At 44.4% G+C, this 72089-nt stretch overlaps 2 protein-coding genes across 2 annotated transcripts; one reads left to right on the top strand and one right to left on the bottom strand.

Annotated features, from left to right (window-relative positions):
• The first annotated feature begins 25821 nt into the window (after positions 1-25821).
• Positions 25822-28033, top strand: LOC125525786. Its single transcript, XM_048690796.1, has 3 exons — positions 25822-26445; positions 26626-26859; positions 27488-28033. The coding sequence occupies exons 1-3, from the start codon at positions 25862-25864 to the stop codon at positions 27957-27959; spliced, it is 1290 nt and encodes a 429-aa protein (XP_048546753.1). The 5' UTR covers positions 25822-25861; the 3' UTR covers positions 27960-28033.
• Positions 28034-30217: 2184 nt separating this feature from the next.
• LOC125523824 lies at positions 30218-31225 on the bottom strand. The gene is made up of 2 exons (XM_048688890.1): positions 31017-31225; positions 30218-30640 (listed from the first exon to the last, which is right to left on the bottom strand). Exons 1-2 carry the CDS (start codon positions 31201-31203, stop codon positions 30423-30425), a joined length of 405 nt encoding a protein of 134 aa, XP_048544847.1. The 5' UTR covers positions 31204-31225; the 3' UTR covers positions 30218-30422.
• Positions 31226-72089: the final 40864 nt, after the last annotated feature.

The following is a 72089-nucleotide window of genomic DNA, read 5'->3' as shown; positions in this document are numbered from 1 at the left end:
ATGAAGCATCCTGAGCAATTGGCGTCAGAGGACGACCAATGCTGATGAGTTCGTTGTGCTCGGGCTGAGGAAGGACTGCACCATCTTCTACATGGTCATGGTGACCAATGTCGTCAGCAACGATGGGATCAGCTCCTGGAAAGTCTTTAGCTTCATGAGCCTCTGTGAAAGCAGGCTCATGGATTGTCAGTTGGCGTTCAGCATCAGGACGAACCATGGAAATGGGTTCAACAATCAAAGGCTCTGTGGGAGCAGCCCGTTCTTTCTTGGTCTTCCTCTTCTTCTTGGAGGGGGCAGTAGGAGAGGCTTCAGGATGTTTCCTCTTCCTGGCTTCAGCCTCAGCAGTCCTCTTCTTCTTCAGCTCTGAAGCGGTTGACCGGCTTTTTGGCTTCGAGCCAGTCATTCTAGTTGGGAAGACAATGGGATCTGCTTCCTGCCTTGGTGCGAGAGGTTCGGTCACAATGGGCTTCTTCTTCTGCTTAGCAGCCATCCTGGGATCAATGCCCGGACGCCCAAGGGCCTTGCGCTTCTCAGCTTCGTTGTAGCCTTCCACACACTTACCAGCCAGGTTCTTCATACGCTCCCGAGAACCCTGAGCTTCTGCGCGTTTCTTGAGAAAGTCTTCTTTGAGCTTGTGCAGCATAATCTTGAAGTTTTTCACCTCTTGCACGCTAAGCTTGGCCATATGCTTCTTGAACTGAGCCTTTTCATAGTCAATCTTTTGCTTCAGTTCGACGATGCGCTAAGCGAGGGCTAGCTCTGAAGCAATGGCGCCATGGAAGGCGACACTGAGACCAATGGGTAGTTGCAGATCTTCGAAGCTGATGTTTGGCGTGTCAAACCATTCATCAATGAAGTTGTGGATGATTGTTACATCAAAGAGAGGCAGATCATTGAAGATTTCTGCTTCTTCTTTGCTCTTGATGAGTTTCTCAAGAGCGTCATCTGCAAGATCTTCATCACTTGACAGATCAATGGCATCATTGCACAGAATGGCAGCAGCTGTTAGCTCTTGGCCGGTGTGTGGCAGAGGCATCTTGACCTTCTGGGGCTTGGAGATGCGTGACAAATCTTCAGATTGCACACTGTCTTCAGGAGGTGCAGTTGCCAGTGGCTTCGCCCATGAGATTTTTGGTGCAGAGGCCGGCTTTGAAGCTTTTGGATGCTTCAGCTTCTTTGGCTTCGGCGCTGCATGCGCTTCATCTGATTCAGCGTCATCTGCAGGCTCATTCATGGCTATCCCTTGAACCACGATGTGAGTGATGAGGCCTTCAAGATTGTAGAAGGGCCCAAGAAGATTGGGTTCAGCTTCGCGAGTTCCATCGGCACGGGGACCAGAGAGACCAGGGTTGAAATCTAAACCCAAAGTCTTCTTGTTCTGCTTCACTGAGTTCTGGGCAAACTGGAAGTTGCACTTAAACAGATTGTTGTCACGACACCATAGCAGGGACGATGGGTCAGCATCCGCAGGCTGTGGTCCACGGACCATGCAGGGATAGAAGCCTTGTTCAATGGCTTCATCTCTGGTCCTGGGTTGAAGATTTTTGTAGAGGATGTCTCCCCATGGTCGCTTGATGGCATTCTTTTCAGCATATTCCTTGGTCACAAATCTGTACTTGAACCACTATTCTGCCCAATAGCGTCGAATCCATTGGATTCGCGTCTTGCACTGATTGTAATCCTCTTCAGGATCTGTCTTGTACAGCTCTGAGAGGTCATCGGGCAGATCTGTTGATGTTTCTCCTCGACGCTTTCTGCCACTCTTCCTTGCTGATTTTTCTGAAGCCATGAACCTTAACCTGAAAGGCTTCAATACGTTCAGAGGCTTCAAAGGTTTTCGCTTGCTGGACAAACAGGAACTGGCTTCGGGAGAATTTATGTGATGCTGTAAGAATTCTGCAAATGAATGCAGACTATGAGAACCAAGGGATTCTCCCACGGACATGTACCTGTGACAGCATTAAGGTGCGAGGGAAGGGGAAGAGGTCATATGCATTCTCAGAAGATTTTGAAGATAAATCAGTTTAGAAGACATTGACCTCATCGTGCGAAGACATTCACTCATAGATAAGGAGTTGGTTCCAGATTTGTACGAATCCACGGATCAGTACAAGTGAGGAATCTAACTACTTTGTGAAGCATAAATGAATATACTAGGCATGTTATGAGATGCAGTATGAAAGAGATCCAACTTGTGTGAATAGAAACTGCTTGTGGTAGAAAGTGATAAAGCTATAGGATCAAAGAGGCCGTAAAAAGGAGATTTTATTTACCACACGAAGAACTGCTAGACGGAGTGGAAGAGGAGGCCGAGAAGTTCGATCGTCCATGCCCTAACTTGGCGACGGAGGACACCTACAGCGACGGCGGAGAAGACGATGTCCGCGGTCGGCGTGAAGACGGCGTCGGAGAGGTTGCGGCAGCGAAGCGCTTCGTCACTGGCGTCGTCGAGGGCTAGCGGTGGCGCTAGGGTTCGTGCGAGAGTGGAAGAAGAGATAATGACTATTGTGAGGTGTGTATTTATAGGTACAGGGGCGGCACTGCGTTATTACACAGGTGCCCCTGGCGATTCGCATCTGAGGAACACGTGGCCATCATGCAGCAAATTGGGGTTTGTTCCACGTCCCACGCACGCCTGGATTGTCGGGTGGTCATTTCCACTTCTCCGGGTTTCAGGTGGAGGAATGAGCATTGAAAACGGACTTAATGGTTGTCTCTGTATCTTCTGCTGACAAGGACGCAGAGAAGACATTCGACAGTTTCAATAGAATGCATATGATTTGGAGAGATAGAGTTTGAGATAGAAAGCATAGAGAGGTTAGGGTCCGATCACATTCACTTAGTTCAAAAGATTCAACAAGAAGACATAGCTATAAGTGAATGCTGTAGAGGACAGAACACTAGTATATATATATATATATAATCAACATAGTGAAGATAATCATGAAGATATGTTGAGATTGAAGCCAATACCAAATGTGAAGACATAGCAAATGTAACGCCATGAGTGAAACACTTCAAACAGAACATTTGGTGGTGGCGTTACCCACCGTATAGGAAGTATTAGACCCAGACACGGCGCACAATTATCGTGGAGCTCCGAAGTCAAATTCCACATTAATGTATTCACACTTAGAATGTATGTCTTCATTGATTGAAGATATACTTTACTTCGTGTGTTGCACATCTAAGTCATCAATATGCATAAGTGTTAGGATGTGTGCCTGATCACAGGACATTTGAGGATTCCAGGATATTTAGCTCACACCGTAACTTGCAAAATCTCTTCTCATCCAAGGGCTTGGTGAAGATATCCGCCAATCGCTCTTCAGTGTTGACGTGTATGATATCAATGTCTTCCTTCACAACATGATCTCTGAGAAAGTGATGACGAATTTCAATGTGCTTTGTCTTCGAGTGCTGAACTGGGTTGTTGGCAATCTTGATGGCGCTTTCGTTGTCGCAGTAAAGTGGCACTTGCTTCAGATGAATACCATAGTCCTTGAGTGTTTGCTTCATCCACAGAAGCTGAGCGCAGCAAGATCCAGCAGCAATGTATTCAGATTCAGCAGTGGAGAGAGATACACAGTTCTGCTTCTTTGAAGACCAACATACAAGTGATCGTCCCAGAAAGTGACATGTGCCTGATGTAGACTTGCGATCAACTTTGTCACCAGCATAATCAGCATCCGAAAATCCAACCAAATCAAACTCTGAGCCCTTTGGATACCATAATCCTAGAGTTGGGGTGTGAGCCAAATATCGAAGAATTCGCTTCACAGCTAAGTGATGCGACTCCTTTGGTGCCGCTTGAAATCGAGCACACATGCAAACACTAAGCATAATATCTGGCCTAGATGCACATAAATAAAGCAAAGACCCAATCATGGAGCGGTATACCTTTTGATCGAACTCTTTACCATTGTCGTCAGGACCTAGATGATGTTTGGCTGGCATTGGCGTCGTGAAGCCTTTGCAGTCTTGCATACCGAACTTCTTCAGACAATCTTTGAGATACTTCTCTTGAGATATGAAGATGCCGTTGCGTTGCTGTCATATTTGGAGACCGAGGAAGAACTTTAGCTCTCCCATCATGGACATCTGATATTGCTCTTGCATCATATATCCAAACTCTTCACTGTACTTCTGATTGGTGCAGCCGAAGATAATGTCATCCACATATATTTGGCACACAAACAGTTCACCATCATATGTCTTCGTGAAGAGAGTGGGGTCTAGGGAACCAGGTATGAAGCCTTTGCTCTTCAGGAAGTATTTGAGTGTGTCATACCAGGCCCGAGGGGCTTGTTTGAGGCCATACAGTGCCTTGTTGAGCTTGTATACCATGTCAGGATGTTTTGGATCTTCAAAGCCAGGCGGTTGTGCAACATACACTTCTTCTTCAATCTTGCCATTGAGAAAGGCGCTCTTCGCACCCATTTGATATAGAAGTATGTTGTGATGATTGGCATAGGCCAGCAGTATGCGTATGGCTTCAAGTCTAGCCATAGGAACAAATGTTTCATCGAAGTCAATGCCTTCCACTTGAGTATATCCTTGAGCAATGAGACGAGCTTTGTTTCTGACAAATTGACCATGCTCATCTTGCTTGTTGCGGTATATCCATTTGGTGCCTATTATGTTGTGCTTCCGAGGATCAGGACGCTTAACCAGTTCCCATACATTATTCAGCTCAAACTGTTGAAGCTCTTCTTGCATAGCTTGAATCCATTCAGGTTCCATGAAGGCTTCTTCAACTTTCTTGGGTTCTGTTATTGAGACGAATGCGAAGTGCCCACAGAAATTTGCCAGCTGAGTTGCCCTTGATCGAGTGAGCGGACCGGGTGCATTGATGCTGTCAATTATTCTCTCAATCTGCACTTCATTGGCAACACGAGGATGTACAGGGCGAAGGTTTTGCTCTTGCTGATCATTGTCATTGTTAGTGGGATTGTCTTCAGGCTGAGCATTGTCTTCAGGTTGATCAGGTGCGGAGATGATAAGTTCCTCTTCAGGTTGAGCTTCAGAGGGTATGATTTCTCTGGTTCCCATAAGCTTGATTGATTCGCTGGATGGAACTTCATCTAGCATATTTGGGAGGTGCTCTCTTTGTGAATTGTTAGTCTCATAAAACCGCACATCCACTGTTTCAACCACTTTATAATGAAAGAGATTGAAGACTCTGTAGGAGTGCGAATCCTTTCCATATCCAAGCATAAAACCCTCATGTGCTTTTGGTGCAAATTTTGAAGTGTGATGTGGATCCTTGATCCAGCACCTGGCACCAAATACTCTGAAGTAACTGAAATTTGGCTTCTTTCCAGTAAGGAGCTCATAAGATGTCTTGTTCAAAAGCTTGTGAATATAAACACGATTGATTGTATGGCATGCAGTATCAATGGCTTCAGGCCAGAATTTTCTTGGAGTCTTGTATTCATCAAGCATCTTTCGGGCCATCTCAATGAGTGTTCTGTTCTTGCGTTCCACGACGCCATTCTGCTGTGGCGTGTATGGGGTTGAGAATTCATGTGTGATGCTCAAGGTATCAAGATATGTATCAAGGCCAGTATTCTTGAATTCAGTGCCATTGTCACTTCTGATGTGCTTTATCTTGGCGCCATAGTTGTTCATTTCTCGATTGGCGAAGCGTCTGAAGACATCCTGCACTTCAGTCTTGTAGAGGATTATGTGCACCCAAGTATATCTAGAATAATCATCAACAATAACAAAGCCATAGAGGCAAGCAGTGGTAGTAAGAGTTGAGTAATGAGTGGTACCGAAAAGATCCATGTGGAGCAGTTCAAAGGGTCGAGTGGTTGTCATGATTGTCTTCGAGGGATGGTTGGCCCTCGTCATCTTCCCTGCTTCACAAGCATCGCATAAGTGATCTTTCTTGAACTTGACGCCCTCGATGCCTATGACATGCTTCTTCTTTGCAAGGGTGTGGAGGTTCCTCATGCCAGCATGCCCTAGCCTCCGATGCCAGAGCCAGCATTCTGAAGCCTTTGCTAGAAGACATACGGCAAGCTATGGTCCTGCCGAAAAATCTACCACGTACAAATCATCTTTCCGATACCCTTCAAACACTAGAGACTTGTCAGATTCCATTAGTACAAGGCAGTGATATTTTCCAAATATTACGATCATGTTCAAATCGCAAAGCATTGAGACAGACATTAAGTTGAAGCCAAGGGATTCAACAAGCATGACTTTATCCATGTGTTGATCCTTTGAGATTGCAACTCTACCTAGACCCAATACCTTACTTTTACCAATGTCAGCAAATGTGATGTGACTCTTGTCGGATGGACGTAAGGTTGAGTCCATAAGAAGGCTTCTTTTGCCAGTCATGTGGTTGGTACACCCACTATCAATAATCCATTCTGAAGACGCTGGTGTCGTACCCTACAGTGCAGTTAGGGGGATAGGCTTCACGAAGAGAATTGTGAAGCAAAAACATTTGACGAACCAGTGGGTTATGAAAGCTTAGATCCAGATTAGGACTGATAGGGAGAGTAGCAAGCGATTCAGGAACGAAGTACATAGTAAGACCATTCGGGCATTTGATCTTGCGCCCTACAAGATGTTTAAGGTCCCCAGCAATAGCGTCAGACGATTTTGGTTTTCTGCTGGAGACCTTTCCTTGCAAAAGAGAGTTAAGCTTTCTTAGCCACCCACATCTTCAAGGGTGGCTTAGAAGCAATAAGTCTAAGTGCAGCATCTGAGAACTTTGGCTTTGGAGCCCTAGCAAAAAGTCTTGCAGGCGGACAATAGTACTCATAAGAATAAGCAGAATAGTTCTTGGTCTTATGAACATGGCGGTTTGATGAAACGCGCTCATATTCATAGGCCTGAGTATGGTTTCCCTGCAAAACATTTGCATTAGTGCGACTCAGGTGAGTCCTCTGTCTGTATGAAGCCTTTGGACCGTATGAAGCCTGTGGTCTGAGGTTTGTCTTCTTCACGTGTGGTGTCATGATGACATTCACAGGAAGATTCTCCAGACACTTTTTCGGAACCCAGATCTTCTTCATAGGCGGTCCATTCCTGCAGTTAGTACCAATGTACCTGGCAAACACTTCACCATTCTGATTCTTAAATAGTTTATAGTTTGCATCAAAGGATTCATCAATGACAATGGGATTTGCACAAGAGAAGCCAGATAGATTGGATAGATCTGCTGAAGATTCCTTTGCAGCAACCCATGTGGTTTTGGGGTACTGCTCAGGTTTCCAGTAAGAGCCATCAGCATTCATTTTCCTTACGAACCCAACACCCTCTTTCCTCGAGTTTCGGTTCAAGATCTACTTTTTGAGGACATCACATAGTGTCTGATGCCCTTTAAGACTTTTGTACATCCCTGTTTCAAGCAATGTCTTCAACCTAGCTTTCTCATCAGCAATAGCAGTGGAATCCTCAGCAGAGGGGTTAGTTCCCACATCAACAGTTGAAGATATTGCAACAGTAGCAGCAGTAGAACATTCAGCAACAGTAGTAGCATTATCACGCCCAATGCATTTAAGACATGGTGGTTCAAATCCTTCCTGAGCGGAACTGATCTGTTTGGCGTGAAGTGACTCATTTTCCTTTTGAAGATCTTCATGAGCCGCTCTCGATTTCTCAAGATCTTGCTTCCTTTGAAGATAATCATAGGAAAGCTTTTCATGAGTTGTTGAGAGCGTTTCATGACGACTTTCAAGTTCCTCATACTTAACGTGAAGATTTTTTATGTCTTCAATTAAGGACTCAGATCGAGTCATTTCAGCGCCTAACAGATCATCGCTTTTGTCTAACAGTTTTTGAATATGTTCCATGGCTTTCTGTTGTTCAGTTGCAATTTTAGCAAGTGTTTTGTAGCTGGGTTTTGAACCACAATCAGAGTCATCGTCACTAGATGTTTGATAGTGAGTAGTGCGTGTGTTTACCTTGGCACCGCGTGCCATGAAGCAGTAGGTAGGAGCGGAGTAGTCCTTGTCATTTGCATCGGTGTCGGTGATGAGGTCATTGTCTTTAGTGTTGAAGATGGACTTGGCAACATATGATGTAGCCAGACTTGCCACACCAGAATCGGACTCCTCCTCAGACTCCACCTCCGCCTCCTCAGAAGAGGAATCCTCCTCTGAATCCATTTCCTTGCCAACAAACGCACGTGCCTTGCCAGATGAGCTCTTCTTATGTGATGAAGACTTTGAAGAAGACTTGGAAGAAGACTTTGAGTATTTCTTCTTCTTCTTGTCGTCGGAGTCATATTCCTTGCTCTTCTTCTTCTTTTTGTTCTCATTGTCCCACTGCGGACACTCAGAGATGAAGTGGCCAGGTTTCTTGCACTTGTGACATGTTTTCTTCTTATAGTCATGAGCAGAAGCTTCATCATTCCTTGAGCTTCATCGGGAAGACTTTCTAAAGCCTTTCTTCTTGGTGAATTTTTGGAACTTCTTCACAAGCATAGCAAGTTCCCTTCCAATGTCTTCAGGATCATCAGAACTGCTGTCAGATTCTTCTTCAGATGAGGAGACAGCTTTTGCCTTCAAGGCACGAGTTCGCCCATAGTTTGGACCGTAGATATCTTTTTTCTCAGAAAGCTAAAACTCATGTGTGTTGAGCCTCTCAAGTATGTCAGACGGATCGAGTGTCTTGAAATCAGGACGTTCTTGAATCATCAGGGCTAGGGTGTCAAACGAACTGTCAAGTGATCTCAGTAGTGTCTTGACGACTTCATGCTTGGTGATCTCAGTAGCGCCAAGGGCTTGAAGCTCATTCATGATGTCAGTGAGTCAATCAAATGTGAGCTGGACATTCTCATTGTCATTTCTCTTGAAGCGGTTGAAGAGGTTGCGAAGGACACTGATTCTCTGATCTCTCTGGGTTGAGACGCCTTCGTTGACCTTGGAGAGCCAGTCCCAGACTAGCTTAGATGTTTCCAAAGCACTCATGCGGCCATACTGTCCTTTGGTCAGATGACCACAGATGATATTCTTGGCAGTAGAGTCCAGTTGAATGAACTTCTTGACGTCAGCAGCAGTGACACCTTCTCCAGCCTTGGGAACATCGTTCTTGACGACATACCATAGGTCGACGTCAATGGCTTCAAGATGCATGCGCATATTATTCTTCCAGTAGGGATATTCAGTTCCATCGAAGACGGGGCCCGCAGCGGAGACTTTGATTATCCCTGCAGTCGACATAGCTAAAACTCCAGGTGGTTAAACCGAATCACACAGAACAAGGGAGTACCTTGCTCTGATACCAATTGAAAGTGCGTTATATTGACTAGAGGGGGGTGAATAGGCGATTTTTATGAAAGTCTTCAAAACGTGGAAGTTATGAAGACAAACGATAGAAATAAACCTATTACCCTGCAGCGGAAGGTAGACTACACTAGGCAAGCCATAGTCAAGTATTCAATAGAGTGAAAGCACAATGACTAATAGCAGCAATGTAGTAAGGATCAGGTAGGAAGATATTATGAAGCCAAACAGAACACGCAGTCACTCAGTGAAGATAAAAGATAGTGCAATCATACAATGACTTCACAAGGAGTAACAGTACGTAAAGAGAAGGGAAGGATGAAACCAGTGACTTGTTGAAGACAATGATGTGTTGGACCAGTTCCAATTGCTGTGACAACTGTACGTCTGGTTAGGGCGGCTAGGTATTTAAACCTGAGGACACACAGTCCCGGACACCCAGTCCTGAACACGCAGCTCAGGACACCCAGTCCTCACCGTATTCCCCTTGAGCTAAGGTCACACAGACCTCGCCCAATCACTCTGGTAAGTCTTCAAGGTAGACTCCCAAACCTTCACAGACTTCGTTCACCGGCAATCCACAATGTCTCTTGGATGCTCAGAACGCGACGCCTAACTGGCTGGAGGATTCACAGTCCTCAAGTGTAATAAGTCTTCAGATCACACAGACAAGAAGACTTAAGTGATGCCTAATTCTCTTTGGCTCTGGGTGGTTAGGGCTTTATCCTCGCAAGGAATTCTCTCTCAAAGGCTTCAAGGTGGGTTGCTCTCAAACGACAAAAGCCGTACACTAACTCTGAGCAGCCAACCATTTTTGGTTGTAGGGGGTGGGCTATTTATAGCCACTAGGCAACCCGGTCTGATTTGTCCGAAATGACCCTGGGTCACTAAGGAACTGACACGTGTTCCAACGGTCAGATTTCAAACTCACACGGCAACTTTACTTGGGCCATAAGCAAAGCTGACTTGTCCGACTCTGGACAAGATTCGCTCTCATAGTCTTCACTCAAAGACATAGGTTTTGGTTAAGCATCACTTCAGTCATTCTGACTGGTTCTCTTGGACCCCACTTAACAGTACGGTGGTTCCTATGACTCAACAAAGAAGAAGAAAAAGAACTACGAAAGATCTAAGTCTTCGAGCTCCATAGGCTTCATGCGATGTCTTCTCTTGTCATAGTCTTCAATGTGAATATCTTCATATACCACCTTTGACATCAATGTCTTCATACATTTTTAGGGGTCATCTCTGGTAGGAAAACCAAATCAATGAGGGACTTCTACCTGTGTTATCCTGCAATTCTCACAAACACATTAGTCCCTCAACTAGGTTTGTCGTTAATACTCCAAAACCAACTAGGGGTGGCACTAGATGCACTTACAGGAACGAGGGTTAGGGATTTGGATGTGAAGATTTGGGATATAGTAGTTATAAGGAAAGGCCACCTCTGTATAGGCTTATTTCTGAAAAAAGAAATTCCAAGGGGTTTTTCATAAAAACTCTCGCCACACGCGCCGGCCCGCGCCCTCCGATCGCTGCCAGCGAGACCCGTGCCACGCTGGCTTGCTTAGTCAGTGCTAGATATGAAACTGAGAAAAGCACCATATGTGCACGACAGAATCAAGTTTTTTCACCACTTTGATGTATCTCACAACTTGTAGCACCAAAGTGAACATTCATGCCAAGTTGTGACACCACTAGTGTAATTGACTCAAAAATATACTTATCCCAACACGGTCCCTCCCCGTTGCAGCCCGCCAATGCTCCTCCGCGGCTGGCGCGGTCCCTCCCCGCTGCAGCCTGCCAGTTCTCCTCCACGAACGGCGCGGTCTCTCCCGATAGATGGCCTTCACCGGCCGCTACAGCCCATCCAGGTGGTAGCCGTCATCCTCGACCCTGATCCACATCATCCTAGGCTTCTATGGATGACCTGTCCAATCGACGAGGGATTCCTTCTCCAAACAGTACAACGGCTACTCGCCTCTCCTGGATGATGCCGGCGCTCCAACCTCCCTCCCCCCAAGCAAGCCACCATACATCACCGTGGATCCTCATGGCGAACCACACCGACACCCTGATCTGGACTTCCAGCTCCTCCCACCTCATCGTGGGTCGGCCCCGCAACCCGCCTCCTTTCTTGAGTCGCCTGCGCACCGGGTGCCGTGCGCCGCCCCGGCAGCCTGCCTTCCTCCATGCACCACCTCTGAACTGGTCGTCGTGCATTGTGCGAGCTTCCAGCCTCGTCCCTCCACTCTCCTACGCCACCGCAGATCGCCTTTGTCACTCCTCGTACAGGTCACTGTCGATGCTGATGTTCTGAGCCCCTCCTACCTCATCCACTCTACACTCCCCTTGGTTCTTCTGCATCTCTCGTGCGCGGCCACGACTTGTTTGTGAGGTCTTGATCTATATTTCCATGGATGAAGTTCGAATTACAACGAGAGGAGGAGCGAGGAGGAAGATAACATGAGCTATTCTCTCTCTGCCTATCTGTCTCTAGCCGTTTTCCTTGCCATCCCGATTACAGTGGTGATAGCTGGTTATATACGTACATGGCCTAAGGCCCATTCAGGCCCAGCAAGCCAAGACGGAAGATGAGGCTTGCGTGTGGGCCATGCGATTGAACTTGGCACCTCCTCCTGTGTACTCTGCACCTTGTCGCTGACAATCCCCCTTTGTTGAGATACGGCTTGCCCCCAAGCCGGCGCGCGCAGGAATTTTTGCTTGATAACTTCGAAGTCTTCCCAAGTTGCTAAATTAGCTGAATCGCCGGACCACTGAAGGAGGACCTGAACCACCTTCTTGTCAACACGATGGATCACTCGCCTCTGCAGAACTTTCTCTGGTACTTGCACTGCCGCTTCAGGCGATGGTAGTTGAGGAAGAACTTGATGTGTGGGCTTGAGAACTTTGCGTAGAAGAGACACATGAAACACCGGATGGACCTTGCTGGTGATTGGGAGATCCAGACGATAGGCAACTTCTCCCACACGTTCCAGAATAGTGTAGGGACCGAAGAATTTGTATGCCAGCTTATGATTAGCACGCGGAGCCACCGACTTCTGTATATATGGTTGCTGTTTGAGAAGACCTGATCACCCACAGAAAAGCTTCTTTCATTTCTGTGTTTATCAGCTTGAGTCTTCATCCTTTGCTGAGCTTGTAGGTGTTGTTGCTTGACTGATTCAAAAATCACTTGTCTGTGTTCAAGCCATAAGGACAGGTCTGTTGAAGCAATGGCACCAACTGGAGTAATGCCAAAGTGCCTAGGGGAGTGGTCATAGATAATTTCAAAGGGACTTTTTGTAGTGGCTGAATGCCAGTTGGTGTTGTACCAATATTCACACAGAGATAACCACTTCGACCATTTGGAGGGATGTGCACTGACAAAACAACGGAGGTAGCACTCAACTTGTTGATCTACTCTTTCTGTTTGCCCGTCGGATTGAGGGTGTCGAGCTAAACTCATACGCAGTTGTGTCCCCTGGACATGTTGGAACAATTCCTTCCAAAACTGGTTGGTAAATATACGATCGCGATCAGAGACTATTGACAAGGGCATACCGTGCAGCTTGTAAACAGAATCCAAGAAGGCCTCGGCCACTGTCTGCAATGTGAATGGGTGGTGAAGTGGTATGAAATGACCATACTTGGACAACTTGTCGATCACTACTAGGATACAGTTATAACGCCCACACTGCGGAAGCCCTTCAATGAAGTCCATGGTAACCATTTCCCATGGAAGATTAGGGACTGGCAGCGACTGAAGGAGACCAGGATATGGTACCCGCTCTGGTTTCGCTTGCTGACAGACAAGGTGGCAATGAACTGCTTGTTTGATGAAGGTTTTCATACCAGTCCATCTAAATAGCTGACGAATACGCTTGTATGTTACTAGGAACCCAGAATGTCCTCCGAGAGGTGAGCTATGAAATGCACTGACAATTCTGGATTGTAGCTCACTGTCTGCACCCACCCAAATGCAACCATCTGTGCATAACAATTCATTCTTCAAGGAAAATTTACTATCTGCCTGCGGGTCCATGGTCAATTTCTGGACGAGTTTGAGAGCAACTTCATCATGCTGATAACTTGCAATAATATCAGGAAACCAAGTTGGAGATGCACTGGAGACAGTTTGAAGTTCAATTGTAGTATGGGGTCGACGCGAAAGAGCATTAGCGGCACTGTTTTCTGTTCCTTTGCGATACTGAATAATGTAATGCAACCCCATCAATTTTGTCAGTGCTTTTTGCTGCCAACTGGTGTGTAGACACTGATCATACAAACTAGTTAGACTGCGCTGATCAGTTTGTATAATAAATTCACTGAAGAGCAGATACTGACACCAGTGTTCAACAGCCAAGAGAATGGCCAAAAATTCTTTTTCATAGAATGATAGGGCTTGATTGCGTGGGCCCAAGGCCTTGCTGACATAAGTGAGGGGGTGGTCGTCTTGCATCAGTATTGCACCAATGCCCACATCACAAGTGTCGGTAGCAACCACAAAGGTTTTCTTAAAGTCCGATAAGGCGAGGACCGGTGCTATCACCAGGGCTTGTTTGAGGGAACGAAAAGCAGTGTCTTCAGTTTCAGACCAACGAAACATTGTTCCTTTCTTCAGAAGTGTAGTGAGAGAGTGACAGATTATCCCGTAATGACGGATGAACTTTCTGTAGTACCCTGCCAGACCAAGTAAGGCACGAACTTCCTTGACATTAGTTGGTGTAGGCCATGTGTCAATTGCTGTGATCTTGGTGGGATCCATGGAAACGCCAGCTGCGGTAATTATGTGACCAAGATACCCAACCTGCTGTTGGGCAAACGCGCATTTGGAGAGCCTCACTCGCCATTGGTGCTTAGCAAGCATTGACAAAACCTGTTTCAGATGTTGCAAATGCTCCTCAAAGGTGATGCTGAACACCAGGTGTCATCGAAGAAAACAATAACATATTTACGATTCCCTGGGGACAGAGTGTGATTCATTGCAAATTGAAATGTGTTGGGAGCTCCAGTCAGACCAAACGATACCACTGTGAATTCGCAGTGACCAAGATGTGTTTGGAAGGCAGTTTTGTACTCCTCACTAGGAGCTAACCTGATTTGATGGTAACTTGATCGCAAGTCAAGTTTAGTAAACCATCCAGCACCAACCAATTCATCAAGGAGCTCATCGATAATCGGTATAGGAAATTTCCCTTTAACTGTTATGGCATTGAGATGACGGTAATCAATGACTGGTCGCCATGTCTCATCCTTTTTCTTGACCATCAGAAGAGGAGACGAAAAGGGACTGTTGCTAGGTCGAATGACTCCACTGGCCAGAATCTCTTGAATTTGACGCTCTAGTTCAGTTTTCAGAGCTGGGGCTATGCGATAGGCATGCAATGCAACTGGTGTTGCTCCAGGGATAAGTGGGATGGTGTGGTCATAAGCGCGTCTAGGAGGAAGATTTGTGGGAGGTTCAAAAACTTGCTTGAATTGATCCAAAACAGACTGCAATTCCAGATGAATTGAGAGGTTCTCAGTAGTGAGCAGGGAACAGAACTGTAACATAGCCACTTGAGGAAAAACTGCTGCAGAACCCAGCAGTGTAACTTCTGAACCCATATGAGAAAAGGATAACCAATGGTTGTCCCAGTCAACCAGCATGGGACTATGTGTGGAAAGCCAGTCTAGCCCAATAATGCCATCATAACTGCCTAGAGGAAACAACTTGAAGTCACAACTAAACTTATGCCCAGAACAAGACCATACTCCTTTTTGTAGCTGCTGATGACAGGGAACTGTAGCTCCATTGGCCATTTTAACTAAAACCTTCTGTATAGGTGACAAATCTTGCAGTTTGGAAGCAAGAGAAGTGTCCAGAAAGGAATGTGTGCTTCCAGAGTCAATGAGGACTGTGAGATTAAGTCCCTGTAACTGGACCCTGAGTTGCATTGTTTAAACTGATACATCAGTTTTCCCACCCAGTGTTGCTGCTGAAATTGATAGCATGTGAACCTCATGTTGTGCCCTATAGTTATCTGTCTCAGAATCCTCTGAATTTTGCAGAAATTCAATCATTTCTTGCACTACATGGAGTTGGACTTCTTTCCCACAAACATGGTCTTTGCCCCATCTCTCTCCACATGTAAAGCAAAGTCCCTTAGCTTTGCGAAAGGCACGCAGAGCTCCCCATTTGTCTACCGAAGAATGAGCAAGAGGAGGTCATTTCTCTTCAGATAAACGCTGGACAGACTGAATTCCACTGGCAACTGGTGGTGGTGGGAGTGGAAGAGCAGAAACTTTGCGCTGAAAAGGAGTGGCCACAAGGGAAGGTGCTGAACCAGATCCCAATTCTTCATGTAACATAGCAAGTTGGTAAGCAGTATCCAAGTCCACTGGTTGTTGGATGCCTATAGCAAGTCTGACTGATGGTTTCAGACCGTCCATGAATCGTGTCACATAATGAACGTTGTTGGGTGAACTCTCATATGCTGACAGCTGATCAAATAATTCTGAGAATCTATCCACATAGTCTTCGACTGAACCAGTTTGTTGTATGCTGAAAAATTTCCTCATAATTGTTTGATGTAAGTTGCGGCCAAACCTTGATTGAAGAAGGCGACAGAACTCATCCCATGAGATGTTTGGTACTCTTCTGCACACTGATTCCAGCCATCTCGCCGCTATGCCTTCGAACAAAGTAGTTGCCAGAGAAATCCACTGCACTGAAGGAGTGCTCCGGAACCTGAAGTAGTCCTCGCAACGCGTCTGCCACAGTTTGGGTTTTCTCCATTAAAACGAGGAAGTTTGATTCGAGGACTGAGGCCAAAAACATCAGTAGCATTCTGTCGGAAATTTTCGATATAATTCAGTGGAGGTCTCTGAATGAGTTGATCGTGCTGCATACCTCTGATCAGAGGCGGGACATAGGTCCTATGTCCAGACCCCCGATTTTCATTATCGACAAGGTGCCCTTCGGGGCTAGTTGGGCTGCTGCCAGGTACCCTTACGGGCGTAGCCGGCATGCCTCGAAGTGGATCGGACGAATTCGCCGCGGATCGGTCGAACCCCTGACGCAGCTCGTCGATGTCGACCCCGATAGATAGCTTGACCTCGTCGATGTGGCCCGAGAGTCAATCGAGCTTGCCATCGATTTGGGCGATCGCTTGCGCCGTCAAGTGGGCGTGGTCGCTGTTGGCCTTGTCGAAATCCGCCCGGAGCAGATCGTAGATGGCCTTGGTCTCCGGCGAAATTCGATCCATGGCTGCGGCCTGGAGCTTGTCGGCGAGGCGGGTGTGGCGATGGTGGACCGGAACGGCTGCCGGATCAAACAGCTCTGATGCCAGATTGTGAGGTCTCGATCTATATTTCCATGGATGAAGTTTGAATTACAACGAGAGGAGGAGCGAGGAGGAAGATAACATGAGTTATTCTCTCTCTGCCAACTGTCTCCAGCCGTTTTCCTTGTCGTCCCGATTACAGTGGTGATAGCTGGTTATATACGTACATGGCCTAAGGCCCATTCAAGCCCAGTAAGCCGAGATGGAAGACGAGGCTTGCGCGTGGGCCGCGCGATTGAACTTGGCGCCTCCTCCTGTGTACTCTGCACCTTGTCGCTGACATTGTCCTCCTATGGTCAGCATACGACACTGGTTGTTTCTGGCAAATTAGACCTGCCTGCGCTGCTGCTGTTGTTGGTCGTCAGGTCAGCTGTGCCCAATCCAACGAGGAGCAGTAGTAGTAGGTACTGGACTTGTTAGCAACCCAGGCCCAGCTCCCGGTCCATCGGCATATGCTCGGACGTTTCCGGTGTGCATCGGACACTCCACTATAAGCGGAAAGCCCACAACATCCCAAAAGACCGGCCTGAAGGAAGTGTGGCACTCTCCCTTATAAGGAGCTCCTAGCCTCCGCCCATATCCGAGGTGGGACTAAAGTCACTGGCGTTGCCCAAGGTCAGGTTCCTGACACCCCACCCCCCTAGGGAAGCCCCCCTTAAGGTGGCGTGGGGCCCAGCTCTGATACCACTTGTTAGCAACCCAGGCCCAGCTCCCGGTCCATCGGCATATGCTCGGACGTTTCCAGTGCGCATCGGACACTCCACTATAAGCAGAAAGCCCACAACATCCCAAAAGACCGGCCTGAAGGGAGTGTGGCACTCTCCCTTATAAGGAGCTCCTAGCCTCCTCCCATATCCGAGGTGGGACTAAAGTCACTGGCGTTGCCCAAGGTCAGGTTCCTGACAAGACACTACAACACGGTTAAGTATTAAAGGCATTTTCTACAAGGCTTTTTAAAAAATGCCTTAGATTGTCTTCCATAGAGGCATTCTTGAAAAATGCCATCAAATGTCCCTATTTCCAAGGCAATCACAGCGAGTGCCTCCGATTATGCTCAATCAAAGGCGTTCTGAAAATCGCCTCCCGTCAGGTTTTGCACCAGCGTACAGCGTGGTAGCAAATAGATTAATAAGTTTGCGCAGAGGTTGCCAGTCCGATCCACGGCACTGCTTGTTATCGGCATTCAGAGATAAAAAATTTTACTTCGTCAGAGCCGTTGCATACCAATTTGTTTTGTCCCATACTGCTTAGCGAGAATATATTTAGGCTGTTTAAAAGGGGAGCCCTCTGATAGTCTGTGCGAACTAGATCTCATACATGAACTAAAAGTCGCTGTATTCCTACGTTAGAAGGCCGGCTCCATGCAGAATAAGAGATTTGCGACGGCGGAGTTGACTAATAATAGTTACCACCTACTCTGAACTAATACTGCTACTTGCCTGGTGGTGAGAAAATTGATTCTGATCCACACCAAACAGTGCCCCCAAATCTGCATGCTCTTGATTTGTGATGTCTGAACTTCAGCTGTACCTACAGGATTTAAAACAACTGGTATTTTGGTCATTGGTTTCAGTTTAACAAGTTGGTTTTCTTCCAAGTTTATCTCCAAAATGCATCAACGCCGTAGAGTTTTAATTCTTCAAATTCTTTGAGAAGAAGAACGACAACAACATATTTCTCTGAATTTCCCATTCGGCCAAAACTAGACCGCAAAAATGTGCACGTACAGTATACTATTACAACAAATGTCATGTAAAATCCAGAGATGTAAAAGCGAATATATTCACTTTTTTTTGTTTTCATTTGTATTTTCTCTAGCTCTACATTATAGTGAATCATTTCTATTAATCAGACTCTTGTTGGTGAGCTCATACATTTCTAAATGGTGGGACTTCACATAGAGTCGCCGAGATAGTAGTAGACGGATGAATTTGTGTGCATGTGTGGGGACGAATTTGCATCTTTGGGTACTGGTGTTGATTGCTATGATTTTTCTCAATGTTTGAAGGGTCGCTAATTGTTGTATTTTTTTTAAAAGTTTGGATTGTTCAACTTTTACAAAACACTAATTTATTTTTTCCGTGACTATAAGAATAATGAAGAAGTTCAAATGAAAATAACAGAGCAATTTGATGTTTATATACCAAGAAGAAAACATGCCTCACCAAGAAAATGTTAACTTTGGAGGTTCAAATTGGATAAATTGGAGAGTTCGTTAAAATTGAGACAACTAAAAAGACACACATGTGTTGTACAAAAAACAACATTTCCATGGATTTCCCCTTTTTCAAATAGAACCCCAAGAATATAAAATTTTAAAAACAAAAAAAATACAATTTAAAATTTGTAACAAAACATAATTTTCATGTTTCTAGAAAAATCCCAGGAAGGCCAAACTAAGAGAAAGTCAAATTGTTTTATACAAAATGTTTTTCCCCATTTCTAAAAAACCTAGAAGTTCAACTTTAAAAAAATGATCATTTCAAAAATTAAAAAAAACTTGGAATTCCTTGTTTCTAGGAAAACCTAGAGATTCGAATTTAAAAGACGAAGAAGTCCAATGTTTATTACGAACCCAAGAAGGTCAAACTAAAAAAAGCATCTCAACACAAATTTATAAAAATAGGGATTTGCTACGTTAAAAAAACCTAGAAGTTCAAATCTAAAAAATAGAGCGGCTTGATGTTTATTAAAAACCATGATATTTTTTGTTAGCGAAGAAATAAAAATAAGAAGTTCAAATTTAAAAATAACAAATCGATGTTTATACAAAATCCAGATTTTCCTAATTATTAAAGAATGAAAAAAAGGAAGCTAAAAAGACAAGAAGTTCAAATTTGAAAAATAGAGTAGTTAAAAATTCATAAAAAAAATTCATCACTTTCCGTTACAAATAAATAACACCAACAGGTCCAAATTGAAAAAACAAGAAGTTCAATTTAAAAAAAAAAATAGAATAGTTCAATGTATATGAAAAACCCAAATTTTCCACATTAGTAAATTATAAACCAAGAAGTTTAATTTAAAAAAAGAAGCAATTTGATATTAATTACAAAAACTCAATTTTTCCCATTAGTAGCGAATAAACCAAGAAGTTCAGTTCGAGATAACCAACAAGTTGTATAATGTTTAATACCAAATTAGGATATTTTTTCCCCGTTACAAATGAATGACACCAAGAAGTTCAATTTTAAAAAATAGAATAGTTAAATGTATATGGAAAACCCAGATTTTCCTCGATACTAAATAATAAACCAAGAAGTTCATTTTCAACAAACAGAGGAGTTCGATATTTATTACAAAAACCCCTATTTTTCCCATTACTAGGGAATAAATTCAGAAGTTCAGTTCGAAATCAACAGGTCGGAGCGCCGCTGCCCAACATGCATAAAAGATGCATCATGAAGTCCCCTGTGTGCGCTTCCGTGCCGTGCCGACACAACATTGTTGTATAGCTCCTCCTGGATTGCGCGATGTGCAGGTCGAACAAAATGTTCATGGCAAGACAAATGAAAAACTAGTGGCAGGCCAAAAACAAATGTTTGCTCGTGTGCTAGTGCCATGGAAAAGTTGGAGCTTTTTTGAGTTGTTCTTTGTGTAATACTATTACACTGAAGTTCAAATTAAAAAATGATCATTTCAAAAATTGTAAAAAAAGTTTTCCCCGTTTCTAGAAAAATCTTATAGGTTCAAATTAAAAAGACGAAGAAGTTCAATGCTTGCTACAAACCCAAATAAGGTCATTAAAAAACATCTCAAAAAGATTTTCTCTGTTAAAATAAACCTAGAAGTTCAAATATAAAAACGGAGTGGCTCGACGTCTATCAAAAAGTAGAATTTTTTTTCCGTTACTAAAAGAAATAAAACCAGAAGTCCAAATTAAAAAGATGGAGAAGTTTGATAATTAAATAAAAACTTAGATTTTCCTTGTTATTAAAGAATGAAAACAAGAAGTTCAAAAATTAAATAACAAGAAGTTCAACTTTTAAAAATAGAGCGCTTCAAAATTTCATAAAAAAATATTAATAAATAAAACAAAGAAGTCCATATTAAAAAGATGGAGAAGTTCGATGATTATAAAAAATTCAAATTTTCCTCGTTATTAAAGAATGGAAACAAGAAGGTCAAAAATAAAATAACAAGAAGTTCAACTTTTAAATATAGAGCGCTTCAAAATTCATAAAAAGGATTAAGAAATTCAGATTAATATTCATAAAAAACTCAGATATTTTCACGTAACCGAGAAGTTCAGATTGATAACTCCCAGAATTTCATGTACTATATTGTGTGCATTTTGTGTTAAAAGGAATAAAAAAGCAAAGACTGAAATTTTTATTGTTATAAGTTCAAGTCCTCGGTCGGAGAAAATTAAAAAAATTATTATGAGAGAGGTTTGTACAAAAGGAATATCATTTGTGTAACACTAACGAATGGATGAGAAAATTACAAACGAAAATACGTCATAGAAGTTCAACGTGAAAACAGCAGGAAGTTCAGCTACTGTACTGAATGAATTTTAGATGAAAAATTGTTAAAACCCACGCGAGTATGAAAAAATGATCAACACGGGAAAATTGCGTGTTTACAGCAGTTTTCCATCGGTATATCACTTGGTCAATTTCGGTGAGTGGATGGAGAGGCACGAGCAAAAAAAGCACGTGAAAACAGAGCGAAGTTCAAGTACACATGCCAAGAAGTTCAAGTTCTTCACGCGGTGCATTTTCGAAGAATATGTTTCGCGATAAAGGCAGAACAAATGATCTCGCCGTTTTAAAATTACTTAAAATAGCTAGGAATCAGATAAAACCATCAACATGAAAAAGTTGCATATTTTCCATAGCTTTTCAACGATATATTATTTGCCCAATTCTGATAAAGTTTGCAGAAATTACGGCGAAAATGCATTTTTAGTCATTTTTAAAATTGAATTAAAACCGTAAAGAACTGGGAGAAACAATATATACCAAAAAGTTTCGCATTTTTTCAAGCTTTCCAATGCCATATCATTTGCTATATTCGGATGTACGGTTAAAATATTAGCTCGAAAATACGAACTCAATGAAACTTGTACCTTTTCTAAATTAATTTTAAACCGTTCAAAATTAGAAAAACCTTTCAACATGAAAAGGTAGTGCATTTTCATAAGCTTTCCAACACCATATCATTTGCCTCAATTGGATTAGCCGTTTAGAAACGACATCCAAAATATGAAATCGGCTATTCGGTTTGCGAAATTTTAGGATTTTCCAAATTACTCTTTAACCAGTGGGAATTAGAGAAACTTTCAACATGTGGAAGGAGCGGTTTTGCAGCAGCTTTCCAACGCCATATTATTTGCCTCATTCCGCTAAACGGTTTAAAAATGCGATCGAAAATACGATTCACGTTTTTCGTATGAAGAAAAAATGATTTTTAAAAATGCTCTTAAACTGCTTGCATTTTGTCAAAAAATTAACTTGGGTCATGATACTCGTGTCCATTGCTTTCCAATGGTATATCGCAAGCTTCATTTGAACAATGTTGGCGGAAGTTCAACCTAGCCCCGAGGGAAGTTTCGGTCAAAAAACTCAGACAATAAAATTGCAAAAGACGCAAGTTCATCATGACCCGAGAGAAAAATCCGCCAATGAGGGAGATTCCTATTTAAAATGGCATTTAGTTTCTTAAAACCGTTTCTAGATTACACTTACATCATATAGAACATGACCGACCAGAATAATTCGTGCGGGAAGACACGGTTGCGAAGATAGCCCGAAGGTCGGGTTCGTACAGGGAGAAGTTCATATTGTGTAACTCAGGAAGTTCAAGTTGTGATCAGAATAATATTCTAATCCCGTGATCATAATGATGTTTATATATATATATATATATATATATATATATATATATATATAGGGTCGCGCTATTCGTCACCCTGGGTGAGGAATAGTTATTCTTCACCTCCTCTCTAATTTGACATCAATGCAACGTATTTTCACGTTTCGTAAATTTTGTCTTATTTCATACATAAAGAGAGAACGTAAGAAAATATATACTTGCGTAAAAAATATTTTATGTTACATAAAATTACGAATGTAAGAACATAGTGTAAAACGTACATAAAATGTGACTTTTCTGGTCTTATAACCTATTTTTTATACCAAATTTTAGATATTTAATCAATATGCATGTAACTATTTATATTATAAACGTAATTTATTTAGGAAGCGATCGTAAGATTACCTCGGATGAAGAATAATTTATTCTACACCCTGGGTGTTGAATAGGGTCGCGCTATTCGTCATCCTGGGTGAGGAATAGTTATTCTTCACCCCCCTCTATTTTACCATCAATGCAACGTAATTTTACATTCCATAAGTTTTGTCTTATTTCCGACGCAAAAAGGGACCGTAAGAAAATATATAATCATCGTAAAAAATATTTTATGTTATGTAAAATTGCAAACGTAAAAACATAGTCTAAAATACACATAAACTACAAATTTTTTGTCTTATGACCTGTATTTTTATTTTCTTATGTCAAATTTTACGTAGTGAATCAATATGAATGTAACTATTAAAATTCTAAACGTAATTTAATTATAAAATAATCGTAAGATTACCTTGGGTGAATAATAACTTATTTTGTACCTTGGGTGATGAATAGTATCACTGGAATTGACTATTCGTCACCCTGAGTGTGGAATAGTTATTCTTCACTCCACCCCCCCCCCCTCTATTTTACCATCAATGCACCATAATTTTACATTCCAGACTAATGTTTTTTGCCATTGACGACTAGACACCTAGATTGAGCCATACCTAGATCTTGAGTGACCCAAACATAGCCAAACAAAACCAGGGTTCCCCCACCTCGCTGGCACTGAAAGGCCCCTAGAGTCAAGTGAACCTGGCAGCGACACTTACGCAAAAATCCTAGCGACCTTTCATTGGAGGAAGGTGTGAGACGATAGAGTGAGGTGGAAATGCATTTTGTTCCCCTATTTTATAAAAATAGTAATATATGACAAATAAATGTTTCATGATCAGAGGGGTTCATTTATCCAACAAAATTAAATTCTCCATCCTTGTGAAAAAGTATTCTCTATGAGATTAAAATATTTCACTTTTCAAATTTCTATGTTGAATACTAATTAAATAACTTCACACACACCGTCTTAACAAAATTGATGTGGTTGATCGACAACAAACTAGAAGCAATAATAAAAGGTTTGTGGACTACCTTAGGAATGTATAACAAACATAATGAACAAATCAACCAGTGGAAAAGATACAATAAAGAAGAAAACATAAAGGGAGTGCAATATGTAGGGTACACAATAAATGATAAAAAAACCTAAGAAGAAAGGGAATCAACAATAAAAAGGAAGTGAAGATGGTAAACTAAAATAAAAATTGTAAAATATACGTAAAAAATGGAAAATGAAGAAAACGAATATATGCATTGCTTGACGTAAAACCAGTAATCGTTTTGATTGTATATGTTTTTGAAAAGCAAGGCAAAAAGTGAACCAACACCCTTGATTGTTGCAAAAACACCATCTGGTTACAAAGCAGCCCGAACTAATTCTGCAAATTGTTGCATTTGACTAGAAATCCATTTATTTCCCCCTTTCAGCTCAATATAAGGAAATTAGAAGTTTTATTATGTTGGAAATGTATGTTGAAGATATAATCCATTGAGCAAAATAGTTGAATCTGGATAAAAACAATTTATATCTACCATAACGGTGTAGGGGGGAGGGAGAGTCGTCAACCACAATGCTTCCACCTTGATCCACTGCGGCGCTCGTACTCTCGTCAATAAGTCCTGGTAGGGAGCATATATCATCGACATTGTGGGTTGGGTCTCCTCGCCCCGCCTTCACCTTTGTTCTCCATGTTGAAGGTATGTGCTTCAGATTGTCGTCACCAGTATCTCTAGCAACGTCAAGCGACTTCCCGACTGTAGTTATCATGACTATCTGGCTCCACCGATGTAGACTTGGTGTTGGTATGAAGCATATTAATTAGGCAAAATTTTCCATATTATAAACTAAACATACAATGCTATCTTAGAATTTAATCTCCTATGATTTATCAATTAGCAATCTGGCCAAACAATCGGCTGAAAGTTAATACTCCTACGTTATGATTTTTTTCCTTCACTAGAAAAAAAATACAGTTGTGAAGCCGGTTATCATTGATGTAAAACAAGCATTTCTTCAATCCACTTTATTAACTTGTACACAATATTAAAACTTAGTTTAAAACTGCAAAGCAAAAAAAGCATTTATGGACATGGCTGAAACATTGGCATATGAGTGCATGAGTATGCACATAGTCCCATATGATAGCCAGAAGATGCATCATGCACTTAAAAAAGCTATGTTCATTTTGCAACCTCTATGTGTTGTGTATATCATGTAGAAATCTTGAAATTATTTTGAACATGAGAGAGAGAGAGAGAGGGAGAGAGATGTAAGATAAGTGTGTCAAATTTATTGACCTCATGGGTCATTAATTTGTATCTCTACATAAAAAAGATATCTAGATACGTACACAATTGATTGGCCCATGTATTAAATCTTTTTTACCATGAAGTGCCATTAAATGACCTAAGCCAAGAAATCTGCCTATAGATGGAATTTCGTGCTCTCGATGTGGGAAGAATGGTCACCAAAATTAAGAGAAAAGATATGCTTACATTTGCTGGTAATGTGTGGATCCTATATGCAGCCTAGTTATCGTGGGGAGATATTAATCTATTATTTGCACATATGTATGCAATAAAACTCCACTGATGCATGGGTCACTAGCAACCAAAACCGAATGGATATATCCTGTGTGCCATGCATATTTGAGAGCGGCGGACACCATGGTTTGAGTCTTGCACTCTAGATGAGAGCACATGTCATGCATGCGCACAAGATGCATGTTCTATCTATCTAGACCGAAATTGATCAATACTCAATAGGCCTGCATGTGTTGTTTCTAGCAATCTTCTTGCATTGGCAAAATAAAAAAAATATCTTTTTCAAAGAAAGACACAATGACGAGGTCAACTTAGAATAGTTTGGCATGTTCCTCAAAGGGTCAAACGATTTATCTTGACTATAGTTCAATCTACTTTTGTATGGACCGACAAACTATCAATGTGCCAAATTAATTAGCAAAAGTAGGACTGCACACAAGATGGCTATAAATACACTATCTTACTCTCAGAGTCTCTCCATCCCCAAGCTATAACCCATCTTCATAGTTCATACTCCTCATAATTCTATAGCGTTCAACTACCCACTCTCTCATGGATCCAATAGCCAACCAGGGGTGGACCTCATCCGATGTAGAGGAGGCATGCTCACTCATTGCTAGGCTCAACACCAACAAAATCATGTATGACGACGATGACAATAACAAGAAGCACAACTACATCGTGAATTCTCTCCATGCATTCTTCCCTTCAAAGACCATGAAACAGGTAATAGATCTTTATGTTGATCTCGCCATGGACATGCATATGATCCAGCGGAGGGAGGGGACCCATGTTACTGGTGGTAGCCCACAAAACATTTTCACCTTTTGTGACCCTGTCAACGGTAACTATGAGCTACCGAAGGAGGAGAATGGTGGTAGCAGCACACACAGTGTCTACCCCATGGGTGACCATGCAAATGAAAACTTTGGGGTACGAGAGGAGGAGACAACAATCATGGACAATAACGGATTGTCCTTTGGTTGTGCAATGGACGATACGAGGATCACGGTGATGGGTGAGGCACCGCTGATGGCAGACAACAACAAGATGGAGGTGTTGGAGAACAATATTTCCATAGATCAACCAATTGTTGCCCCACATCAATGGGGTTTTTTGACCGATGAGGAACACAGGTTCGTCCATGGTTGTATACTCTTCTTTGTCATGTATTTTTAATTGTTGTTTGTTTTCAGCGAACATATACTAATTAAAAATGTTGTGCAAATTTATTATGTGATAACAGCAGCTTATGTTTGTGATGATATTGTACTTTACTAAATGTACACACGGACACTGTCAATTTCCATTTACAGCATGGGCGGCCTTGTTAATGAAAACATTGAGGTACAAGAGGATGGGGAGATGACCATGGATGTTAGTGGATTTTCATTTCATTGTATACTGGAGGATACAAGAATCAGGAAGACGGAGGAGGCTCCGGTGATGGTAGACAAGAACAAAATGGTGGTCTTGGAGAACAATAGTTCCAATGATCGACGAGTTGTTGCCCCACATCAACGAAAGTTTTGGACCAAAGAGGAACACAAGTTAGTCAATGCCTATACTCTTCGTCGTCATTAGTTTTAGTTGTCCTTTATTTAAAATCAACATATGATAATTAAGCATGTCTGAAATTAATTTTATGAGGCAAGTATGTTAAATTTGCAATGATATTGCACTTTACTAAATGTATACATGGACGTTTACAGTTTACATTTTTGATAAATACTAATCCCTGCAAATTAGATATTGATGAAATTTCTTTCTGCCTTAAATTTTTGATGTGATTGGACCTTGATTAAAAAATAGAAAGGCAGTTAAATAGGCCATTAAATTGCAATATGGTACGTCTTGTCCCAATCAAACAGATCAATAAACTTTGATGATTGCCGTTTCATTATAGAAAAATAGAGGTATGATAATTTTGAAATTGTAATATCTTTCGGTGATCAATATGTTACAAAATGTTCGTTCACTTATGAATTTCTGATATACTTGCGATCTATCCCGTACCCGTAAATCAACAAAAATAAGCATGTGTTGCTGTAGTCATTCGAACCTGTCAAATAGGTACTTTGCTTCAATTTATACTAGGTGCTTCAATAAAACAACTGCACAATTCATCTTTCAGTAAACAATTTAACCTAACAATTCTTGTGAACATTATGTCCACAGGTCATTTCTTTATGGGCTGGAAGTCTATGGTCGTGGCGACTGGAAAAACATATCCAAGCACTTCGTCACCACTAAGACCCCTGTCCAAGTTTCAAGCCATGCACAAAAGTTTTTCAAGAGAATAGAGAAAAAGGCATTGTCAGGGACAAAGCGTTACAGCATCAATGATGTCAGGCTCCATGACAACGAGCTATTGGCAGCAAATAATAGTTCTGCCCCTCGGCAAACCCTTTGTTTCACCAGCCTCAACAATGACCCAAGCTTTAGGTTGCAGGCTCCGACGAGCTCGTTCGCAGTCATGAACAACCTAGCTCAGTGCTCCCCTTCCATATATAATCAACAAGTGGGCCAGCAGCCAATGTGCTGTGAGCAGCAGATGATGGGTTCTACTGAAGCTGTAATGGGCGGGGTAGGAAACTATGTGCCTGATGGCCAACAAGGGTCAGCTTATTTTTATCTTGGCAATGTATGAACAAGATGTAGTAGATCTTAGGCTTGGGCCATGTTTGGAATGCTAGCTAGGCATGTGTCTCATGAATAAACGGATTGTCCTCCTAAAGATGGCAACAAGACATTATAGCCGGCATGTGTGTTTAACAAGTGAATAAATAGTTCTGTTTCTATATATATATATATATATATATATATATATATATATATATATATATATATATAATATTTCACCTTTGATAGTCTCATCATCTTAATAGTTTTTGTCATGCTAAAAATAAGTTTTTGTCATCTCCCTTGTTTTGTAAGACTATATATATTTGTTGTATTACCATACGAAAGCGTACATGTTGTCTCAATACGTGGCCCTGACTGTTGTATCATAATTTGCCATTACGAGATTGCAATCACCCCATGAAAAAGAACAGGAATCTTAGCAAAAGGTTAACTATTCGTTGACTACATCAAATAAGATTCAGTTGCCGAATTACTTGAAAATCAGACGTTCTACTTGATAGTCAGATCCTATACTATACTAACACTAGTTTATCTAAAGCATGCATATTGGCTCTTCCTGTTTTCCATCCAAGAGCCCCTAGAGATTAAATATTGTGTGGTGTTACTGCATTGCGGCAATGTAATGCCTATATATAAATATGATGATAGACTTGTATATTTGATATAAATTAAAATTAAGGATTTCATATTTCACCGTTACTGTAGTTCACAGTTTATCACTAGGGGGTCAAACAAAGAAACCAATCAGTTATAAAAATCTTACCCTCACCATCATTTTAAATCCCAACACTCTCCATAATATTAAATTTGTGTCTCTGAGAATGGAGAATGAAGAGATCAGGGGCACGATTGGCATTTATTGAGGTATTTTCATGTTACGTTCTTCTTGCTCTAAAGACCTAGGTTGGGACGTAGGCTTGGAAGATTATATATGAAATGGCAGGGGTGGCCAAAAGAAGAAATTAGTAGATGAACATTTCTCAGAATGGGTCATTTCATAAAGAAACATTGGAGAGTGTTTTTCTTTCCTTCTTTTGGCTACATGAGTTGATCCAGTCCCCTTGAGGTTCATTTGCAGCATTGTAGATTGGACCATTGGCTCAAATCTCTCGTATTTTCTCCCATTAACATGAGGATTTATGGGGAGTCTTGTAATCAGTATAGTAATTGATGGAGACATGGAATGACATATTGGAAGTACGGACAGTTGAGAAGAATGAGTAGGAGGCTGAGATGGCGAAGTGGGAGATGCCGCTAGTCCAAGATAATGAGGTGGAGGTGCTATAGAAGCGATTCGGTCATCAATTAGCAATTCCACAAAAATGGGTGCTTCAGGCCAAGGAAGAAAGACACTCAATTATTTGTTACGTCCTTGTCGTTTTCCCCAATTAGTTTTTTTGTCTTTGCACTGTTTTAATGTGTGCATGTTGCTTCTGCCATGTATAGTGCTTTAGCAAGTGTTCCGATATGAATTAATAGATACAGATTTACAGGTTTAGTTTTTTTTCTTACTGAACTATAGACTTATTGTTGTCTACCGTTATCTACTAATTTCAGTTATTTCTTTCAAAAAGTGCCTCCTAGAGACGTTGAGTGATGGGAGCTACTCATTGCTTTGGTCTCATCATTGTGATGTTGGTCGTTAATGGGTGGAATCTCAACTCACCGGCCCTGGTCTATGTCGGCGGGAAGTTGAAATTACCCATACCGCATCATGCCAGGCCCTGTTCAGAGTCGCTCAAACCCTTAATGTTACCTCTAAAAGGGCGAAACTTGTATGCTAAAGAGAACATCTATAATCAAGGCCTCAGGCAAAAGGAAGTTCACCAGTCACACTGGAAAGAGGCCGAGACGTCGACCATTCAGAGATCAAGATTGGGAGGCTCAAGGCGTTCGCAACTAGGAGACCAGGAAAGGAAGGCGTCCAACCGACTCAAGACCGGGTATAAATACCCGTGTGCCCGAACCAGAAGGGGGCACCTTCTACTTCGACGGCCAAGATAACAAAAGTAAAGCCCTAGTTTAGACCTAGATTAGATCCAATCTTAGACATAATAGAGCCTCTGTTGAAATAATAAAGCCGCTGATCCGGGCATAAGGGGCACACTTCCTTTCAACTAAGACTGATTCAGAGGAGCGCAGGTGAATAGACTTCACATGTCAAAATGAGCTTGGGAAATCTTATTCTAGACATAATAGTGCCAGATCTCGTGGGCAAAAAATGCATCTGTACTTTGTGATGTTGTACGCAGAACATGCATGTAAACAACCCAACTTGAATATTGACACGCATACTCAATCAAGTGAATCTCAATCAACCATAGCACAAACGTCCTCAGACAACTGTGTGGAGATCACTGAATTCAGTAGCTGGTCGGCCATGTATTAGCTACTCTATAACTTTATTTGTATGTACTCCATTCCACACAAGAAAATTCAAGTTCTAATATAATTTATCTTATATGAGCTAAAAGAAAATAATTTTGGTAAAATTAATGTTAAAGGAAAAGATGCCCACGGGTACTTGGAGGCCGATGACACGGATGCTGTCGATGAGCTCCTGCACCTTATCGGGATCATTAGCACGCGTTTGAAATAGCGGCCTCCGGATATCTTCCAGCGGGATCTCCATCACCACAGGGCATTTCTTCTCCGAGTCACTCAGTGGGGAGAGCCCAGCTGAACCTACACCGTTAAATATGAGCCATTGTTACTTCAGTATATGTTCAAGCGCAGAGTCTGAACTTAAACATCAGAAATAGGCACCTGAAATTACAAGTTTGTAACTGAATATTCAACACCATGATTAATCTCAACAACGCCCAACTGGACGCCATTTACATGCGATCTCCCTCCAAATGGATCTCTAATTTTACCTGCTCAGGATTAGTAGCGAAGAAGTTGGAATTAAATTATTACCGGAGTCAACTGAATCGCTATGGCTTCAGAATGGACCATGAAATCGGTAAGAGCAGTAATACTAATATTCGAATCCTCGCACCTCATTACTATGACTGAACTCAGCTCCAACATCACAAACAATTGCACGGAGCAGACCTACCATTGGAGGACGAGACCGAGACAGCGAGGCCGCACCGCCCGCTCGCGCTCCTCCCGCGGAGAACAGGGGCGCTGGGAACGGCGGCGTGGCGGTGGAGGAGGAAGCCGGCGCCGGGCACGATCTTTCCCAAATCCAAGCTCGAGATCGACGCCATTGGTGCTCGCGCTCGTGCTGCTGCTGCTTCCATTTTCTTGTGGCCTCTCTGCCTTTTCTTTCTAGAAACTTGTGGCCTCTCTGCACCCTAAGAATTCGATGGGCCTTGCAGTTCCAAAACTGTTTCGTCTTTTTTCCCTATATTTTTTTATTTTTTAGGTGAAAATATTCTTTTTTACTAAATCACAAAACTATCATCATGATCCCAGAAATTTCACTTCTGTCACCCTGTGGGTGCCGCCAGGAACGAAATGGGTGGCCCACAAGGACGAATTTCACCTGTCGTTGCCATCTGCAACGAAAACACAATTTTTTCGTTTCCCACAAAAAGGAAGTTCGGGGACAATGGCAGTTCCGAGTGACTTCACCTAGAACTTTATCCTGAAGATGGCCTCGGATTAGTGAGCGAACTTCTAGCAACACTTCTGAATCAATGAAATACCTAGTTATCTAAGTATGTTTCAAAATGAAATGGCTCGGTAGTATCGGAACAAAAAAAAGGGCTCCGAATTGTTGAAACTGGCTTTGTTCTCTGAGTATGAATAACCATGTGGCTCATTAGTACCAGAGGATGATCATTGAAATTACTTGGGCTTAGAGAAACTCATGCAAAAAATGGCTATGGAGTGGATTTCTGAGGCTTTTGGCTTAGGATTTGTCTATGGAGTTCAGACCAAAGTACTTTGCTTGTGCCACTCTTCATAATATGGTTTTATACTCAATGCGAATCTTGAATTCACTAAAAGCGTAGAGTACACATGCTACAAACAAGATGACAACAACTTAAAAGTTGTGTTCATTTTCTTCTTGCTTTCAAGACCTAGGGTTGGGGCACACACATGGGAGAATATATACTAAATGGATGACATGGCCAAAAGAAGCAATTAGTTTATGGAGTTATAGACATTTATGGGGATGTGTCTTTTCATAAAGAAACATTGGATAATGTTTTTCTTTCATTCTTTTTGCTATGTGGGTTGAGCCAATTCCCCTAAAGTTCAAGTATGTTATTCTAACTTGGACCGATGACTCAAATAATTCTTATTCCTACGATTAACATGAAATTTTATGGTGAGTTTTTAATTGTATATTAATAGAAGGAGACATGGACGGACATATTGGAAGTATAGGTACGTAGTTGAGTAGAATGATTTGGAGGAGCAGATGAAGGTGCGGAAGCTGTCGCTAGTCCAGCTAATGAGGTGGAGGTGCTAGTAAGTAGTTTGGTCCTCAATAACCAACGCCACAAAAACAGGCGATTTGGACCAACGAAGAAATAAATATTCAATCATCCTTTTTTTCGAGAAAACAGCAGAAGCTCTGCCTTTGCATTAGGAAGAAGAGAATTGATCAATTTATAAGGAAAATTGACCAAAAACCGATACATCGACACACACCAGCCCCGAGGCTGCGTCCCTAGCGAGCCGACTCCCCTGTTGCCCAAACAACCAGAGTTGCCACTCCACCACACGACCTGGAGCTGCCACTCCGGCTTACAAACCACAAAAAAAAACTCACACACGTCGGCCCCGAGGCCGCACTCCACACGAGTCGACGACTCCGCCGTCCACACGACTAGAACCGACACTCCACAGCACAGGGGTGCTCTCCGGAGCCGCCGCTCCGACTTCCCCGCCGGCCCTGAGGCCACGCTTCACCTGAGCTGATGACGCTGCCGCCCACGCGACCAGTTCAGACACTCCACGACAATTTTCTTCGGAGCCGCCGCTCCGACTTCCTCACCGGCCCCGAGGCCGCGCACACGCCTGGCCGACGAAGAACCCACAAAGCCACCCGAGCCACCGCGAGCTGACGAGGACCAGACCTCCAAGGCGTCGCCCCCAAGAGGGAAGCGACAAGAATGCCGCCGACGCACGTTCCAATCAAGGTCGAAACTTGGGTTTTCACCCGGAGAGCTCGAGACCGAGGCGACAATGGTGGTGAAGGGGCTCCACGACGACGCCTCCAAGGAGGGAACGACGTCCGAGGACGCCGTCAACGCCGGCAACGACCGAGGTCGAGCTAGGCTTTCGCTCGAAGCTTACCAAATCCATCCTCACCGCAGCCTACCCAGCAAACCGTCTCCGGCATCATGCCGACCGTCCTCGCCCAGCCACATGACCAAGCAGACAAGGCAGCACGTCGCCGCCAACCACCACCGGCTGCAGAAACCACTGCAGCCCACCTCCCTCCACAACGGCGCCGACGAGACCGCGGCCGCCCAGCACGCAGGGCCGCACCACCGCTGCCCTGACCCCACGCACCTCCCCGCCACCCCGGTGGACCGGAGCAGGCACGCTTCTGCCGGACCGCCGCCATAGGCCGACGGCCCGCCTCACCACCAGATCCGGGCGCAAGGGCCCCGAATCCACCGCCTCGCAGGCTGCCGCCGGACACGACGACACCACCACGTCCTGGGGCCGCCGCCCCAGCGATCCAACGCCGACGAGCAAGGCGCAACCGCTGCAGGGAAGCCAGATCCGGGCGGATCCGTTCCCCAAAAGCGAGCAGCAGCCGCCGCCTTACAACCGCCACCAGCGCCTATGGCCAGCGAAGTTGCTGCCCGCCGGAGTCCCAGACGCGCCGCCATCCATCGTCTTCCGCCCGCCGCTACGCCACCCGCCGCCCACCGCCGCGCCGCCCAGAGATCCCCGCTCGCGAGGCGTCGCCCATCGCGGAAACTAGCCCCGCCGCCGCCTGCTCCGCACGAGCTTTGCCCCCGAGAGGCGCCGGCGACGGCGAGGGAGTGGATGGAGTGGGGCGGTCGGAGGCCTTGACTGCTTGGTCGCCGCCCGTATCGCCCCTGGGGAGGGAGCGACGCGAGGGCCAAGTGAAGTTTTTTTTCAATCATTCTTTACATCGCCCTTGCACTATGTTGGGATATGCATGTTGCTTCTAATGTATAGTCAAGTGTCCAAATATGATTTAATGAAGAAATATTTATAGATTTATTTGTTTCTGTTACTACTTAACTATATTCTTATGGTTGTCCATCGTTATCTACTTACGTAAGTAACTTGTTTTAAATGCTGCCCCTTAGAAAGATTAAGACTAGCCACAATGGAGAGTAACATACACTAGTAACATACACATCCCTAGATTATGTTACTACCTTCATAGTGGGTAGTAACATAGGTGTGGTGTCATGCAAAAATCCATTTATTATGTTATAGACTCATACTGCATTGGGACATGTGATATTACAGTAACTAGCTAAGTTACTAGAACTATCGCTCTCTTCATTAACTCATTGCCACATAGACAAATTTGCTTAGTTGGACTTAAAGTTACTGCTGAAATTACTCCCACTGTGGCTAGTCTAAGTGATCGAAACTAGTCAGTCGTGATTATTACATTACTTTGGTCTGTTGTTGACCATTGATGGGTCGAATCTCATCTCGCAGACCCCACTCTGCACCATGGTATTTAAGACTCTCTTTTAAATGATGAAGAAACTCGGGGATAGGTCAAAACCAAAAAACCGTACACGTTTACGTGCAGATAAAAATAACTCATGCACCCTTAGATATTCATGGGCTACCACCTCCTCTTCCCCTATTGAGCATGCTTCCAAATAAGCATTATCTGCACATAGCGATGGTCCTCTCCTCCCTTACAGCCGCCCAAGATTTTGAGAGTCGACTTAGTGAGATCTGGCCCGGCCTGATCGCGGATCTTCGCCGCCGGCGAGGCTGGCCGGAGAAGAGATGGGGGAGGAGCTTGGTGCTAATCTGTAAATAGTAATTTTAGGCTTTGGTGTGTGGTTGACTTGTTGTCGTCTGGCGCGATGCCGTTGGAGCGCAACCCGCCGTCGCTCCCGTGTAGCGACTAGTGGTCTTCGACGTCGCCCTCTGCTCTTCCTCCATGGTGGAGGCAAAGAGAAGGGGACGGATCTGGAGCTAGCTCCCTAAATAAGCGCGTTGGTTCCCTGATTTGGAGAAGGCTCCATCCTCTTCTTCTAAATCTTGAGGCCACCATGGAGGTGGACGGGGAGCTCGAAAGGAAGGGGATCTGTATGTGGTTCTTGCAGATGGGAGTGGGGATCATCAGTGGCGGCAGTTCTACGTGGAGCAACGGCACCTACTGGCTGCCGGTCTTCACCATCGTGTCGTCGTCTCTTCGGGCCAAAGGGCGGCCATTTATTTCCTCCCGGACATGTTGACATAAGGGAGGTAGTCTCATCTTCCGCTCAGTGTTCATAGCGCCTTCTCTCTACTGTGAAGGCTTCATCTGGGCGGAGGTTGTTCAGGACCCGATTGCAATTCTACTTTCCAGTTTGGGGTCCTTCTTGTAAAAGTTAGAGACTTAGATGCTATTTTCATTTTCTTTGAGTCCTTGTATGAGCTATGTACTATAACGCTGAATACTAGTGAAGCTTTCCAGGTCCTTCAGGACCTATCTATCTATATTGAGAAAAAGCCTTTAGGGCCATAGATAGGCGCTCGACTACCTTCTCTAGACTCATCATCTCTGATGTAGACCTGTGGTCACATAAGCTCTCTATGTCATGTGACAAGGAAGATGCCTCCTCGTGGCAGATTTTTCTCTTTGCACGCTGTAATGTGCCCATGTAATTCTGTAACACAGCTTGCCGTGACACGTTTCAGTAATATATTCAGGTGGGGGGAGCCCCTTGTCGGTGTCAAAACCGGCGGATCTCGGATAGGGGGTCTCGAACTGTGCGTCTAAGGTCAATGGTAACAGGAGACAGGGGGCACAATGTTTTACTCAGGTTCGGGCCCTCTCTATGAAGGTAATACCCTACGGCCTACTTGATTGATCTTGATGAATATGAGTATTACAAGAGTTGATCTACCACGATATCGTAATAGCTAAACCCTAGAGGCCTAACTTGTATGGTTATGGTAATGTCTGTCCTCCGGACTGAGTCCTCTGGTTTATATAGACACCGTGAGGATCTAGGGTTACACAAGGTCGGTTACAAAGAAAGGAATCTACATATCTAGTCGCCAAGCTTGTCTTCCACGCCAAGAGTCTTATCCGGACACGGGCACTGTCTTCGGTCTTCGTATCTTCACAGCCCACCAGTCCGCCCATAGCTAACAGGCCGGACGCCCGAGGACCCCTTAGTCCAGGACTCCCTCAGTAGCCCCTGCTACCTCTTGAGCACTGCGTTGGTTTTCTCTTGAAGAGGAAAGGGTGATGCAGCAAAGTGGCGTAAGTATTTCCCTCAGTTTTTGAGAACCAAGGTATCAATCCAGTAGGAGGCTACGCGCGAGTCCCTCGCACCTACACAAAACAAATAAATCCTCGCAACCAACGCGATAAGGGGTTGTCAATCCCTACACGGTCACTTACGAGAGTGAGATCTGATAGATATGATAAGATAATATTTTTGGTATTTTTATGATAAAGATGCAAAGTAAAATAAAAGGCAATGGAAATAACTAAGTGTTGGAAGATTAATATGATGGAAGATAGACCCGGGGGCCATAGGTTTCACTAGTGGCTTCTCTTGAGAGCATAAGTATTCACGGCGGGTAAACAAATTACTGTTGAGCAATTGACAGAATTGAGCATAGTTATGAGAATATCTAGGTATGATCATGTATATAGGCATCACGTCCGAGACAAGTAGACCGACTCCTGCCTGCATCTACTACTATTACTTCACACATCGTCCGCTATCCAGCATGCATCTAGAGTATTAAGTTCATAAGAACAGAGTAACGCTTTAAGCAAGATGACATGATGTAGAGGGATAAATTCATGCAATATGATAAAAAACATCTTGTTATCCTCGATGGCAACAATACAATACGTGCCTTGCTGCCCCTACTGTCACTAGGAAAGGACACCGCAAGATTGAACTCAAAGCTAAGCACTTTTCCCATTGCAAGAAAGATCAATCTAGTAGGCCAAACCAAACTGATAATTCGAAGAGACTTGCAAAGATAACCAATCATACATAAAAGAATTCAGAGAAGATTCAAATATTGTTCATAGATAAACTTGATCATAAACCCACAATTCATCGGTCTCAACAAACACACCGCAAAAGAAGATTATATCGAATAGATCTCCATGAGAGGGGGGAGAACATTGTATTGAGATCCAAAAAGAGAGAAGAAGCCATCTAGCTAATAACTATGGACCCGAAGGTCTGAGGTAAACTACTCACACTTCATCGGAAGGGCTATGGTGTTGATGTAGAAGCCCTCCGTGATCGATGCTCCCTCCGGCGGAGCTCCGGAACAGGCCCTAAGATGGGATCTCATGGATACAGAAAGTTACGGCGGTGGAATTAGGGTTTTGGCTCTGTTTCTGATCGTTTGGGGGTACGTATGTATATATAGGAGGAAGGAGTACGTCGGTGGATCAACAAGGGGCCCACGAGGGTGGAGGGCGCGCCTGGGGGGATAGGCGCGCCCCCCTACCTCGTGGCCTCCTGGTTGATTTCTTGACGTAGGGTCCAAGTCCTCTAGATCATGTTCGTTCCGAAAATCACATTCCTGAAGGTTTCATTCCGTTTGGACTCCGTTTGATATCCCTTTTCTTTGAAACCCTAAAACAGGCAAAAAACAACAATTCTGGGCTGGGCCTCCAGTTAGTAGGTTAGTCCCAAAAATAATATAAAAGTGTATAATAAAGCCCAATAATGTCCAAAACAGAATATAATATAGCATGGAACAATCAAAAATTATAGATACGTTGGAGACGTATCAAGCATCCCCAAGCTTAATTCCTGCTCGTCCTCGAGTAGGTAAATGATAAAAACAGAATTTTTGATGTGGAATGCTACTAGGCATAATTCCAATGTAATTCTTCTTAATTGTGGCATGAATATTCAGATCCGAAAGATTCAAGACAAAAGTTCAATATTGACATAGAAATAATAATACTTCAAGCATACTAACTAAGAAATTATGTCTCTTCAAAATAACATGGCCAAAGAAAGTTATCCCTACAAAATCGTATAGTCTGGCTATGCTCTATCTCCACCACAAAAAGTATTTAAATCATGCACAACCCCGATGACAAGCCAAGCAATTGTTTCATACTTTTGACATTCTCAAACTTTTTCAATCTTCATGCAATACATGAGCGTGAGCCATGGACATAGCACTATATGTGGAATAGAATGGTGGTTGTGGAGAATACAAGAAGGGAGAAGATAGTCTCACATCAACTAGGCGTATCAACGGGCTATGGAGATTCCCATCAATAGATATCAATGTGAGCGAGTAGGGATTGCCATGCAACAGATGTACTAGAGCTATAAGTATATGGAAGCTCAACAAAAGAAACTAAGTGGGTGTGCATCCAACTCGCTTGCTCACGAAGACCTAGGGCATTTTGAGGAAGCCCATCACTGGAATATGCAAGCCAAGTTCTATAATGAAAAATTCCCACTAGTATATGAAAGTGATATCATAGGAGACTCTCTATCATGAAGATCATGGTGCTACTTTGAAGCACAAGTGTGGTAAAAGGATAGTAGCATTGTCCCTTCTCTCTTTTTCTCTCATTTTTTTATTTGGGCCTTTTCCTTCTTTTTTATGGCCTCTTTTTTATTTGGGCTTCTTTGACCTCTTTATTATTATTATTTTTCGTCCAGAGTCTCATTCCGACTTGTGGGGGAATCATAGTCTCCATCATCCTTTCCTCACTTGGAACAATGCTCTAAAAATGATGATCATCACACTTTTATTTACTTACAACTCAACAATTACAACTCAATACTTAGAACAAAATATGACTCTATGTGAATGCCTCCGGCGGTGTACCGGGATATGCAATGAATCAAGAGTGACATGTATGAAAGAATTATGAACGGTGGCTTTGCCACAAATACAATGTCAACTACATGATCATACAAAGCAATATGACGATGATGGAGCGTGTCATAGTAAACGGAACGGTGGAAAGTTGCATAGCAATATATCTCGGAATGGCTATGGAAATGCCATGATAGGTAGGTATAGTGGCTGTTTTGAGGAAGGTATATGGTGGGTGTATGATACCGGCGAAAGGTGCGCGGTATTAGAGAGGCTAGCATGGGGGAAGGGTGAGAGTGCGTATGATCCCTGGACTCAACATTAGTCATAAAGAACTCATATACTTATTGCAAAAATCTACAAGTTATCAAAGCAAAGTATTACGTGCATGCTCCTAGGGGGATAGATTGGTAGGAAAAGACCATCGCTCATCCCCGACCGCCACTCATAAGGAAGACAATCAATAAATAAATCATGTTCTGACTTCATCACATAATGGTTCACCATACGTGCATGCTATGGGAATCACAAACTTTAACACAAGTATTTCTCAAATTCACAACTACTCAACTAGCATGACTCTAATATTACCATCTCCATATCTAAAACAATTATCAAGTATCAAACTTCTCATAGTATTCAACACACTCATAAGAGAATTTTATTATTAATCTTGAATGACTAACATCATTAAAACAAATTACCATGCTGTTTTGTAGGACTCTCAAAATAATCTAAGTGAAGCATGAGAGAAAAATAGTTTCTATAAAACAAATCCACCGATGCGCTCTAAAAGATATAAGTGAAGCACTAGAGAAAAAACTATATAACTCAAAAGATATAAGTGAAGCACATAGAGTATTCTAACAATTTCCGAATCATGTGTGTCTCTCTCAAAAGGTGTGTACAGCAAGGATGATTATGGTAAACTAACAAATAAAGACTCAAATAATACAAGACGCTCCAAGCAAAACACATATCATGTGGTAAATAAAAATATAGCTCCAAGTAAAGTAACCGATAGAAGTAGACGAAAGAGGGGATGCCTTCCGGGGCATCCCCAAGCTTTGGATTTACGGTGTCCTTAGATTATCTTGGGGGTGCCATGGGCAGACCCAATCTTAGGCTCTTGCCACTCCTTGTTTCATAATCCATCAAATCTTTACCCAAAACTTGAAAACTTCACAACACAAAACTTAAAGTAGAAAATCGTGTGAGCTCCGTTAGCGAAAGAAAACAAAACACCACTTCAAGGTACTGTAATGAACTCATTCCTTATTTATATTGGTGTTAAACCTACTGTATTCCAACTTCTCTATGGTTTATAAACTATTTTACTAGCCATAGATTCATCAAAATAAGCAAACAACACACGAAAAACAGAATCTGTCAAAAACAGAACAGTCAGTAGTAATCTGTAGCTAACGCAATATCTGGAACCCCAAAAATTCTAAAATAAATGTCTGGTCGTGAGTAATTTATCTATTAATCATCTGCAAAAAGAATTAACTAAATATCACTTTCCAAATAAAAATGGCAGCAATTCTCGTGAGCGCTAAAGTTTCTGTTTTTTTACAGCAAGATTAACAAGACTTTCCCCAAGTCTTCCCAACGGTTCTACTTGGCACAAACACTAATTAAACACAAAAAACACAACCAAAACAGAGGCTAGATAAATTATTTATTACTAAACAGGAGCAAAAAGCAAGGAATAAAAATAAAATTAGGTTGCCTGCCAACAAGCGCTATCGTTTAACGCCCCTAGCTAAGCATAAAAAGCAAGAATAGATCTAGGTATTGACATCTTTGGTTTTAGGGAAGAAAAGAGCAAACTTGCTATCTATGGAATTAATATTTCTATTTTGATAAAGCACATGGCTATTAATGGTACAGTAAAGATTAAGTATGTTACGGAAATTTGTATCTAAGCTAGCCTTCATCTCTTTGATAGATTCATTTTGGTAAGAGAGCAAAAGAGATGTAGATTCAACTTCCTCATTCATGGGGTGCCCAAATATGGCTTTCATCTTCTCATAAGTGTCTACGGCATCCCCTTCAAGAAAGCCTTCTTCAAATATAGAATCTAAGACATGCTTAAAAGAAGAAGGAAGGGCAATATAAAAGCTTTTTAAGTAAATTTCAATTTGGTATTGAGGCACATAGCTAGCCCTGATCCTTAATAGTCTATACCAAGCATCTTTCAAAGATTCATCAAGTAAATAATGAAAAATTCCGGAATCATCTTCATCAAAATTATTAAGATTCTCATTGATAAATCCAGTAGGTTTTTCCATAGTATCCTTATTTATGAGCTTAGCGAGAATAGAATGGTTATCCAAAGTACTAAAACTAGGGAGAGAACCCCCAACCCTTTTTGATTCAGACATGGCGGAAGAAAGGCGAGCAAGAAAAAGAGAGGGCAAATAAAATAGCAAGGGTGAAGTGGGGGAGAGGAAAACGAGAGGCAAATGGCAAATAATGTAATGTGGGAGATAAGGGTTGTGATGGGTACTTGGTATGTTGACTTTGGCATAGACCTCCCCAGCAACGGCGCCAGAAATCCTTCTTGCTACCTCTTGAGCACTGCGTTGGTTTTCCTTTGAAGAGGAAAGGGTGATGCAGCAAAGTAGCGTAAGTATTTCCCTCAGTTTTTGAGAACCAAGGTATCAATCCAGTAGGAGGCTACGCGCGAGTCCCTCGCACCTACACAAAACAAATAAATCCTCGCAACCAACGCGATAAGGGGTTGTCAATCCCTACAGGTCACTTACAAGAGTGAGATTTGATAGATATGATAAGATAATATTTTTGGTACTTTTATGATAAATATGCAAAGTAAAATAAAAGGCAATGAAAATAACTAAGTGTTGGAAGATTAATATGATGGAAGATAGACCCGGGGGGCATAGGTTTTCACTAGTGGCTTCTCTCGAGAGCATAAGTATTCACGGCGGGTAAACAAATTACTGTTGAGCAATTGACAGAATTGAGCATAGTTATGAGAATATCTAGGTATGATCATGTATATAGGCATCACGTCCGAGACAAGTAGACCGACCTACCTGCATCTACTACTATTACTCCACACATCGACTGCTATCCAGCATGCATCTAGAGTATTAAGTTCATAAGAACAGAGTAACACTTTAAGCAAGATGCCATGATGTAGAGGGATAAATTCATGCAATGTGATAAAAACCCCATCTTGTTATCCTCGATGGCAACAATACAATACGTGCCTTGCTGCCCCTATTGTCACTGGGAAAGGACACCGCAAGATTGAACCCAAAGCTAAGCACTTCTCCCATTGCAAGAAATATCAATCTAGTAGGCCAGACCAAACTGATAATTCGAAGAGACTTGCAAAGATAACCAATCATACATAAAAGAATTCAGAGAAGATTTAAATATTGTTCATAGATAAACTTGATCATAAACCCACAATTCATCGGTCTCAACAAACACACCGCAAAAGAATATTACATCGAATAGATCTTCACGAGAGGGGGGAGAACATTGTATTGAGATCCAAAAAGAGAGAAGAAGCCATCGAGCTAATAGCTATGGACCCGAAGGTCTGAGGTAAACTACTCACACTTCATCGGAAGGGCTATGGTGTTGATGTAGAAGCCCTCCGTGATCGATGCCCCCTTCCGGCGGAGCTCCGGAACAGGCCCCAAGATGGGATCTCGTGGAAACAGAAAGTTATGGCAGTGGAATTAGGGTTTTGGCTCCGTTTCTGATCGTTTGGGGGTACGTAGGTATATATAGGAGGAAGTAGTACGTCGGTGGAGCAACAGGGGGCCCACGAGGGTGGAGGGCGCGTCTGAGGGGTAGGCGCGCCCCCCTACCTCATGGCCTCCTGGTTGATTTCTTGGCGTAGGGTCCAAGTCCTCTGGATCATGTTTGTTCCGAAAATCACGTTCCCGAAGGTTTCATTCCGTTTGGACTCCGTTTGATATTCCTTTTCTTCGAAACCCTAAAATAGGCAAAAAACAGCAATTCTGGGCTGGGCCTCCGGTTAGTAGGTTAGTCCCAAAAATAATATAAAAGTGTATAATAAAGCCCAATAATGTCCAAAACAGAATATAATATAGCATGGAACAATCAAAAATTATAGATACGTTGGAGACGTATCACCCCCGAACCAGGCTTCAATGACGAGGTGTTCGGCGCGCAGATTGTCTTCGGCATTGCAAGGCGGGTTCCTCCTTCGACGACTTCCAAGTAATGTATTCGGTTTTTAATTCAAGGCCACGCCCCTCGGCTTCTGTGCATCGATGACTTCATCTTCCATGTGTCGGGCAAATGCGGACGGTCAAGGTATTTTTTTTGCAAATAACACCCTGGCCATGCAGGAAAGAGCGTCTATTTAAAGAGATTGGGTCTCATATCCATTCGACACCATACGGAGAAAATCCTCAGAGATTTCCAGGAAAGACCATTCCAACATGGCTAGTATTCCCAACTCCTCCTCCCGTTCCGACCCGGAGAAAGGCGAGTGGGAGAGGTGCTCCGTGTCCCACAGTTGATTGGCGAAGTTGCAAATGCAGGGATTTCTCCCCCCTGCGGATCTGGTCCCTGTTCAAGCAGGGTTGGCTTCCTTCAACGGCAAAACCCAGGCGGAGGATTTCCCCAATCCATCTGCGGGGGAACGAGTGTGCTTCATCCCCTATCTACTGAGGGGCGTGGGATTTCCAATTCATCCATTCCTCCGAGGGCTTCTAGAGTATTATGGCCTCTAGCTGCATAATTTTACCCCAGCCTCCATCCTGCACATTGCGGGTTATGTCGCTTTATGCGAACTATTCCTGGGTTGTGAGGCCCATTTTGATCTCTGGAGAAGGTTGTTCTGTCTTGTCCCACGCAACCACGAGGGATCGCTATTTGAAGTGGGCGGGGCCAAAATATGGCGCATTGCTGAGACCGGATACCTATTCGGCACACCGAAGAAAGCTTCTGAAGAGTGGACCTCTGAATGGTTTTACATTGAGGACGTCATACTTCCAGATCCAGTCCGGATGGGCCTCCCTGAATTTTCAAGTGCTCCGTTGAAGAAACGCCATAGCTGGTGTCCTCAGAGCCTCGAGGAAGAGGATAGCGCAGAGATCAGTCTGTTGCTGGGTAAGATTAAGATGCTCGCCCAGTCCAGTTTGTCAATAGTCGAGGTAATGGCGGTCCCCATAACGCGGGGGGTCCAACCACTCCAATATATAGGGCTACCCATGTGGCATTACAATGGGGAAGACGACGCCTCCCGCTGCAGTCGGAAGGGCCCGAAGACTCCCGCCGCTTTGGCCAAAATATTGGCCGAACTATATAAAGGGGAGCAGGAGGATTTCACCCGTCTCCAATATCGAGACGGTTTTCCATGTATAACTCTCCTAGCTGGGTAAGCTCTAACTCCACTATTTGACTCCTCTCCCTGAATTATTTTTGAAGGGCGGTATCTTATTCATTCATGACAGGAATGGCGAAAGGCTGTCGAGGGGATCCATAACCCCGCCCCTCAGCCGGAGAATCAAAATCGGGATCTTGACCCCAGATATGAGGAAGATTCTGACATATTCGTGGAGCTGAAAGATGGAGTTTTCTATCAGACGAGCTATGAAGGCACAGATGTACCCATCATCGCTGATTACCCTGGCCTCCTTCCTCTTCGCACGTAAGTAATTTTAGCCGGTACTTTCTTCTAGAGAGTTCCCTTACTATGCCTCACCCACCACACTATTCCGTGTTTCAAAGGGGAGACGCTCAGTACCGCAACATGCACCAAAAGCATCTCCGAGGAGAGCAGTGCTCGCGCCTGGCACATCTTCAAAGAGGAAGGCCAATGATAGCACGACAGAACCCTCGTCAAAGAGGTAAGGCTTTTCTTTTCAAGAATACTCGTTCTGATCATCACATCCAACTGAAATGCCACTCACCGTATTCCAGCCGGAAAGTATCCTCCAGACTGTGTCCGGGGATCCGGCCGGTCGTGCCTTTACTAGCCACGTTCCGGACTCCGCCCAAAGAACGGGGGCTAATATCGGAGCGGCACCGAACTGTCCTCCCACAGAGGATTCGGACGATGTGTCCATCACGAACTCTGAAGTGGAGAGCGCTATGAATCATCGTCATCGGAGGGCCATTCTTCGTAACCCTGGTTTTTCGAAAGCATCATTTGATGCCTTCAATTCGGCTGATGCATATATTCGAGTTGCTCGGGATGGGCTTGTCAGAGCCGCAGACTAGCATCTAAAAGATATGCAGGGAAGCGTAGATTTAATAATCATACAGCAATAGCCCCCGAGACTTAAAGTAGTTGATACAACTGATTTAAGGATCAATGTATAACCAGGTGCTTACGGAGAAGAACACCCTGTTAACTCAGGAACTAGAAAAGTGTCGGAGCCAGCTAACTGCTGCCAATGCCGAACTGGAGAAATCCAAGAAGGCATCCCCTGGTAATGTTTCCCTCCATCGAGAAAACATAATGGTACACTAATAATGCTAACCTGGTTGCTTACCTTTTTATTGGATCATTAGACCAACTACAAGAACAACTAGACGCCGCTCGAAGCGGAGAACATGGAGCCAAAAAGCTGCTAGCCGCAGACGAGCGTGTCCTAACAAAAGTTGTTCAGGAGAAAACAAGCTCCAGGATTCGAACACCCAAATGAGCGAGGAACTGAAAGATGTACGGGCCCAGCTAGCAGACTCTGTAAAGGAGAATAAAAGGCTGTGAGGCGGTATATTCAGTATGTAGTTCGAACTTACCTTCGAATAATTCAGAGGCAGAGGGCTGACAGACTTATGTCTGCAGGTATGCTGACTGGTCGTCCCAAAGAGGAGATGTCCGGATCATTGAGTGATCTGCTACAAGAACTATCGCAGGTGCACGAGCAGGCTCGTCAGGCGATGTGAAGTGTTGCCAAGGCCCTATGGCTAGCTGCCTCCCCTCCGGGAAAGATGGAGGAGCTGATACAACTATTTAAGGGAGCGCAGCGGTGCTTTCGACTTTGGAAGATATCGGCCTGTCGGGAAGGCACACAGGAAGCCTGGGCCATGGTGAAAATGCGGTATACCAAGCTTGATACAAATCATATGGCTCGAGTCGGACCTCTAGGGTCAGATGGAAAAGAAATTCCATGAATTTGGTATATAACCAAGTAGAAGTAGCTGCCAAATATTCCCAGCAGGATTGTAAATTAGACCGCCTGCTGGACTGCATAGAGGAGGAAAATTTTGAGTCGTAGTGACTATGTACTTTCCCTGACATATGTGATTCTAGCTGGATTATAAAAACAATTGTCATGTGATACGTCTCCAACGTATCTATAATTTTTGATTGCTCCATGCTATATTATCTACTGTTTTAGACATTATTGGGCTTTATTTTCCACTTTTATATTATTTTTGGGACTAACCTATTAACCGGAGGCCCAACCCAGAATTGTTGTTTTTTGCCTGTTTCAGGGTTTCAAAGAAAAGGAATATCAAACGGAGTCCAAATGGAATGGAACCTTCGGAAACGTGATTTTCTCATCGGATAAGATCCAGGAGACTTGGACCCTCCGTCAAGAAAGCCATGAGGTGCTCACGAGGGTAGGGGGTGCCCCCCTAGGGCGCGCCCCCTGCCTCGTGGGCCCCTCGAAGATCCACCGACGTACTTCTTCCTCCTATGTATATCCACGACCCCCAAACGATCGGGGACGGAGCCAAAAACCTAATTCCACCGCCGCAACTTTTTGTATCCACGAGATCCCATCTTGGGGCATGTTCCGGAGCTCCACCGGAGGAGGCATCGATCACAGAGGGCTTCTACATCATCATCCAAGCCCCTCCGATGAATTGTGAGTAGTTTACTTCAGACCTACGGTGTCCATAGCTAGTAGCTAGATGGCTTCTTCTCTCTTTTTGGATCTCAATACAATGTTCTCCCCCTCTCTCGTGGAGATCTATTCGATGTAATCTTCTTTTTGCAGTGTGTTTGTTGAGACCGATGAATTGTGGGTTTATGATCAAGTCTATCTATGAATAATATTTGAATCTTCTCTGAATTATTTTATGTATGATTGGTTATCTTTGCAAGTCTCTTCGAATTATCAGTTTGGTTTGGCCTACTAGATTGGTTGTTCTTGCCATGGGAGAAGTTCTTAGCTTTGGGTTCAATCTTACGGTGTCCTTTCCCAGTGACAGAAGGGGCAGCAAGGCACGTATTGTATTGTTGCCATCGAGGATAACAAGATGGGGTTTTTATCATATTGCATGAAACTATCCCTCTACATCATGTCATCTTGCTTAAGGCGTTACTCTGTTTTTAACTTAATATTCTAGATGCATGCTGGATAGCAGTCGATGAGTGGAGTACTAGTAGTAGATGCAGAATCGTTTCGGTCTACTTGTCTCGGACGTGATGCCTATATACATGATCATACCTAGATATTCTCATAACTATGCTCAGTTCTGTCAATTGCTCAACAGTAATTTGTTCACCCACCGTAGAATACTTATGCACTTGAGAGAAGCCACTAGTGAAACCTATGGCCCCCGGGTCTCTTTCTCATCATATCAATCTCCATCACTTTATTATTGCTTTGCTTTTACTTTATTTACTTTGCATCTCTATACCAAAAATACCAAAAAAATATTATTTATCATCTCTATCATATCTCACTTTTGTAAGTGACCGTGAAGGGATTGACAACCCCTAAGCGTGTTGGTTGCATTGAGCTATTGTTTTTGTGTAGGTACGAGGGACTCGAGCATAGCCTCCTACTGGATTGATACCTTGGCTCTCAAAAACTGAGGGAAATACTTACGCTACTTTGCTGCATCATCCCTTCCTCTTCGGGGAAATCCAACGCAGTGCTCAAGAGGTAGCATCATGGCCAACCTTTTCGCTTCAACCTCTGGACCCGAAGGTGCGGAATGTTTCCGAATAACCTAGCAGTAGAATATACCAGGGTATGCATGGGAACCAGGCGTAGGGGTCATAGTTGCTTGAACAGACAATGTGTATCCGGCTAGTTATGTTATATTACATTATGTAAGAAACATCTTCCAGAGAGAATAGTTCCATTAAGGGTTCCTTTCCCTGGGTGTGCATGAGTTTAATGTGCATGTCCGAACTGTGATTGAAAAAATCGTAGAGTAAGTAACTTATGGTGTTTCACAATGGAGTGAATGCGGAAACGTATTTAATTCACCGACCGAATATTCCCTTAAGAACGCTAGCTTTCGGCTTCACCCAGTCTGAGGTACACATCCGGATGACCCGACAGTAACAATCACAGAGGTGCTCCCTTTATGCCCTAGCCAAACTAACGGGAACGTAGGGCATAAGCACAGGAGCCAGGCAACCCAGCTTGGCCAAAACTTAAGTCATATCGATGCATATAATGGTGAAGAAAAGGTACATATAGGAAGAACGCATATGTGGTGAGCTTGATGCTCAAAGAATAATAGCAAGCTTCTGTACAAGAAGCCCCCAGGTATAATGGACGTACATATTTGGAGATGTACACATCAGGGGAGCATGGTCTAGCCGTACTAAAGCCGTAGGGATAAAGAGCAAAACAAAAAGAGAGAAAAAAATAACGTTAATAATAGGAGGAAGGAGACGAACACAGAGTTTGGCGCTAGGCACAGAATCATCGGAGTCTGGCCGCATTCCAGGGGTTCGGCTCTAAGTGATTGTCTGACGCATCACGCAGGCGGTACGCTCCTCCGGTGAGAACTTCGTCAATGATGAAGGGACCCTCCCACTTGGGCTTGAGTTTGTCCTTTTTCTTCTCCGGCAGGCGTAGAATGAGTTCACCAACGTTATAAGTCTTGGCCCGCACTTCTCTGCTTTGATACCTGTGAGCCTGTTGTTGATAAAATGCGGAACAGGCTTTTGCGACGTCGCACTCCTCCTCCAGGGCATCTAAGTTGTCCTGCCAATCAAGCTCGGCCTCTCTCTCTCTTCGTACATGTGCACTCGAGGTGAGTCATGAATAATGTCGCAGGGTAACACTGCTTCCGCACCGTACACCATGAAGAAATATGTATATCCAGTAGTGTGGTTGGGCGTGGTCCGCAGCCTCCAGAGTACGGAGTCAAGTTCCTCCACGCAGTGCTTGTCTGATTCTTTCAACAACCGCACTAGTCTAGGTTTGATGCCGCTCATAATAAGACCATTAGCCTGTTCGACTTGACCATTTGTCTGCGGGTGATAGACAGAGGCATAATCGAGCTTAATGCCCAGATTAGCACACCAAGTTTTCACTTCATCGACTGTGAAATTGGAGCCATTATCGGTGATGATGCTGTGTGGAACACCATAACGGTGTACCACGCCAGATATGAAATCTATTATCGGCCCTGCCTCGGCCGTTTTGACTAGTTTGGCCTCTATCCACTTAGTGAATTTATCCACCATGACCAGCAGATATTTTCTCTTATGGCTTTCTCCTTTAAGGGGTCCGACCATATCGAGTCCCCAGACCATAAAAGGCCAAGTGACGGGGATTGTTTGTAAGGCAGTGGGGGGCATATGGCTTTGGTTGGCGAAGAGTTGGCATCCGACGCAATGTTGGAGAAGGTCCTGTGCATCAGCTCGGGCCGTCGACCAATAAAACCCTGTACGGAAGGCCTTGCTAACAAGGGCCCGAGCTGCAGCGTGGTGCCTGCCGAGACCTGCATGAATCTCAGCCAGAAGATGTCGCCCCTCCTCTTCAGAGATACATCTTTGAAGGACTCCGGTAGCGCTTTTCTTATAGAGCTCTCCGTCATGAACCTTGTAGGCCTTCGAACGCCGGACAATGCAGCGGGCCTCATTCTGATCCTCGGGAAGCTCCTTCTTATTAAGGTAGGCCAGGAATGGTTCGGTCCATTGGTCAATGACTGCCATAATGAGATGGGCCGATGGTGTTATTTCGATGGTTGAGCCTCCGACGATATCGTGTGTTCGGAATCTGGGGTTGTGTTTGGATCCAAACTAGTGTTGCCGCCCTCCCTCTGCCACACCACGGATGGCTTAAAAAGCCTTTCCAGAAAAATGTTAGGTGGGACGGGGTCGCGCTTAGCGCCTATGCAAGCAAGAACGTCCGCCGCTTGATTACTTTCTCAGGCCACGTGATGGAACTCGAGTCCCTTGAACCGAGCCGACATTTTTAGGATGACATTACGATAAGCTGCCATCTTCGGGTCTTTGGCATCGAAGTCTCCATTTATTTGAGATATTGCGAGGTTTGAGTCCACGCGCACTTCCAAGCGCTATATGCTCATGGAGACAGCCATCCGGAGACCATGCAATAAGGCCTCGTATTCGGCTGTGTTATTGGAGTCTGTGTATAGTATTTGGAGTAGGTACTGAATGACGTCTCCAGTATGGGACGTTAAAACGACGCCCACTCCTAGTCCTGCCAGCATTTTGGAGCCATCGAAATACATAACCCAATTGGAATATGTGACGTACTCTTTAGGGAGTTCAGCCTCTGTCCATTCGGCGACAAAGTCAGCCAGTACTTGGGATTTAATAGCTCGACGTGGTTTATATGTAATGTCAAATGGGAGGAGCTCAATGGCCCATTTGGCAATCCGGCCCATGGCATCGCGGTTGTTTATTATGTCGTTGAGTGGTACTTCGGAAGCCACCATGATCGAACACTCCTGGAAGTAGTGTCGTAGCTTTCGGGATGCCATGAAGACCGCGTATGCTATCTTTTGATAATGGGGGTACCGGGATTTGCATGGTGTAAGGACAGTGGATACGCAGTATACTGGCTTTTGAAGCAGGAATTTGTGTTCGTCCTGTTCTCGTTCAACGACGAGTACGGCTCTCACCACCTGATGTGTTGCCGATATGTATAGCAATATGGGTTCGCTGATGTTTGGTGCAGCCAGGATTGGGTTGCTCGCTAGAAGGGTTTTTATTTCTTCCAGTCCAGCTGTTGTCGCTTCCGTCCACTCGAAGTGATCGGTTCGCCGTAGAAGACGATAGAGTGGCAGTGCCTTTTCTCCCAATCTGGAGATAAAGCAGCTTAGAGCTTCCACGCAACCCGCGAGTTTTTGGACTTCTTTAAGGTCTATTGGCCTAGCCAATTGTGACAGAGCTCGGATTTTGGCTGGATTTGCTTCAATTCCTCTATTGGAAATGATGAAGCCCATCAGCTTTCCTGTGGGGATGCCAAAAACACACTTTTCCGGATTGAGCTTAATGTCATATGCGCGGAGGTTGTAAAATGTGAGGCGTAGGTCATCTATTAGTGTTTCAACGTGCCTTGTCTTGATTACGACGTCATCCACATAGGCTTCAACTGTCTTTTCGATCTGTTTCTCCAGGCATGTTTGGATCATGCGTTGATAAGTGGCGCCAACGTTCTTGAGCCCGAAGGGCATGGCGTTGAAGCAGAATGGCCCATATGGGGTGATGAATGCTGTTGCAGCTTGATCGGACTCCTTCATTTTAATTTGATGATATCCGGAATATGCATCAAGGAAGCATAATGAGTCGTGTCCTGTGGTAGCATCAATGATCTGGTCAATGCGGGGGAGGGGGAAGGGATCCTTAGGGCCAGCCTTGTTGAGGTCTTTGAAATCGACGCACAGGCGCCATGACTTTTCCTTTGGAACCATCACTAGGTTTGCCAGCCAGTCCGGATGTTTTATTTCTCTAATGAATCCTACCTCAATTAGCTTGGCTAGCTCCTCCCCCATAGCTTGACGTTTGGGTTCAGAAAAACGCCGTAGTGTTTGCTTGACCGGTTTATATCCCATCATATTGAGGCTGTGTTCGGCCAACTCGCGTGGGATTCCTGGCATATCAGAAGGGTGCCAGGCGAATATATCCCAATTCTCGCGGAGGAACTCCCGTAGCGCGACGTCAACCGTTGGGTCTAGTTGTGCTCCAATGGATGTTGTCTTCTTGGGGTCTGTTGGATGGACTTGGAATTTGACTATTTCTTCTGCTGGTTTGAAGGAGGTGGATTTGGGTCATTTTTCTAGGACCATATCATCCCTGTCCACAGTGGAGCGCAACGCGGTTAATTCTTCGGCCGCGAGGGCTTCAGATAATGCCTCGAGGGCCAATGATGCGGTTTTATTCTCGGCGCGGAGTGCTATGTACGGATCACTAGTTAGAGTGATTATACCGTTGGGCCCAGGCATCTTAAGATTCATGTATCCATAATGGGGTACTGCTTGGGAGCGTGTAAATGCATCTCGCCCTAAGAGGGTGTGATATCCGCTGTTGAAAGGGGCCACTTGGAAGGTTATTTCTTTGGACCGATAGTTCTCCGATATGCCGAATACCACGTCGAGTGTGATTTTTCCCGCACACCGTGCCTCCCGACTGGGAATGATTCCTCGGAAGGTCGTGTTGCTTTGCTCGATGCGGCTCCTGTCTATTTCCATTTTTTTGTATTGTATCCTCATAGATGAGGTTTAGTCCGCTGCCGCCGTCCATGAGAACCTTGGTGAGCCAAAAGCCGTCCACAATTGGGCTGAGGACCAAGGCAGCTGGTGCTCGGACTATCCTGTATTTTGGGTCGTCGCCGGCATTAAAGGTTATCGCCGTGTCGTTCCAAGGGTGTATTGTTGCAATCTGGCAGACTTTGGCGAGTTCATGAAGTGCTCTTTTGCGCCTATTGTTTGAGGCGAATGTCTCGAAGACCATCAATACTTTGAGGTCGTCGTCTTCTGGGGGGTGTTGCTCTGGGGTATTCCTGGTGAGGATATCTTCACCACTCTTGGCCACCTGCCGGAGTATCCAACATACTCTAAGGCTGTGGGTTGGTATGCTATCCGGTGTTGTGTGTATTTTGCATGGCCCGTTGAGCCAGCCTTCCAGAACGGTTCCATGCCCCGTAACGGGCTTGTGTTTCTTTACCATTTGTCCCAGCGTGCCATGAGGGTGCACCCTTTTCGTCTGAACGAGGGGTTGAGTGGGGACTGCTGGTCCCCACCGTGCTGCCTGAGTTTTCCAGGCGCTTTCCATTGCGTTGTACTTCTACATGATAGTTGCCAACTCAGCAAAGTGTAATATGTGACGGCGGTTGATGGCGTTGAGGATTCCCTCGTCCGTGCAATTGTTCCGAAACACTGAGATCGCGTCTTCGTCGTGGCAATCTTTGATCTTGTTTTTGACAAGGAGGAATCTGGCCCAAAAGTGGTGGGCCAGAGGGGTTCATCCCTGTTTCAAGCAATGTCTTCAACCTAGTATTTTCATCAGCAATAGCAGTGGTATCCTCGGCAGAGGGGTTAGTTACCACATCAACAGTTGAAGATATTGCAATAGTAGCAGCAATAGAACATCCAGCAATAGAAGTAGCGTTGTCACGCTCAATGCATTTAAGACATGGTGGTTCAAATCCTTCCTGAGCGGAACTGATCTGTTTGGCGTGAAGTGACTCGTTTTCCTTTTGAAGATCTTCATGAGCCGCTCTCAATTTCTCAAGATCTTGCTTCCTTTGAAGATAATCATAGGAAAGCTTTTCATGAGTTGTTGAGAGCATTTAATGACGACTTTCAAGTTCCTCATACTTAACATGAAGATTTTTTATGTCTTCAATTAAGGACTGAGTTCGAGTCATTTCAGCGTCTAACAGGTCATCGCTTTTGTCTAACAGTTTTTGAATATGTTCCATAGCTTTCTGTTGTTCAGTTGCAATTTTAGCAAGTGTTTTGTAGCTGGGTTTGGAACCACAATCAGAGTCATCTTGACTGGATGTTTGATAGTGAGTAGTGCGTGTGTTTACCTTGGCACCACGTGCCATGAAGCAGTAGGTGGGAGCGGAGTAGTCCTTGTCATTTTCATTGGCGTCGGTGATGAAGCCATTGTCTTCAGTGTTGAAGATGGACTTGGCAACGTATGATGTAGCCAGACTTGCAAAGCTAGAATCAGACTCCTCCTCAGACTCCACCTCCGCCTCCTCAGAAGCGGACTCCTCCTCTGAATCCATTTCCTTGCCAACGAACGCATGAGCCTTGCCAGATGAGCTCTTCTTGTGTGATGAAGACTTTGAGGAAGACTTGGAAGAAGACTTTGAGTATTTCTTCTTCTTCTTGTCATCAGAATCATACTCCTTGCTCTTCTTCTTCTTGTTTTCTTATTGTCCCACTATGGACACTCAGAGATTTAGTGGCCAGGTTTCTTGCATTTGTGGCATGTTCTCTTCTTATAGTCATGAGTAGACGCTTCATCATTCCTTGAGCTTGATCGTGAAGACTTTCTGAAGCCTTTCTTCTTGGTGAATTTTTGGAACTTCTTCACAAGCATAGCAAGCTCCTTTCCAATGTCTTCAGGATCATCAGAACTGCTGTCAGATTCTTCTTCAGATGAGGAGACAGCTTTTGCCTTCAGGGCACGAGTTCGCCCATAGTTGGGACCGTAGATGTCTCTTTTCTCAGAAAGCTGAAACTCATGTGTGTTGAGCCTTTCAAGTATGTCAGATGGATCGAGTGTCTTGAAGTCAGGACGTTCTTGAATCATCAGGGCTAGGGTGTCAAACGAGCTGTCAAGTGATCTCAGGAGTGTCTTGACGACTTCATGCTTGGTGATCTCAGTAGCGCCAAGGGCTTTAAGTTCATTTGTGATGTCAGTGAGTCGATCAAACATGAGCTGAACATTCTCATTGTCATTTCTCTTGAAGCAGTTGAAGAGGTTGCGAAGGACACTCGTTCTTTGATCTCTCTGGGTTGAGATGCCTTCGTTGACCTTGGAGAGCCAGTCCCAGACTAGCTTACATGTTTCCAAAGCACTCACACGGCCATACTGTCCTTTGGTCAGATGACCACAGATGATGTTCTTGGCAGTGGAGTCCAGTTGAACGAACTTCTTGACATCAACAGCGGTGACACCTTCACCAGCCTTGGGAACGCCATTCTTGACGACATACCATAGGTCGACATCAATGGCTTCAAGATGCATGCGGATCTTATTCTTCTAGTAGGGATATTCAGTTCTATCGAAGACTGGACACACAACGGAGACTTTGATTATTCCTGCAGTCGACATAACTAAAACTCTAGGTGGTTAAACCGAATCACACAGAACAAAGGAGTACCTTGCTCTGATACCAATTGAAAGTGCTAGTGATCAACTAAAGGGGGTGAATAGGCGATTTTTAACAAAGTTTTCAAAACATGGAAGTTTCGAAGACAAATGATAGAAATAAACCTATTACCATGCAGCGGAAGGTAGACTACACTAAGCAAACCATAGTCAAGTATTCAATGAAGTGAAAGCACAACAACTAATGGCAGCTAGGCAGTATGGATCAGGTAGGAAGATAGTACGAAGCCAATCAGAACAAGAAGTCACTCAGTGAAGACAAAAGACAATGCAAATGAACAATGACTTCACAAGAACCAACTGTAAATAAAGAGATGGGAAGGATAGAACCAGTGACTAGTTGAAGACAATGATTTGTTGGACCAGTTCCAGTTGCTGTGACAACTGCACGTCTGGTTAGGGAGGCTGAGATTCAACTCAGAAGATCGTGTCTTCACCTTATTCCCCTTGAGCTAAGGACACCCAGTCCTCGCCCAATCACTCTGGTAAGTCTTCAAGGCAGACTTTCAAACCTTCACAGACTTTGTTCACCGGCGATCCACAATGACTCTTGGATGCTCAGAACACGACGCCTAACCGGCTGGAGGATTCACAGTCCTCAAGTGTAATAAGTCTTCAGATCACACAGACAGGAAGACTTAAGTGATGCCTAACACTCTTTGGCTCTGGGTGTTTAGGGCTTTATCCTTGCAAGGAATTCTCTCTCAAAGGCTTCGAGGTGGGTTGCTCTCAAATGACAAAAGCCGTATACTAACTCTGAGCAGCCAACCGTTTATGGTTGCAGGGGGTGGGCTATTTATAGCCACTAGGCAACCTGACCTGATTTGTCCGAAATGACCCTGGGTCACTAAGGAACTGACACGTGTTCCAACGGTTAGATTTCAAACACACACGACAACTTTACTTGGGCTACAAGCAAAGCTGACTTATCCAACTCTGGATAAGATTTGCTCTCATAGTGTTCACTCGAAGACATAGGATTTTTCTTAAGCATCACTTCAGTCATTCTGACTGGTTCTCTTGGACCCCACTTAACAGTACGGTGGTTCCTATGACTCAACGAAGAAGAAAAAGAACGACGAAACAGCTAAGTCTTCGCGCTCCATAGTCTTCACACGATGTCTTCTCTTGTCATAGTCTTCAATGTGAATGTCTTCACATACCACCTTTGATTTTCAATGTCTTCATACATTTCTAGGGGTCATCTCTGGTAGAAAAACCAAATCAATGAGGGACTTCTACCTGTGTTATCCTGCAATTCTCACAAACACATTAGTCCCTCAACCAGGTTTGTCGTCAACTCCAAAACCAACTAGGGGTGGCACTAGATGCACTTACAATCTCCCCCTTTTTGGTGATTGATGACAAACTGGTTGAAGTTTTGAACAGGGAATAAAATATGTGAAATTGTAAAGGATAGGGTATTGTCTTCATAAGTTGCAAAGGCTCCCCCTGAAGATGTGCATATAAGTACTTTGCTCTTGGACTGCAAATGCACATGGCAGGTTGTACTTGTGGAGATCCTCTTCAACCTATTATGACAATTCATCATGCATGATATGATGTAACGAAGATAATGACATGCATAATGAAAAATGGACGTCTGCAAAATGACCTAAGTGCGGAATTTATCATCGCACATGCAGAATTTATCACCGCATCACAGAATAGCAAATAAGTAGAAGATGACCATCGAGTTTAAGTGTTACAACTCAAAGAACCAAATGTATCGAAAAGCAAGAGTTGTAAGCAATTGGCAAAAGTAGCAAAAGGTAAAGCAACCACCCATATGGACCCGCTTGAAGACTATCAACTCATATGCTTCTCCCCCTTTTGTCAGTAAGGACCAAAAAGGTTTGAAGACATAGAGCGCCTACTCATTCCCATGAGGTGCAAGCGAGGCAGCAGGGTCGTCATTGAGGTCCGATGGTGCAGAAGAACTTGGTGCAGTGTCGACACGCGCTGAAGTTGGAGGAGGTGAAGTGGCATCATCTTGGTCATCAATGACTCTGGTATTCACTATCGCAGCTGAGGACGAATAGTTAGAGTCTTCAAGTGAGGGAGTCCGACGCAAGTGAGCATTCCTGGGAGGAGTTGAGTCAAACTTGAATCATTCGGTGAAGCCATCGTCTTGCAGATCAGCTCCAGCACTAAGCAATGTTAAACTCTTCCACGACCTCCGACAGGTTTCATGAGTGACAAAGGCATTCTTGGTGGCAAGATTGCGAATGCGGTTGACATCCACCAAGAGGCTTTGCATTTGACGCTTAAGCCAGTCGTGATGTTTGTCCTGTTTCTGGTGTAGCGCAACGAGAAGCTCTCGGTCATTGAGAACACTAGATCGCCTTCGAGGCCTTTGCGCAGTGCTGCTGCTAGTGGTGTCAGTTTGAGCGCGAGGGGCATGTGTGTTGCCAACAAGGGAATAAACGCGCGAGACTGCTTGAACTCCTTCAATAGGCTGGGTGAAGCTTTGGTGATCAACATTGTGAAGCTAAATGGGATCCTTAGCAGGCTCTGGGTAAATGGCTTCAACAGACAGATCAACCTTTGGCAAGAAGATAAGATGATTGCGCGCAGACGGCTGATAGTTGATTGCAGAGTGAAGCTTGATAAGATGCATTACCCATGGAGCGTAAAACTTTAGACCAAAAATGTCAGAGCCAGATGCATCCAACTGTCTGATGAAGAAGTTTTGAGCATTGCTGATGCCATTGAAGATATAGAAAACCAAAGTCTTCATTTCTCCTTCAAGCTTCGCTGCAGATGAACACTAGTAGAAAACAGGGCTTTGGTCCAGGCCGGGTCAGCCCATTAGTCCCGGTTCAGTCCAGAACCGGGACCAATGGGGGCATTGGACCCGGTTCGTGAGCCCAGGGGGCCGGCCGGGCCACGTGGGCCATTGGTCCCGGTTCATCTGGACCTTTTGGTCCCGGTTGGTGCGACGAACCGGGACCAATGGGCCTCGCTCCTGGCCCACCACCATTGGTCCCGGTTGGTGGCTTGAACCGGGACCAAAGGCTCCCCTTTAGTCCCGGTTCATGCCACCAACCGGGACCAATGAGGTGCCTATATATACCCCCTCGCGTAAGAGCAGAGCACACTGCTCTGTTTTTTTCTGGCCGAGGGGGAGAGGGCTTGGTGGTGCTCTAGCTCACCTCCTATGCACACAAGGTGTTCGATGGAATGCCCGAGCCACACTACTTAAGCTTTCTCCTCTCCAAGCTCGACCTCCAAGCTCCATTTTCCATAATATTTGTCTAGGTTTAGCGGTCCGTCATGCCCCGTCCCCGTCTTCACCGCCGTCGATCACCCGCGCCGAGCTCATCGCCGGCACCACCGTGGTGAGCCTCTTGTTCTTATCTTCTTTCTGAAAGGAAAAATATTCTTACTTGTATGTTTACATAGATACTTGTATTATTTTCTTACTTTTATTATTACATCTTATATAGTGCGATGGTTTTGGTATCCGCCCCCATCGGCCCTCGTCCTGTCTATGATTCAGATGTGGTATATATATTATCTTTATAACTACTGGTTCAATTATTGTTTATGAAAATTATGCCGACCAACGTGACATAGATTTTATTTATGTAGGATGTATGTGAATCGGAAATGCCAACCGACCCTATTGTCGAGAGGTTAAATTTAGTTGAAGAAGAAAACAATTCATTGAAGGAAAAAATAAAAAAAATTGAGGAGGAGAAGATGATATTGGAGTTGCATGTTGCGGATGTCGTCGATGATCACAAGATCAAGATGGATGCAATGCGCTTGAAGATTAGAAAGATTGGAAAATATGCCATTCATACCGAGGCTTGGTATCATTATGCCGTTGGATCAATTGTTACCTTGGTTGCGATTATGATCGCATTTGTTTTCGCATTGAAATGTTTTACATAGTTTCAATGTATGGTTTAATTAATTAGATGCTCTGGAGAGCTATATGTTGTTAGATGAGAACTATGTATGCACTTTGGTTTTAATGTGATGATGAACTTCTATTAATTTGGACACTTAATTATATATAATGCACGCAGATGAACCGACAATGGATGTACGGTGACAGACACACCTGCGAGTACGTTAAGGGCATGCATGCGTTTCTCGATGCGGCTGAGGCAAACAAGCAGAATGGTTTTATGTGTTGTCCATGCACTGAATGTGGGAATACGAGGTCTTACTCTAACCGGAAAATCCTTCACTCCCACCTGCTTTACAAGGGTTTCATGCCACACTATAATGTTTGGACGAGGCACGGAGAAATAGGGGTTATGATGGAAGACGGCGAAGAAGAAGAGTACGATGACAACTATGTGCCCCCTGAATACGGTGATGCTGCAATGGGGGGAGCTGGTGAAGATCAAGAGGAACCAGACGATGTGCCCAATGATGCTGCAACGGGTGAAGCTGCTGAAGATCAAGAGGAACCAGACGATGTGCCCAATGATGATGATCTCCGCCGGGTCATTGTCGATGCAAGGACGCAATGCGAAAGTCAAAAGGAGAAGCTGAAGTTCGATCGCATGTTAGAGGATCACAAAAAAGGGTTGTACCCCAATTGCGAAGATGGCAACACAAAGCTCGGTACCGTACTGGAATTGCTGCAGTGGAAGGCAGAGAATGCTGTGGCTGACAAAGGATTTGAGAAGCTACTGAAAATATTGAAGAAGAAGCTTCCAAAGGACAACGAATTGCCCGACAGTACATACGCAGCAAAGAAGGTCGTATGCCCTCTAGGATTGGAGGTGGAGAAGATACATGCATGCCCTAATGACTGCATCCTCTACCGCGGTGCATACAAGGATCTGAACACATGCCCGGTATGCGGTGCATTGCGGTATAAGATCAGACGAGATGACCCTGGTGATGTTGACGGCGAGCCCCCCAGGAAGAGGGTTCCTGCGAAGGTGATTTGGTATGCTCCTATAATACCACGGTTGAAACGTCTGTTCAAAAACAAAGAGCATGCCAAGTTGATGCGATGGCACAGTGAGAACCGAAAGAAAGATGGGAAGTTGAGAGCACCCGCTGACGAGTCGCAGTGGAGAAAAATCGAGAGAAAGTACTGGGATGAGTTTGCAAAGGACCCAAGGAATGTATGGTTTGCTTTAAGCGCGGATGGCATTAATCCTTTTGGGGAGCAGAGCAGCAATCACAACACCTGGCCCGTGACTCTATGTATGTATAACCTTCCTCCTTGGATGTGCATGAAGCGGAAGTTCATTATGATGCCAGTTCTCATCCAAGGCCCTAAGCAACCCGGCAACGACATTGATGTGTACCTAAGGCCATTAGTTGAAGAACTTTTACAGCTGTGGAATGGAAATGGTGTACGTACGTGGGATGAGCACAGACAGGAGGAATTTAACCTAAAGGCGTTGCTGTTCGTGACCATCAACAATTGGCCCGCTCTCAGTAACCTTTTAGGACAGACAAACAAAGGATACCACGCATGCACGCACTGTTTAGATGACACTGAAAGTATATACCTGGACAAATGCAGGAAGAATGTGTACCTGGGCCATCGTCGATTTCTTCCGACCAACCATCAATGTCGAAAGAAAGGCAAGCATTTCAAAGGTGAGGCAGATCACCGGAAGAAGCCCGCCATGCGTACCGGTGATCACGTACTTGCTATGGTCAATGATTTACACGTAATCTTTGGAAAGGGTCCCGGCGGACTAGCTGTTCCAAATGACGCTGAGGGACACGCACCCATGTGGAAGAAGAAATCTATATTTTGGGACCTACCCTACTGGAAAGACCTAGAGGTCCGCTCTTCAATCGATGTGATGCACGTGGCGAAGAACCTTTGCGTGAACCTGCTAGGCTTCTTGGGCGTGTATGGGAAGACAAAAGATACACCTGAGGCACGGGAGGACCTGCAACGTTTGCACGAAAAAGACGGCATGCCTCCGAAGTAGTATAAAGGTCCTGCCAGCTACGCTCTTACGAAAGAAGAGAAAGAAATCTTCTTTGAATGCCTACTCAGTATGAAGGTCACGACTGGCCTTAAGAAGATATGAGGGGAGACTGACTGGAAAAGGCACTCTTGGAAGTGACTCAATAATATGCAGGGACGGATATTCTTGGTCTCAAGCACACTACACAGTTCTACAGAACTCTACCTTGGTGACCCCGTATGTCGATGAACACAAGAACAGTCTGCGCTCCAAACACTCGGAGCAGTGCGACGACTGGATTACATGTGAACACATCAGGACTTTCAGCAGTTGGTTGGAAACACATCTCAGAGGTGACAACACTGTTTGTGATGAGTTGTACTTGTTGTCCAGGGGACCATCTTTGACTGTATTGACTTACAAAGGATACGAGATAAATGGGAATACATTTTACATGATCGCCCAAGATCAAAAGAGCACCAACCAAAACAGCGGTGTCCGCTTTGATGCAGCAACCGAGAGCGAAAAGGACACATATTATGGTTACATAGTGGACATATGGGAACTTGACTACGGACCTGATTTTAAGGTCCCTTTGTTTAAGTGCAAATGGGTCAATCTGTCAGGCGGCGGGGTACAGGTAGACCCACAGTACGGAATGACAACAGTGGATCTGAGAAATCTTGGGTACACTGACGAACCGTTCGTCCTAGCCAGTGATGTGGCACAGGTTATCTATGTGAAGGACATGTCTACCAAACCGAGAAAAAGAAAAGATAAGGAAGCGAATACATCATATGATGAGCCAAAGCGCCACATAGTTCTTTCAGGAAAAAGGGACATCCTAGGAGTGGACGGCAAGACAGACATGTCTGAAGATTATGAAAAGGTTCATGAAATTCCTCCCTTCAATGTCAAGGCTGACCCAAGCATCCTGATAAACGATGAAGATTATCCATGGTTACGGCGCAATAAGCAAATGACACAAGCGAAGAAAAAGTGAAGACTTTCTCCCGCAACTATTATGATGATACCATGCCAACTTTGTAACACACGAGTATGCTATGCCAACTTTTTCAGAGTTCATTTGAAAACTATGAATTTAGGTCGAATTTTCTCTATAGGTGCATCTATGTTCATTTTTTTCGTAAAGTTAATCACAAACTTGTGATTCACACAAATTTCAAAGAATTCAAATTTTAACTATTCAAATTTGAAAACTAATGGCACTAACAAAAAGTTTATAATTTTTCTAAAACTAATGGCACTAACAGAAAGTTTATAATTTTGCTGACCTAAAAGCAAAAAAGAAATAAAAAATAAAGCAAAAAACAAAACAAAATAAATAATCTAGAAAACAAAACAAAAAATCTGGAAAACAAAAAAATAGCAACAATAAGTATTTTTTTGTAAATAGAAACAAAATAAAATAAATAAAGCAACAAAGAAAACAAAAAAACTAAAAAAGTATTTTCAAATTTGAAAACTAATGGCACTAACAGAAAGTTTATAATTTTTCTAAAACTAAAAGCAAAAAGAATAAAAAAATAAAATAAAAAAAAGAAAATAAATAATGCAGAAAACAAAACAAAAAAACTGGAAAAAATAGCAACAATAAGTATTTTGTCGTAAGTAGAAACAAAATAAAATAAATAAAGCAACAAAGAAAACAAAAAAACTAAAAAAGTGTTTTCAAATTTAAAAACTAATGGCACTAACAGAAAGTTCATAATTTTTCTAAAACTAAAAGAAAAAAGAATTAAAAAATAAAGCAAAAAACAAAAGAAAATAAATAATGCAGAAAACAAAAAAACTGGAAAAATAGGCACTAAAAGCAAAAAAACTAAAAAAGTGTTTTCAAATTTGAAAACTAATGGCACTAACAGAAAGTTTATAATTTTTCTAAGACTAAAAGCAAAAAGAATTAAAAAATAAAGCAAAAAGCAAAAGAAAATAAATAATGCAGAAAAAAACAAAAAAACAGGAAAAAAATTAAAAATAGCAACAATAAGTAAAGAAAAAAAAACCAAAAAAGTGTTTTCAAATTTGAAAACTAATGGCACTAACAGAAAGTTTATAATTTTTCTAAAACTAAAAGCAAAAAGAATTAAAAAATAAAGCAAAAAACAAAAGAAAATAAATAATGCAGAAAACAAAACAAAAAAACTGGAAAATAAAATAAAAATAGCAACAATAAGTAAAGAAAACAAAAAAAAAGTGCCTCCTACTGAGCCCCCACGGCCTGAATACGACTAGAAACCTTACCATGGGCCAGGATTCAGGCCCGCAGGTGACCCAGTAGGCCCACAGGCACAGACAGTGGATTTAGGCCCGTAAGCCTGTAGTAAAGAGGAGCTCGAAGTGGTCGGCTCGGCAGAGCTTATAAACCACTCCAAGCCCCTCTCGGCTAGCGAGGTGGAACTAAACATCCCACCGCACTGCGCCAGTTCTAGCACAAGGCCTTTGGTCCCGGTTTGTGCCAGCAACCGGGACTAAAGGGGGGCATTGGTCACGGTTTGTGCCATGAACCATGACCAATGACTTTGGTATATAAGCCAGCACTTAGGAAATTTTCACATTTCCATCGCAGTTGCCCCCGACGAAGCCGAGCACATCGACGCCGCCAGGCTGCCCCAATGCCGCCCGCCGCCCCCGTCGTCGCCGTCGCCCGCGCCCCGAGTCGCTGTCGCCCGCGCCCTCGCCGGCCGTCGCCTGCGCCCTCGCCCGACACCGTCGCCGCGCGCCGCGGTCCCCTGCCCCGACACCGTCACCGTGCCGCCGTCCCCTGCCTCTGTGAGCACCGCACGTCTGCCGCCCCCGCCGCCGCCGTGCAATTTTTTTTATTATACATGCTATTTTTTACATGTTTTTAGATTTTCATATATATATGTATGTATGTATTTTTTTAGATATATGTATTTTTGATGTATGTTCATATACGTATGTATGTATTTTTTACATGTTTTTTGTATGTATGTATGTATTTTTTCAATTGTAATGATGTTTTAAAAATACATATATGCAAAAGTTAGATTTTTAATTAGAAATTTTTTTATCTACATATGTTGTCTGATTTAGTACATTTTAGGTTAGTTTCATTTCAAAAAAAGTTTTATATATTTAGGAAGAAGGAATAGAAGGAAGAAGAAGGAAGAAAATGTTTTATTTATGAGGGTCGAGAGGGGGTCGACGGTCGAGAGGGGGTCGTCGAACATGAGAGGAAGAAAAGGATAAAAAAAGAAGAGGAAGAAGAAAAAAAGAGGAGAAGAAAGAATACAGTCTATTCTTTCTTCTCCTCTTTTTTTTCTTCTTCTTTCTCTTTTTTTATCAGGAACGAGGGTCGTCGAGGGTCGCCGAACATGAGAGGAAGAAGAGGATAAAAAAGAAGAGGAAAAATAAAAAAAGAGGAGAAGAAAGAATAAAGGAGTTCTTCTCCTCTATTCTTTCTTCTCCTCTTTTTTCTTCTTCTTCCTCTTTTTTTATCGGGAACGAGGGTCGTCGAGGGTCGCCGAGGGGTCGAGGGTCGAGAGGGGGTCTAGGGTCGCCGAGGGGTCGAGGGTCGTCGAACATGAGAGGAAGAAGAGGATAAAAAAGAAGAGGAAGAAGAAAAAAAAGAGGAGAAGAAAGAATAGAGGAGTTCTTCTCCTCTATTCTTTCTTCTCCTCTTTTTTTCTTCTTCTTCCTCTTTTTTTATCGGGAACGAGGGTCGCCGAGCGGTAGAGGAAACCCTAAATAGCAAGTATCGTCGGTGTGAGATACATGCGGCCGTCGGTGTCGGACAGTACATCCACGTCCCACAAGTGACGCGGGCTTCGACGCCCACGTCACTTGTGGGACGTGGATGTAGTGTCCAACACCGACGGCCACATGTATCTCATACCCACAATACTTGCTATTTAGGGTTTCCTCTACCGTTCGGCGACCCTCGACGACCCTCGTTTCCGATAAAAAAAAGAGGAAGAAGAAGAAAAAAAGAGGAGAAGAAAGAATAGAGGAGTTCTTACTCCTCTATTCTTTCTTCTCCTCTTTTTTTTCTTCTTCCTCTTCTTTTTTTATCCTTGAAGCTTTGTCGAGGCCACCCCAAACCCTAGAGAAGCAGCTCAAGGCCACCCCAAACCCTAGAGAAGCAGCGTCGAGGCCACTAATTAATATTAGTTCTACGTTTGCCACTAATATATCCATCTGTCATGTTTGAATAATAATTGCCATGTTGTAAATATTTGTAGAAACTATGGACACCGCCCGAGACGAAGTACAAGAAGAGTTGTTGGGGGACATAATCGCACGAGGAAGTGATGCCGTCTGCTCGTTGTTTCTCAACGACACCGATGGTCTGGAAGTAGCTGGCTATGATTATGATGGCTCCGGTGACCTAATGCCGGTGCAAGAAGGAGACCATGAGGACGGCTCCGGTGACCCAATGCCGGTGCAAGAAGGAGACCGTGATGACGTCTCCGGTGACCGAACCGAGTCCGGCCAGGTATATATATTAGTTAAGCTTCTGCCGACTAGCTAATTGATGCATTCATTGTTTTGGTATGTACACATATTAATTAAGTCTTTGTTCTTTTTTCTAGCCCTCCAGATCGAGCACAACTTCGGTAAAGAGACGAGGCCCGAAGAAAAAGTTGAGCTCGGATGAAAAGTTTGAGATCATAGCAATCGCGCCCGACGGCCAACCGATTGAACCCCTCCGGACAAAGAGCGCATTTGTTGCTCAGTGCGGGGTTTTGGTTAGGGACAAGATCCCGATCAGCATCCAGCAATGGTTAAAGCCGGCTACAGAAGACCCTGAAGTGTCTTATGTCATTGATATGCAGAAAAATGATCTTTGGACTGAGCTGAAGTCAAATTTCACCCTACCGCAAGAGGATGATCCGGAGAAGCCAGTTAAAAGGCAATTAATCAAGTCTTTTGCTCTTAAGAAGATGGCAGAACTATTCAAGAGGTGGAAGAAAGAGCTGAATAGTTTGTCAAAAATAAAGAGACACCAGAATTCAAGGGCAGATATGAGAAGATCAGAGATCACTGGCCCGCATTTGTGGCCCACAAGACATCAGAAAAGAGTAAGAAGATGTCGGCGACAAACAAGCAAAATGCTGCGAAGAAGAAGCATCACCATCGCACGGGGTCAGGTGGCTACCTCGTAGCCCGGCCTAAGTGGGCCAATACTGAGAATGATCTGGCTGATAAAGGGATCGAACTAGAGACAATTAACTGGCCAGACCGTTGCCGGACTTGGTTCTTCGGGGCTGGCGGAACCTTGGACCCTGTATCAGGGAAGTGCATTTGGACGAACGATCAAATGGACATACCAGTCAAGAAGCTTCAGCAGTATATCGAAGCAGCGCAGCAAGGGATGTTCGTTCCAGACAGAGAGAACGACGAGCTCACAATGGCCCTCGGGAATCCTGAGCACCCTGGACGGACACGAGGCACGCCAGGCTCCATTTCGTGGAAGGTTGGGCTTCCGTATGCAGGCGGTTACAAATGCCAGGAGAGGAGGAAAAAAGTGCAGCAGACCCAAATGCAGGCGCTGCAAGCAAGGGTATAAGCGATAGAGGAACGGGAAGCAAATCGCGGCAAACGAACTGCCGAAGCTTCCCCCAAAGCTACCCCGCCATCTCAGCGGAGAAGCAGCGTGGCTTCCACTGAGCTGCTTCAGCCGGAGCATGTCTTGACGGCTCCTGCCAGCTATCCCGTGGATGCTATCACGGAGTCTCAAAATTGCCACCTTATGACGCAATGGATGAATTTGAAGGTCAAGGCGGCTGTTGGCTCTGTTTATCCTACTGAACCCGGCGCAACTTTTCACTGCCGGCCGATTCCAGAAGGATATGCTAGGGTGATGGTGGATGAAATAACGGAGGGATTTGAGGACCTCCAGCTTGACCACCGTACCGGTGAAGGGGAGACTAGGCTGGGTTCTGCTCTGAAGACTCCATGCCTATGGCGGAAGGAGCTCATCAACCTTCCGAACTGGACGCCTCTGCCTCCTCCTCCTCCTCCGGCGAGTCAGGGCACTCCGCCTCCTCCACCGCCTCCTCCTCCGGCGAGTGACGATTAGGGCACTCGGCCGGCTCCTTCTCCGGCACATGGCGGCACTCCGCCTCCTTCTCCGCCTGCGCCGGCGCGCCAGAGCAGCCAGCCTCCTCCTTCTCCGCCTCGTCAGCAAGGGCGGAAGAGAGCTGCTGCCGCTCCGACTTCTCCGACGCGTCGTAGTCCTTCTCCTCCGCCTCGTAAGCAAGTAAAGAAGACAACCGCTCTGTCTGCTCTGTCGGCGTCTAGCAGTACAGCCAGAGGCGGGAGGATATACAGATTCGGTCCTTCTCTGAAGACTCCAGAGAAGTTACCATACGAGAGGACCCCGGAGGAGAATGCCGAGATCGTGCGAGAAGAAGTGAGGAACTTCTTTGAAGGGGTGAAAGCAAAGAAACATCCACCTCCGGAGGAGAAGGTAGATCCGGTGAAAGCGAAGCGCACTCTGGCTGCCCTGACAAAACCACCCAAGTCTCCGCCGAAAGGAAACTTTGAGCGCATTATTGGAAAGGAATTTGTCGAAGCGGAGCGGTCGGGAAGTACTGTCAGTGATCAAAGGCTGAAAGAACGACGAGCTGGGAAACAAATTGCACAGCTCGGCAAACAAGCGAAGCAATCATGCCCCTGCTCAAGGTGCCTAGCGACATTGTCGCTAATGATCCGAGGATGGTGCCCGGTTATAGCAATCTTGGAGATTACCTGCCCGACGATGTACATTATGATTTCATGGAGGTGCAGATACAAAGATACGAGTACGGGAAGCCTCTCGTCAAAGATGAAAAATCTCTATCAACGATGATGCGAAGATTGCATGATTGGCTCTTGAAAATCTGCAGAGAGTCTGGGGGGAGGAGTTCTTTGTATGTGAGAGTTAAAAAGGAGCATGACCTCGTTGGAATTGATCTGTTGCCAGTTCCATTTGAGGAGTTCTTTCAGTTTTTTAATCAATTGGCCCTCAATAAAGCAACGGTCACCTGCTACTGTCTGTAAGTAGTACTACTTCTGTCATTAAGTCTCTCTATATAGCTCAGCTCTTTCATTCCATGTATTTATAATTATCCTCACTATATTATGCAGATTGAAGATCGCCGAATTGAAGAAAAGACAAGTCGGTGATATTGGGTTCATTAACACATATCTCATAGATGAAACTGAGGTTAAATTTCATGTCGCAGATACCGAGGCCAACTTGCTACGATCATTGGTAATAAATGAAAACAAAGATATAATACTCTTTCCTTACAACTTCAAGTGAGTGTTACTGTCTTGTGCGTATTCGGTTTCCCTTATATATTAGTCAAGGTTATAGTAATGTAATTGATGAGTTATGCATGTGTGTGCAGTTTCCACTATATTCTCCTAGAGATTAAGCTTGAGCAGGGACTAGTAACCATCTTAGACTCAAGACGAAAAGATCCCCAGGACTATGCGGACATGACTCAAATGCTCGAGAAGTAAGTTAAATCGATCATTATCCACCATATCAGCAACTTTGTTCGTTTCCTGATATATCAAGTAATTGTTTTCTTTGTCTGGCAGGGTTTGGAAAAAATTCACCAAAAAGTTCCAGGACTCCCGAAGAAGCTGCAATTTAGACACCCGAAAGTAAGTACTATAGTAGCATGTTCCGCGCATCTCCTATTGATTCAAGCGCTAGTTTCATCAATACCATTTGGCATTCTTGCTTATCAGTTTGATTGACCTCTATTTCTTGTAAAGTGGTTGTGGCAGGAACAAGGGAATAATTTCTGTGGATACTTCGTTTGCGAGTCCATCTGTCACACGACCTATGAGCGGGGCTACTCTGACGAACAATATGAAGTGCGTAAATAACAACATTCACAATTTTATTTTATTACCATCATTTGTGTTGAGTTTCATTCATTCATATATATATATATGTGTGTGTGTGTGTGTGTGTGTATTGACCCCTTCTTCAAATTAGATGTTTCGGAAGTGGGATGAACTCCTAGCACCAGCTCGCATGCGAGCAATTCAAGAGGAATTGGCGGCATTCTTTCTTGACCACGTGATCGCGGAAGACGGAGAATACTATGTGGACCATGAGTCCGTATGTTAGGAGATTATATTTGTAAGAGATAATTATTGTATATATGTAGCCGGTAGTGTCGGATAGATATACGAGAACTTGTTGTTCGACCAATCTCTCGGAGAAGGAGAGGTGATCGATATCACTTCTCTCTGTATGCATATATGTTCATGACGATTTTCTATTTCCTTCGTTTGCTTACTAGCTAGCTAGCGTGTCTAGTCCTCTCTATACGTATGTATAGTACGTAGCGTCGACCAAGCACGGACATAAGAGAGGACACTTCTCTCTATTAATTATAGCTAGCTAACACAATATATGAAACACCTAAATTAACCCCCCAAAACCCCCAACCCCCCCCTTTCAAAAAAAACCCCAGCCACAGAAATGCTGACACGTGGATGCCTATTGGTCCCGGTTGGTGCCACCAACCGGGACCAAAGGCCCTCCTGCCTAGGCTCCGCGCACAGGCCATGTGGAGGCCCATCTGTCTCGGTTCTGGATTGAACCCGGACTAAAGGGACAGGGCATTAGTGCCGACCCTTTAGTCCCGGTTCAGGAACCGGGACAAAAGGCCCTTACGAACCGGGACAACAGGCCCTTTTTCTACTAGTGGAATGTCCTTTGACAGGCCACAGAGTCTTTCTGATGATATGGTAAATGGTGCGAGGCAGATACTCTAGGTCTTCAACAAAGAATTCAGACGGGTATTCAGCGTCGTGAGGCAAAGGCTTCATCATGCTCAGCATTTGACTCATGTTGGGTTCTGGCTTCTGAAAAATGCTTTCCAAGGCATTCTGGTGTTGTTGACAACCTGGTTCATAGTATTCACCAGGAGTGGGCAGGCCTGTGAGCTCAATGATATCAAGAGCTTTGGCTTCATGATTGACATTGCCTGCCATCCACTCAAGGACCCAAGTCTTTGGATCCTTGTTGTAGCCTCGAATGTGAAGAGTTGCATAGAACTATAGCAGAAGCTCTTCATTCCAGTGTTCCTTATCTATGACAAACTGCAGCAGTCCAGCATCTCTGAAGCAATCCAATGCTTCTTCAAGGCAAGGCAGGCCAGCTATAGCTTCAGTGTCGAGGCGCATATGTGGAAATATGCGCCCTTGATTGTATAAGACGCAGGAATAGTAGTTGCGCTGCTGATAGCTCCAGAACCAATCTGATGAAATGTGAGGTTTGGTATAAGGGTTCTTGGCGCTATTGAAGAAGGTGTTATGTCCCAGGAAGCCATTCACATTGAAGACCCCAGGTGAAGTTGCATTGCCTGGGAATCGTGGAAGTCTTGGCTTGGGCTTCTGGACGGAAGGTCTGTGCTCGACATGATAGTCAAATTGGAGACCCGCAGCAGGTGGAGGAACCAGAATGGGCCATCGAACCATAACAGGCTGGCCATGATCAAATGCCAGCTCAATGGTGTGAGGTCTTGGAGGGGGAACATGAGCATTGGCATTGTCGTTGACATGGGCTTCAGGGGCCACATTGGCTTCAGGTGCTTGCACATCAGGTGCTTCAGCATTGGCTTCAGGCGCTTGTACTTCTGGCACTGCAGTAGCTTCAAGCGCCACATTAGCTTCAGCCATGACAACGTCATTGGCTTCAGTGGTGATGTTGGTGGCCGCCTCAGGATTGTTAACCTCCACTTCAGAAGCTGGAGGGTCGGACACGTTCTCCTCGAGAACAACATCTTGGTGGGACGGGGGTGTAGCAACTCTTTCTGCTTCAACTCTTGGTTCTTCTTCATCGGCTGATGCAGCCGGAATATCTTCAGCCATTTTGGCTTCAGACTCAAACACGTGCATAGTGGGAGTGACTTGGGGCCTTGGTCCTTTGCGAAGCCTGTGTAATGCTGGCGAGGCTTGCGGAGATGGAGTGTGCTGGGCCTCAAAGTCATCGTCATCTTGCACTGGTGAGGTCGCTTGCGGTTGGGGAGAACTTGGGGTGTCTTGTCGTTGTGGGTGATCAGTCCACGATGCATCCTGAGCACACTGCAAAAAAAAGACACATCCGTGACATTTTGGGTCGAACGAAATTTTCTTTCTGTCATACATATGACACTTCTATGACGATAATTGTGACAAAACCCGGTATCATCATAGATGTGGTGGGCTCCTACTTCTATGACAAAAAATCATGACAGAAAATGGGCTTTTCGTCCTGGGCGGGCCGGAGACGCAGCTGGATGACATTCTTTGGGCCGTCCATGACGGAAAAAACCATCGTAGAAGCGAGGGGGAGGAAAATTTCGGGGAGTTCCCGGTTACGGTGGGAGGTCGGGGGCCGAGCGATGCACGTTTCTCTCGTACACGTACGCGCGTGTGTGCGAGGCGTTGGCTCTAACTAAACCCGAGCGATTGCACTGCAGGCTACGCGTTACTGAACCCGAGCGATCGATCGATGGCTGTTAACTGAACCCGATCGAGCGATTCCTTGGCTACTGCTGCTAACTGAAGCCGATCGATGGGATGAACAGTGAGCGTTGCGGGGGGGGGGGGGGTTGTATGAACAGTGAGCGGTGGCGTTGCTTCTGGATGAACAAGACCCCGTGGTGTGGTGGAGGGCTGGATGAACAGTAGACGGTGGAGGGGTGCCCGTGGAGGGGTGGATGAACAGGACCCCGTGGTGTGGAGGGCAGGATGAACAGTAGACAGTGGAGGGGTGCCCGTGGAGGGGTGGTTGAACAGGACCCCGTGGTGTGGAGGGCTGGATGAACATTAGACAGTGGATGGGTGGTTGAACAGTAGCCGGTGGAGTAGCGCGCGGTGGAGGCTGGATGAACAAGAGCCCGTGGAGGCTGGAGGAGGTCGACGGTGGATGAACAGTAGCTCGTGGAGGCTGGAGGGGGTCAGCGGTGGAGATGAACAGTATCTCGCGGAGTCCCGTTTTGCGGTACGCCACACCCCTCCCGATGAACAGGATCCCCGTTTCGACCGTAGCGCTCCAACACAAGTCTGTTTCCTCCGTTTTGCGGTATGCCACACCCCTCCCGATCAACAGGACCCCCGTTTCGACCGTAGGAGGTCCGTTTCCTCCGTTTTGCGGTACGCCACACCCCTCCCGATCAACAGGACCCCCGTTTCGACCGTAGTAGGTCTGTTTCCTCTGTTTTGCGGTACGCCACACCCCTCCCGATCAACAGGA

Source organism: Triticum urartu, chromosome 7, assembly GCF_003073215.2.
Source record: "Triticum urartu cultivar G1812 chromosome 7, Tu2.1, whole genome shotgun sequence".
Lineage (NCBI taxonomy): Eukaryota > Viridiplantae > Streptophyta > Magnoliopsida > Poales > Poaceae > Triticum > Triticum urartu.
The sequence above is the reverse complement of the archived record's forward strand: the minus strand, read 5'-3'. Positions and strand labels throughout refer to the sequence as shown.

Excerpts from the sequence above, each read along its gene's own strand:
- LOC125525786 (XM_048690796.1), top strand. The coding sequence starts at position 25,862 with ATGGATCCAATAGCCAACCAGGGGTGGACCTCATCCGATGTAGAGGAG. Across the intron at positions 26,446-26,625 it reads TTGACCGATGAGGAACACAG|CATGGGCGGCCTTGTTAATG; the intron begins GTTCGTCCATGG and ends TTCCATTTACAG. Across the intron at positions 26,860-27,487 it reads TGGACCAAAGAGGAACACAA|GTCATTTCTTTATGGGCTGG; the intron begins GTTAGTCAATGC and ends TTATGTCCACAG.
- LOC125523824 (XM_048688890.1), bottom strand. The coding sequence starts at position 31,203 with ATGGAAGCAGCAGCAGCACGAGCGCGAGCACCAATGGCGTCGATCTCG. Across the intron at positions 30,641-31,016 it reads CTCGGTCTCGTCCTCCAATG|GTTCAGCTGGGCTCTCCCCA; the intron begins GTAGGTCTGCTC and ends TTAACGGTGTAG.